Raw genomic sequence first — 69,868 nt, 5'->3', positions numbered from 1 at the left:
TGGGGCTGGGGCTTGGACTGGTAGGCGGTCTGGGGCTGGGGCTTGGACTGGTAGGCGGTCTGGGGCTGGGGCTTGGACTGGTAGGCGGTCTGGGGCTGGGGCTTGGACTGGTATGCGGTCTGGGGCTGGGGCTTGGACTGGTAGGCGGTCTGGGGCTGGGGCTTGGGCTGGTAGGCGGTCTGGGGCTGGGGCTTGGACTGGTAGGCGGTCTGGGGCTGGGGCTTGGACTGGGGCTTGGACTGAGACTGGTAGGCGGTCTGGGGCTGGTAGGCGGTCTGGGGCTGGTAGGCTAACCAGAAACCGCGTGGGTCAAAACCACCTTTGCTCTGGTAGGTGGTCTGAGGCTGGGGTTTGGACTGGTAGGCGGCCTGGGGCTGGGGTTTGGACTGGTAGGCGGCCTGGGGCTGGTAGGTGGACCAGTAGGCAGTCTGGGGCTGGTAGCCAGTCTGGGGCTTGGACTCATAAGCAACTCTTCTGTGACGATTGCCTGAAACTGGTTTGTAGCTATTGCCATTACTTCCACTCATGGCCCAAGCAACTAAAAACAAAATGCATGATTTCACAATTACTCCCACCAGTTTCCAGCTTTGCAATTAGGCAATGATTTATGTATTAGTCAGACATACCATATTCTGCTCTAGCATGATGGTAGCCAAAGGCCAATAATGACAGCAAAGTTATCCTGAAGGGAACATGCAGAATTTGTAAACACCACCAACACTCTTCACAAGGCATCAACATAATAACATGTCAGACAGTAATTATATTATGATGAATTATGATTAAGACACTTAATTAAGACACAAAAGATGGGCTGTGTACCTTACGAAAATCTCTACAGCTTTTGCCATACTTCAGTTTGGGCCAGGCAGCAACCTCAACAGAACCTGAATCCAACTGATGCCTTACCACCTGAAACAGCTCTATCATACAGCCTTGTACCATGTGGAGGACCTGTTCTGTACTTGTACTGTTACTCCCTGCCATTCACAACTGTGAGGTTGATAAGGAACAGCTGGGAAGGTAAGAATGAGGAATTGGCAGCAATGTTTATCAGGTGCCACTAATTAAACAAGAGGTAAATTAAGTGTTCAATGATTTCCATGTTCTAAAGCAATGTCCTCTTTTGTGTTGAATTCTGATAGACTGTTTTGTCCTTGTCCATTGAAAACAGATTCATATCTTAGTCTTGAAATGGTAAGGTTGGAGTTTGGTAAGAGAGATTAGAAAATGGGTAGATCACACAACCAAACCGACTTTGGAACTCGTTGGACTTGCCAGGGGAGTAGCAGGGGGGGTTTGCAAGCTGAAATAGGTCAACATAATTTTGCATTAAAGGGCATACTATATCTAATAATATGTTGGTTTGACAGAAAGAAACACCATTGTGTGTTAAGGTGTCAGAAAGCTGCCAACACATGCACAGGAACACAGGGGAAAAAACAGATGCACTGCTGCTTGACAACCACTAGAGTGCACCCTTACTAAGCATTTCAGATATTCAGTGCACGTGTGAATTGTAAAGTCAACATGGTATGTTGAATGTACTTAGTTATTATGTCAGAACACAGCTTTTTCATATCAGTCTCCTTCGACAGATGGTGCGGAACAGATACTCAGATTCAGCAGACTAAATTTTCTCAGCTCACATATATAATGTTTTACATTTAAAGTAATTTAGCAGACACTTTTATCCAAAGCGATGTATGTCTATGTATTTTCTCAGTTTTTTCTTTTATCACACAATCCAATGTTTAATAAATTGTTTAACGTTGCAGTGACAGAGGCATTGTTGCCCTTCAACGATGTACTACAGTACTACGCTTTTGATGTGTTTGTTTATTTACCTTGAGCTCAAAGCTCTTAACATTGTCATAGTCCTGTGGCGCGTTCCAAACCTCAGTCGCTCCGTCTTTCAAAAATCCACAGATCTGTTAGACAGAGAGTTAACAGGAGCCAGAGCAATAGCTTGCTCTCTCCATCAAGTGCCATTGTTTTCTTTTGTTGTTCTTCCAAGTAATATCCATTGTTATAGTAAACCCTGCAAATGAGAAGTAAGCAGTCAATCTATTGTTTAGACACCATGGAAACCAACCAATATTAAGGCCATCAAGGACTTACAGTATGTTCCCTATCTATGATTTAGCGCACACTTTTGTATAATGAGTAATGATAGTTCTTGTATACAGTATATGGTCCTAGTTGGGCAGATGCTAAATGGGATCCTTGGCACAACCCAACCCTAAATCGTAACCCGAACCCTTTGCCTTACCCTTACTTTAACCCTAGCCCTAACCTAACCCTAGCCCTTTTAAATCTCAACTTTAATGGGGTGACCTCAGAGTTGGTCCGTCCCAACCATACTGTATGAGTTGGTCCGTCCCATATACTGTAGCATTTATCATAATTCCATGGGACTGAACCTATACAGTCCTGGTGGGTTTATAATCAGTTGGGCCCTCTGGCTGCAGGTGCGCTTTTTACACATTGTCTCTCGAGGCCTATGCCTGTGAAGGCGGACAAACCAAGTACCAAACCAGACCGCATGTCTCCTGTTTCCAAAACCCACTACAACTTCAGCGAATTAGATGCCTAACTCCCACAAAAACACTGCAATGCGAATGTGGCCTAGGCCTAATGGGCGACTATGATTTACCAGCCAAAAATACAAACAAACAGGTGACTTACATGTATCCTCCTCATAAGCTTTCAGTGAGACGGGTGATCATGGTTCCTTCCAGGATCAAAATTTTGCCCGGCCAGGTCCGCATCTTCAGTGGCTAAAGGTATAGCCAGAGTGGAGTGGAGAGTGAACTGTCCAATCTGACGTAAGCTATAACAATGTTTTTTGCTGCATGGTGTAATTAAGGCCAATATGGTTTGCTTGTTATTGACTTTGTGTTATATAGCCTTTGTGTTTTAAACCTGAGCTAATGCCAATTTGGCATGCAGTATACAGTATATAGATATTTTCTTTAGCAAACATTAAATGGACAAACTGCTGATGCATACAGTATAATGTAGGCTTGTATTTATATTTCTTGACTGAACTAGTAAGCGCCATGCTGGAGATAATTCACAACCGTCTGTATAACCAAAATACTCCATTACAAGTCATTAGTAGCCTATATTAAATAGAGGACACATTCTCCTGTCCAGGTGGCATTGAAGGTTGGTGGTTGGTGCCATATCACTGAATGTAGGATGCTAATAACTTGATCTTTATACTTTCTGCATTCCCAGGAATGTAACTCTTCAAGCCAATGTTTCTAGGTTGTTTGCCAACGTAATCTGATTCAACTTCATAAAATCCACCATCATTGGGGTCATACGAAATCCTATGGGTCATGTTGCAATGCACATGAGATGAATGCCAATGTATTTTTCACTCTGAACCATTGTCATGCTGCATAGTTTCAGCTATCCAGTACCATGGCCATCAGATGAAGTGAAAACATTCCTCTCCATCCAAGGAGAACCCATTGATCGTGAACCACAGATGCAATTACTGTTAGGAGTATATCATTCTTAGCCAGAAAAAACAGATAATGTCCTGAAAGTGGTCATTTCATTGAACCTAGTAATAATGATCCATCTTCTCATCTTTTCTCACACGTGCACACACATACAGTACAAGTTTAATAAAAAACACCACGAGCAGGAATATTTGTGTCATGTATTGACAACACGAGATTGTAGTCTGTACATTATGAAACATAGTCATAATTCATTTGTAAAAATAGTACCTTCCTTTAAACTATTCTGTTTACAAAAAGGTCAAACAGGCATTTTGTTTAATACCAACAAACCCAACCAAAGTCCCACATTAGGTACAGTATAAAGACACATAAACAAGCATGTGGGGAGGGATATAAGAAACAAAGATGTCCACTTGAAGTCTCCAGTCTCTTTTGAACCACGTGTACGTACAGTAGAAGGCTCCAGGGGTGGTTTAAGAATCCTCTGAGAATAATTCAGCTGTTGAATACTATTCAAAATCAGTAGCCTTACATCTTATAAACAAACGTCTGAATAGTCCACCAAAACAAGTCTTCCCTAATTCAATCCTGTGTGTTTACTTTGCGATAGCTTTAGTTACACACAGACCAGTGGAGGCTGGTGGAGGTAGAAATCGGAGGACGGGTTCATTCTCATGCACACATGTTTGATACCATTCCTCATTCCATTCATGCATTAAAATGAGCCTGTCCTCCGATTTCTACCTCCACCAGCCTCCCCTGATACAGACAGTAGCTAACCTATCATCTTGGCTGTTGAGTGTCCCCATTCAAACAGTGTAAGGCCATAGCATAGAGTCTTAAAATGGCATTGGTTATTATTATTACTGTGTATGCTTATTGTTGCTTTGATGAACCTTGTATTCATCATACATGGGTGGAAATACAAATAAACCCCACTTAATTCTCAACTGTAACAAAAATGAGAAAAAGATTGAGCTTTTCCGTTGTACTCTTCATTTTTGTGTGACCTAAAGTATACAGTGGACTAATCTCTCATTCTCTCACACACACACACACACACACACACACACACACACACACACACACACACACACACACACACACACACACACACACACACACACACACACACACACACACACACATTCAAGATTTCATTCTGACATTATGATTGGATTTGTTGCCTTTAAAACAGGGCAGAGAGGACAAAACAAACAGGCTTTCCATTTTTTGTAAATTTACAAACCATTATTAGACTCTGAATGAAGTTGCATTATATAATACATTACTCACATATTTCACTATATGACCCCCCCCCCCCGACTTATAAATCATTTCTCCTCACAAAGACAACCTCCCTGTCCCAGCCCACACCCCCATCACATGATGCAGTAAGGCTCATCGTGAGGCAGGTGTTGTTTAGTTCTCCAATAGGCGGGCAGGTGGGCCCTCAGCACCTTCCTCAGGTCCTCGTTGAGGAGGAGACAGAAGATGGGGTTGACCCCTGCCTGGGCGAAGCTCATCCACACGGTAATAGAGAGGTACCTGTGTGGGATGGAACAGGACCTCACAAACACCCTCCAGAAGCAGGCCACTATGTAGGGTGCCCAGAGCACCAGGAAGAGAAGGGTGATGGTGTAGAACATCCTACCCAGCATCCTCTCTGCTCTCACTTCCTCCATACCAAGCAGGCGTCGGTGCTGTGTGTGCAAATTCTGCCTGATGCCCAGCAGAGTGGGTGGCATGGGACCCCGCCCGAACCCTGCGATCCAATTGGCTGCAGCCTGACCTGTGGCTCCAGGCCCGTGGAAAGTCCAGTTCTGGCTGATGGCTGGCACCAGCTGGACGGGCTTCATCTTGCGGTGCCTGTATTCAAAGAGCAGGAGCTTGGCATAGAAACCGTGAGTGGCCAGGACCACAACAGCCAGCATGAGCATAAAACCCAGAGTGTCGTTGGTCTTAAGGTAGCGGTGCTCAAAAATGCACTGGTCCTCGTCACGGATGAACTTGTACGTCCCCACGTCAAAAACAGGTGGGAATGCCATAGCAATGGCCAGAGTCCACACCATGCAGACGATGGCGCCGCAGGTCCAGACGGTCATTCGCTTGGCATAGAAGCGGTGGTGGGCGATGGCCAGATAGCGAGTGACCGCCACACAGAACAGCATGAAGGCGGCATGAAAACAAAACAGCACAGCCATGAAGGCCACCACCTTACAGCTCAGGGCACTGTAGGTCCAGGCTGAGCTGTTGTGAACAGACACCAGGACGAAGGGGAAGCAGGCAGCAGAGCGGACGACGTCGGCCAGACACAGGTCCAGGAGGAAGAAGTAGGGGGCCTTGTGGAGGGTCCTGTCTCGGAGGATGAGCAGAGACACCAGCAGGTTGCCCACCAAGCTGACACAGATGATCAGGCCTAAGAAGAACAGCTTGGCGTAGGAGGGCACAGCTGAGGCCGAGATTCCTCCACTGCTGCTGCTACTACTACTACTGCCTCTCGCCAGTCCGTGCTGTGAGGCCAGCACGGCCAGCAGACTCCCAGGGCCATCGATGCCAAAGCTCAGGTTAGCCATCCCTCCCCTCCAGCTCTGTGGTTGTGCCTCTCTCTCCGCTGTCTGCGGAAGACGCCACTCTACCTCCCCCAGAAGCCTTCCTCTCTCGCCTGGCTGGGTGGTTGCCTCCCCTACTTCTTTTACAGGAGGCTGTGGTGATCCATTCTACTTCACAGACTCGTCCTTCCTCTTTCCCCTGCCATCACCACCTGTGAATATACAAATGGCCATAATAAAGATACTCACATAAACTGCAGGAGGGCATAGCAGATTTGATCATTTACAGTACCATTCAAGGCAGAGAGCAATCATCAGCAAAACAGACAACATAATACATTTGACAGATCACCAGAACACGGACATTCGTATCCATTAAAAAAACCCGAAGAAAACAAAAACATGGCCTCCTAAGCGTGTGTTGGGCAACACTGTGGAAATCTCCGCCTTGCTGTCTTTCTATGGCTGGGATCAGATCAGCAGCTCTAGCATACCAGCTCCTTGGCTCTCTCAGTAATTACCTTGCCCGTTGCTAAGATACAACAGCTCACATACTTTGTGCAAGTGTGGGTGTTTGAGTGCATGCATGGGGGTGTACAAGGGATGGATGGAGCAGAGCAACATCAAGTAGATAACATGAGGCAGACACAGCATTACTCAAGTCCAACAAACTCATTCATATTTTGAAAGCTAAAAGAAACTGTTGTTTGATGCAACCTGTGTGTGTGGGTGTGTGTGTGTGTGTGTGTGTGTGTGTGTGTGTGTGTGTGTGGGTGGGTGGGTGTGTATGAGTAAGTGAGTGAGAGATCGAAGAGACAGAGACAAGACAGAATTGTACAGACCACATAAACGAATGAACACATACAAAATACTGTCAATCTTGTGTTGGGATTGAAGTTAATATAGTATTATTTATGTTTTGTGAAATGTGATGAGCTTGCAGGGAATTCAGGTTTCCTTTGTCAGGTGGGGCAATGACATTTCTGCATATATTACCCCAAACATAACTCAAAATCATCAAAATAACACTTATTAACGTTTAGATGGGTGATAATGCCATGCAAATGCCATGTAGGCCTTGGCAATGAATGATGCCCCTCATTCCTTTAGAAAGGTATATGCTAGATCTGCCCTCACATAAAAACACTTATTTGATACACTGACACTTGATATTATGTCAAATCATGGGCTGTAAACATATAGAATAACGGTTGAACAGGTGTCACAGTTGCCTCACGTAGGCTAGATAAATAACTCACCCGTCATCACTGGAATATAAATGGTTCAGTTTGTCAAAAAGAGATACAAAAAAATGTAAAGCGACATATTCTGCTGTTTTGTTTTGTAAATGGCAGGATATCTCCGTCCGAGAGCACTGTTACACAAAAGGAAAAACAAATAGGCCTACATTCTCAAATATATCTTGTAATGAAACCCATCCATAATGTCCTCTGAGCGATTGGGTTGAACCACAGGTAGCCTAGTATTCAGCATCCCCTTGAACAACTTAATTTGACCAAAGGATATATTGTTTTTCTTCCGTGTCTTTTTGTGTAGTTATCTTGAAACTCGAGATACACTGGCGCATCAAGTCGTACGGTAAACGAGTCAATTCGGAGACGGGATAAATATTGTTCTGTACCAAATGATGTCAGATTTCCACAGCCTATACCCACCCACAAACGCAAGGAAAATAGAGAAGACTTTTCCTTAACGAATATTTTCTTAACGCATATCCATAATGGTCTTTCGATAATAGTCTTCAAAATAGTCTCGATAAATCGTTGTTTTCATTAGAATGTTATACATTTACCGAGAACAGTTATTTGCAGTCTTTGTTTAGCTGTCCGGCGAAGGCAAGCCCATCGTATTGTTTGCCATTTTTGTAAGATAACCATTTTCAGATTGAAAATAAAAACATCCAGTTCATGTCGCAGTCTACTCTATTTCACAAAATTAAACTCAAAACGTGTGGCTGTTTTAATGCATTATTGTAAAGTAACCCAATTAAATGGCTTCTTGCTTGGAAGCTGTTCGCGTGTTTGCGGAGTGCATCGGATCTATTCGGGAAAGAGAGAGAGAGACAGAGGGGAGAGAGGGAGAGGGGAGGGAGGGAGAGGGGGCGGGCGGAGAGATGTCAACATGAAATGCTCATTTGACTAAAATAGCATCCCAGAAAATCAAAAGCATGACTTTATTCTAAGCCTCAAATAAACTCTTAATAGAAGCTCACCGTCAGGTATCACCTCACATAAACGTGACATTACATAGTAACATTAGATACAGTTTCAGTCTTTGTAATAGTGCCAGTGGGCCCTTACAGAAACGAATAAAGTAACTTTATTTAAATTCCACGCATTTCGTCTGAACTAGCTACAGTGCCCACCATATGATATGGACGCCACTGCACTATACTCCAACAGTTTGGATTTTAAATCAAAGAATTACTATGATGTTAAAGTAGATTCTCGGCTTTAATTTAACGTTTTCTTTTTTCAGATTGGTTTCACCATTTAGAAATTACAACCCTTTTTATACATAGTTCCCCTGTTTCAGGGCACCAAAACTATTGGACAATTGGCTTGACAAGTGTTTCTGGTTAGTCAGGTGTGTTCCGTCACATCATTTGTACAGACATAAGAGAGATGTCGATGTCTAGTATTGATTTGAGGCTTTGCATTTGCCTTTGGAGTCTGCTATTGGTGTTTGTCAACATGACGATCAAAGAGACGTCAATGAAAGTCAGGGAAGCCATTATGAGGCTGAAATATCAGAAAAATCTATCAGAAACATAGCCAAAATATTAGACTTACCAAACTCAACAGTGTGTAACATCATTAAACAAGAGCTGCGGAAGTGGCATACCACACTAAGGCGCATGTCATGTAATCCCAGGGTCCCTGGTTCGAATCCGGCCATCAGCATATTTTTGTGGTCCTCTGTGGCTCAGTTGGTAGAGCATGGCGCTAACAACGCTTAGGTTGTGGGTTTGATTCCCGTTGGGACCATATATACTGAAATGTATGTACTCACTGCAATGTAAGTCGCTCTGGATAAAATCGTCAGCTAAATGGCATATATTATTATTATTATAATATTATATAAAGAAAGCATTGGTGAGCTCAGCAATCACAAATGGGCTGGTAGGCCAAGGAAGACTTCTACAGTGGATGATCAAAGAATGCTACCAAAACAACCCCACACAGATAAGGAAGATCCTCTAGGAACGACCTTAAAAACATACTCATATTAGATTATCTTTAGTGTCACTTGGACAATTTAAGACCTTGATAAAGGATCTGACGTCTGAGGAATGTACGTGTTTTAATTCATTATATTGTGTAAATTGTTGTTGTAATTGATTTGTAAATAATGAACTGTACTCTGTTTGTAATTTTCAATGTACATTTGATTATTCCATGTTCGTGAGCAGGGCTCCTCCTCGAAAAAGGGATGATGATGACCTCGGCCTCAGTAGGATCCCCTGCCTGAATAAAGGTTTAATATTTATAGTGTTATTATTCACTGGGAGCCTATCTATTTTTAGGTATAAGCTAACACTAATCCTTCATCATCTCAATAACCAAACAATCAATCTAGATTGTTGGTCGAATAGAAGTTATAACTGCACTGAAATAGGCTGCATACAGTATTAGCAAGCATTATAAAAAGTAATGACAGAATAGTCTTCCTGTCTCAGCAGCCCACTTGTACCATTTACTGGGGCATCCCCATAGAGAATTGTCAGCCTTTTAAACTCTGATCTCAGCTTACAATGGCGAATCCATGCCTCTGTACATGACACCGTGACTTCAATGCAATGCATGACCTTTTGGGTAACATCAGCGTCTCATATTGCCGCAGGATATTTCGGTTTAATCCTGTGCCTGTGTGCCTGCCCTCTGGTCTCAGACTGAGGCTGAAAACTCTTATTAAAGGCCTATTGTTATTTCTTAGGCCTACTTTGACAACGTCTTTAACTGATAGGCCTATTACAACGTATCATATATGATTTGCTATAAGCCTCTGGGTGTGGTTGTTATTCAACTGTTGCTCTCGCCCAGAGGTACCAGATCTTACAGTCTATGGCAAAAAAACAGTATCACTTAAACATCATTGTCATACATGCTGTTTTGTGCATGTCCATGGACTGTAGATAAGAAAAAAAGGAAAGAAAGCTGAGTTTTTTTTAATCAGACTTTATGGGCTAGGTACACACCATGCACACACACACTCGCACATGCACACACACACATACATATATACATATGCATACATACACTGCAAACACAATTTGAAGTATCATTTCAATGTAAAGTTCAAATAATCTAAAAAAAAGTAGTGTATTTGTGTCAATCTAGTGCTGTAGAAGCTACATTGTGAATCAGCTGTACAGCTTGCATTAACAGTCATCTAACCATTGACAGCGGAACAGTTATTACAGTATTGGCACAGCAGAACACATCTACCACAATGTGAGGAGGACTGCATCGGAACACAAACGACACCTGTCATATGAACCTGCTTTCACCTTTCATTACATTCTTACTCAGACAATCTGCTTATACCCTCGTAATTGGCTGCTGCTTTTCCAGCAATACCTATTACTAAGATACAATTAAATATATGAATGCAGGTCGTAAAATCATTGGGAAAATATCATCCTTCAAGAGTAAAAGTAAAGCAAAATATTTACTGTACAATATCATTCCCTACTTTCCTACAATGTTTTATACACAAACATAACATCCTAAATATTCAAAACAATAATTTACTTTATTCAGAAGGTGATGCTGCAAAAAAGGTCTCATTAATATTCAAAGTCCCAAAATGGATGCACCAATCCCAGAATGCCCCTTGTAGCACACACCTCATGGCTCGCACTGTCATGTCCTCCAAAAATGAATGAATAATAAGGCAGCATAACTTACTAAACTTACTCTAATAATCTTGAATTATACATAACAATGGCTATTATACCTGTGTAACAATGCTGTTAGGACAACACTGTATTAACATGTTGTAACAAACCTATTTAACTCAGTAATTATTCAATAAATGTATTGGAATAGGGTAGGGCATAACTCCATTACTCTGCAATTACGAAAATATCAGAGACAATACGTTCAAGACAGCCCATTAACACTGTGTTGTTACTGGAGTAATTACAGTGCAACTAAGGTTTATGAGCAACTTGATGTACAGTGTGTGTGTTACTCATATTTCTACAACATGACAAGACACAAACTATAACATACTGTATGTATTTTGTATAATTGTTGCCTTTGCTCTTACCCTCAAAGGGGAAATCTGGGATTGATACTGTACATACATGTTTGAAATTAAGTGTACCAGCCATTGGTTCTTGAAGAATATAACTTATAAATGCCTCATGAGATTAGTTCAACTGTCTTACCCCATCAGAACCCCAAAAATATAAGCTTGTTTGTAATTGTAAAGAAACTATAGCTACACAATATGGTTAAAACAATTATCATTTTCATCTCATAGATGGTCAGTCATTGCATCCATTGCTACATAGCCTATGAATTTGAGAGTGGTAGAATTTCTCTATCCTCATCCCTCAGCTGTTTACCAAAAAAAAGTGGTGAGAGACCGCTTTATTATTGTTTAAATCCCCGATTGCCCCTTTAAAATAGTCTTGTCAAACATTTTCTACACAAAATCTATACTCTTAGAAAAAAGGTGTTAGTTAGCATCAAAAAGGGTTCTTCGTTTGTCTGTAGGAGAACCCTTTTTGGCGCCATGTAGAACCCTTTTGGGTTCCATGTTGAACCCTTTCCACAGAGAGTTTTAAATGGAACGCAAAAGGGTTCTACATGGAACTCAAAAGCTTCTACATGGCACCAAAATGGGTTCTTGAAAGAGTTCCCCTACAGGGACAAATGAAGAACTCTCTTGGAACCCTTTTTTTCTAAGAGTGTATGACACTGCAAATTCCATTAACTTCTCTCGCCTTGTAATTAACACGGAGAATTATACAAACATACAATAACATACAGCCTAGAAAACATCTCCACACTCACTCACGCAGGCACACATGAATAAAACACCAGGAACCACTTGCGCTTGTAATACTTGTTTGTTTTTGGGGTTTTTTGGAATCATGAAAAGGCACTTTGCAGGAAGAAAATGGGTTAAGTCACTTTGGAAAGAAGAAAATCAAAAACAGAGTGAAACGAGGAATAGTCCCATGACGAGGAAGATGCTGGGGTCATGGAACCCGGCAGTGAGAAAGATGGCCGCACTAAGGAAGGCAATGGACGGGATCAGAGTCCTCTTCAAGGTCTGGTCAGACTGGGCATCCAGAGGCATGGGAGCCTCTGATGATGAGCTGTTTGGCTTGGTTAGACTTCCAAAGGTGTCAGAGGGAACATGGAAAGACTCTTTGTCCTCGTCCTCCTCTTTGACCGCCATAGCACCGTCTAGATTTGGACTAAGAGAATCATCTTGGGTCATGGAGGACTTCATCTCTGTGAAAGCCGGCAACACTGAGGTGCTGCCTGCGAATCCAGGTGGAGGAACAGTTTCGCTCACAGCTCCCGAAGATGTTGAACTCTCTAACCCAGTGGGGGACATGTGTGAAAATGCTGTGCTATCATCCTGCTGTGTAGAACTGCTGGAGTCCTCTTCGAGCACAGCGGCTAGTTGGCTCAGCCCGGCTGCAACCCCTCGCTTGAAATGCTGGTGAGACGCAGTAGAGCGGGACGTCAGGTCAGCGTGCGGCTCGAGGCGGTGGCTGGACATACTTCGTGTCAAGCCGTCCTCCCCCGTCGGCCCGTGGTGTGTCACTGCATGAGGGGGCCACATGCAGGTGGCCACTACACCGACGAGGACCTCCTCTCCACCGGCCTGGGAGTTCTCCAACCTGGGCCCTGTCTCCATCAGGACTTCCTCGTCTTTGACCTCGTCGTCGCCCTTCGATGTCAGCTTGATGTCAATTTCGTCAGGGGGAGGTGGGGTAATGCCAGGGAGAATCTCCATATGTGGGCTATCCTCAGCTCTGTGCTCACAGTGGTCAGGAACTGAAGGATCCTCAGACCGACTTGTGGAGCTAGTGGCTGGCTCCTGCATTATGAAGGACATCTCATATACTGTCTCTGACTCCGCCTCCTGCCGCTGATCTTCCTCCTCTTCCTCTGACCCCTGTTCTTCCTCCTCTTCCTCTGACCCCTGTTCCACCTGCTCCCGCTCCACATCTGGCATTGTGGGAAGCGAACACAGATTAGTGAGGTGTTTCAGTGAAGGCACATTGAATTGGATCTCTGTGTAAAGCGGGTCAGGATCAGTGTCAGGTTCTGAGTGATTCAGGTTGGGGGTTCCTCCCTCCTCCTCACTGTCTGAGGCTTGCGACATGCTGCTGAGGTGTGGGAGTAGGACTGGAGCGTGAGGGGGTGTGGAGGGACTACTTTCTTTGGGCTCCTCCTGAAAATGGTCATCTAATTTACAGTCCTGTTTTGGTAGAAGCTCTGGCTCAGTTGTTTGAAGAGGTTTGGTGGCTAGGCATGCTACAGTTTGAGCTTCATGGGTTTGTGATGTGGTTGTACAGGATACATCGGGTGTTTGTTCACCCAGGGACACAGTGACATCGGTGGATGGAAGGTCTGGGTTGGGTAGGAGAGGAGAACGGAGGGCTTCATCAGCAGCAGCCTATAGGAAGAAAATAGAGAAAAAAACAACACTGACAGGCGTGGGATAGTTAAGGCACGACAATTCAACAAGTCCAAATCGTGTTGCACAATAGCATCATCACACACAGACAGAGAAAAACCATTTCAATGCATACTGATGCTTTTCTTAAGGTTTAATTCCATGCTGATGTCATAAAAGGCTGTGAAGTATCTTTGAGCCTCCTCAAGGTCCAACTTATGTGTATAGGAAATGGTGCAAAAGACAAAGTGAGGCTGGACACCGCCCCCCCCCAGTACAGTACATAATAAGGATGAGACATTATAAAAATGGCCACTGGAAAACATGCACACACACTACCGCATACATAACTGATAATATACTATTATCAGTTATCAAAACAACCATACCAAGTACTGTAGATGGATGAGTATATGATACATTTCAATGACATTAGGTATGATCGTGTAGGCACTTATTGTAGGGATATCAATACAGTTATGATACAAAATGTTGCACTACAACAGTTACTTGGATGACAGATGCCCCAGAGGAGGATCTGTGCCATAATGGAGCCATTTGTCATATATCATAACAAATAAAATAAGAAATTAGAAATAATCTTCAATGTTAAAAATTTAAATAAACGAAACGCAAACAGGTTGAGAAATTAAAAGTGAACACTAAAAAAGAAACTCAAAAAACAGACGCAAACGATGCAAATACATGGATGAGAAAGACAAACGGTACGAATCGCATAAGCAACTCATGCGGTTTACAGCTAGCAGTGAGCACATTACCTAAGTTGTTGCTGAAGCTTCAATGAGCTGTGATCAACAAACGGCAAAATCGACAAAACAAAACAAAACAAGAAAACTGTTTTAAGAATTAATTTTCATTTGATACACATTAGTGTTGAAGGGTGAACTTAGTACAGTTTCATTTATGATTGCATGCAAAGTTAAGCGCGAGTAGAAAAATGTTCTTATGGGAATAGTAAGTAAAATATAGATTTTCTCTTCGAACTGAAGAAATAGAACTTGGATATTGAACTGTACCCTTCCATAGAAATTGTTGTATGGGTTCTTCCTGAGAATGCTTTGAGCTCTAGATTATTGTAACTAGTTTCTATGGTGTTGTGTTCTCTATATCCTAATGATAGCAGGGTTTCTAAGCCGTCTGTGAATTCCACTTCCAGAGCTTTTTTTCAAGCTTTTTTCTTTTTTGATAAGTACGGAATGTACTTATTCAAATGTTTCCAGGTGCTGGACTGAGCAAGAAGAATACCCACACAATGTTAGATTTAATTTAATCAAAAGAATTGGTATACAAATATTTTCTTTTCAAGTCCATAATGCTGACACTCTTACCTCTAAGTCGATCTCTGGTTGAACAATGACTGGGCAAACAAGAGTAACAGGAGTCGGCCTCTGAACCCCCAGCTGCAGGTCAGCAATCTCCTGGTCTTCTGCAAAAACAAGGTTTGCAATGATACTGTTGATATGTCTGGCTCGAGATAGCTTCTTATTATCATATTAAGCTTGTTTACAGACCAAGTCTGTCACATGCAGTCATGTGTTACCTTCATCCTTGTCTGAGTTATCTTCAAAGTCATCAACACCCTCCATACTAAAATGGAGAGAAGAGATACTGTACCATAAACAAATGTCACTGCAATGAAGACCAGATCAAGATCCTATTTCAAAGAGCGTTCTACAAATTTGATCAATGTGATTTGATATGGTGTTTTTAGAGGACACATGGGTTACATGGGTACAATGGGTGGTGTAGTAACACTGTTATTACTATATATGTTGTTGTTACTAGAGTAATAACAGTGTTATTCCACCTTCACAAATACACAGCACTACTGTCATAGCTCACACAATGGCTTAGTGCTGGTATATATTTGTTGAGTATCAGCCTTTAGAATTGAAAGCAATGCAATCTTGTATTTGGCAATACATACATCTTGTTACAAAAGGTCCCTCACGTCTCAGAATCCAGCTCCATATCTTCAAACTGCTTTCTAGACTATAAGAAGATAAGCCTAACTCTATTTTACCCTAACTCTATTTGTAACTTTCCCATTTCTTTACACAGAAGAGTTGGGGGCCTTTGGCAAGAGTTCAAAGGTTTACAGAGATCTTAAGCAGCAGTGTGATACACAGTACATGTGACAAGGAGCCTTACAGAGAGAGTGGAAAATATCAGGTCACTTTTGACCTTTGACCTTGATAACCCAAGCTCTGACTCTTGAGAATCCCCCCCTCTTTTTATTGGCTTGCCCAGGCCCCACTCCTTTGCTGCTTTAATGGAACGATAGTGTGAAGACCCACTGGTCGTTATCCTGAACCCCAGACAGTCATTACACAACCCTTTTATGGACCTTTAGAAGGAGCTTGGCCTGAACCCCCGACTGCTTAAGCATGTCACATCACGCGTTTCATCATGTGTTTTCATGTTGTTTTCATGTAAGATGCCAAACAATAAATCACCCAATTTCCAATCGCACACAAGTTCCCCAGACGGCAAGATGTCCGAGCAGATACAACACTGAGATGTTAACTGTTAACCTGGGGGCATCTGTAGGCTTGAGATGTTGCTCTTTTGAATATGACGCAGCAGTTGAAAGATGGTCTGTGACGCACCATTCACTGCCAATCAAGTGTGGCAGTGCAGCAACACTGTGAATGGCACTATTCTAAAGCAGCCTCAAGTCTTAGTTAATCAATCAAGAGAGAATATTTCCAGCATATTGCAATAGAGTTGGAATCTCATTTTGAACATCTCGTTGCAATATTATCCTGTCAATGAAGAGGGGTTGCAAAAGATCAGATCTGAAGATCTGGCTTGAAGGGGTGTGAGGGGTGTCAGGGGAGATGACCTATTACATTAAAACTGCACACATCACACACACACACACATACACACACACACACACACACACACACACACACACACACACACACACACACATACACACACACACACACACACACACACACACACACACACACACACATATACACACACACACACACACACACACACACACACACACACACACACACACACACACACACACACACACACACAGAAAGGTCAAGGGTAAGTCTTAGTCCTGGATACGCAAGAGCCTGAAAGTGACACCTACCCCGTCCTATTTTGATCCCCCTCTCCCACCCCTGGATCGCTGGCATTTTGAGAGTGGTATGTTTGCACCTTTTGCGAAGCACCTCTTCTCTCATATGTGCTGCAGAGTGGAAACACAAGGACCTGGTCTTCCCACCATACCATCCGTTGTTGCTGACCTAACCAGACGTTTGAGCTTAAAGAAGGTGACTGACTGATTTTAAGAAGGAAGCCCATTCCAGTCAGGTGCAGTGTACACACTGGGCAGGTGCGGTATAAACACTGGGCAGAGCAACATCTGTAAGGCACTGGAACCACCCTTTAAATCAACATTTTTGACTTCCTGGTCCCTAGATTAACGTCCAAGTTATCACCCCTATCTGTCTTTCAAATAATGTTGTTTGCCTTAAGCCTACTTGTAATATTTCATTAACATTTTTTGACAGACTATCATCCTTGTTTGTGTCGGCTACCTATCACGCACCAACAACACTGATGTCATCAGATGAATAGAATGCTTTGATGATAGGCCTACTGGTCAAGGGAATTTACCTGTAAGTTTTTGACGGTTTCAGGATACCTTTTCTGTCGTCCATATCATAACTGCTGGCTTGTGCCAAATCGTCTTCGTAGGACAACAGTAGAGTTACCACATAATTCAGGTGAGAGTTATTTGCCCAGTAATCGCCTTCAGGGGTTTCGAAGCGAACAACAAACTCAATACGAGACCCGTGAGTAACATACGGTGGAGCAAAAGAGAGCTTGAAAGAAAACTTGTCCGTCTCCCCGTCGTTAGAGCCCTGGACATAATCAGCTGGATAATCAAAGTAGGTGGCCCAGCTATCCATAGTTGAGCGAATATACACAGCTTTGTTGAAGGAAATGTTGAGGACTCTAATAAACCCGCTAAATGCCAGGGGTTCATCCTCAACTGGGGATACGCTTTCCACCTCAACTTTATTAGTGTGCACTGCGTGCGTCAGGGCAGTGCTGGTGGGCATGCCGAACTCGGGGATCACTCGGTAGGTCGGTTCACGGTGTGCTGGTCGATATTTTGCCTCCTCTTCTTCCCACCTGGCATCATCTTCCTCATCTGAATCAAACGCGACAAATTCCTTCACATCGACCAGTTCTCCACCTGTTGTATCAGCGAATGAGACTCTCCTGGCGGGTAACGCCAGTCGGATCCGCATGTACTCGGCAGTCTCATCGTATATAGACCGCCCGCGCTTCCTCGGTATAGGAGAGGACCTTGGCAGAAGACGAGCGTTCTCATCGGTGTCCTCGTCCTCGTCTTCGTCTGCAGGGGAATTAGAATGTTGCTCTTCGGTTGATCTGCCTGTCTTCACCGTGGTAAATAGACCGTCCTGGCTTGGTATGGTTAAGAAAGACATGTTGTGTCTATTCACCTTTATGGTCTGTCAAGCACCGGACAGAAGACACAGGCGTCTCGGATAATATCCAGTGGTGCGGATTTGCACAACAGCACTGGTCCAGTGTTACGCACAGAACCTCCACTTCTTCAGAGTTTCAGGACGTGTTGTACTGCATGGCACCAATGGAGAATCGAGGTGGAAGTGCGAGGACTTTAATGTCAACTATTGAGGGGCGTATAGTTCTTCTTGTTTAGAAGACCAAGTAAGAACTGCAGTTAGTGTTCCGGGAGGAATAACCTTCTAATTTTAGCAATACACAGCGTGCCCCAAATTTGCCAATATAGTTGGTATAACCCTGGCGACTCCCCCTCTGTTTCGGCCGGCCCAGGCAGTACACGCCCACTCCAATAGCCTGCAGTTTAGGAATTATTTATATTCCAAAATAATAAATGAAGTCACCTAATTAATGTGGAAAGAATTATAACCTACATATTAGAAACAACACAATAGAAGGCCAGAATCTAAATATTATTGTGTTTGTAAATAACTAGCTACAATTATTATACTACTATTAAAGGTATAGGTTTGATTAAATTATGTAATCATTTAACTCTGACCATAACATTTTTATATTTTCATTTACGTTACCTCTATTGACGAGTCGCCTCCTAGTCGGACACCGGGAATATGTATATTTAGCCTTAATATCTACAATATAGGCTATCACAGTCCACCTTTTCAATGCCTGACTGAAGTTGAATGGATTCGTCCCAAGTCACATTCCATTCTTGCGTTCCTTTATTATGTAACGTCACGCTGTGTCACAGTGAGCCCAATGTGAATAGAAACATCTGAGTCATTAATACAGTAGGTCTAGCCTATACTTAAATACAGTCTTTATGACTCTTGGAAAAATAACGTGTGTATCAATGCGTGATGGCTCATCATCAGATACCACACATTAGGCATTTATTTCAGAGACTATTTTCCTAAATTGATACACCGAATCAAGACTATATATGCACGCCCCCTTGTAGTCTATATGTATAGTGACATTGTATGTACAGTTTAACAATATAACGGGTACAATGTTGCAATTCGGATGATTACGGGGATTCTCAGGCAGACTCCTTTATTTTGGACCAGTGCTCCATTATCCACTAGGTGGCAGATGGTACCATAGATCTATCTAATCTAACCCTCGGTCTAACACACACATCTGACCTGCCTCACTGACTCCACTGCGTGTTTGAAGCATCAGAGACAAATTACTGGTCCAAAAATATGTCTTGCGTGATTGAAGCATCAGAGACAAATGAGTGTATTGCAAATTGATAACAGGACACACAATGATCTTGATAATTTCTATGTTTTTATGTCACCTATGTAAAAACGCAGACTGAGAAATACTGAAATGAAGTTGCCAAATGCACATAGTAACATTGTTATACCTGTTATATCAACATTGTATCAATATGTTGTTGCAAAGTAGGCCCGTGGCTATGCCAAATTACAAACCCTAATTACTTTGTAATTGTATAATGTGTAAGACGTTTTTAAAATGATTATTACATTAGCGGAATAAGGAACTGTCCTTTGTAATTCCAAAATAACCGTTGGACTGGGGAAATGTAAACTGCATAAGCAGCTACCCAGGAGGCGCGCTTGGGGACCTAATTGAGCGCGCCAAATGTTCTAAGCGCAATAGTTCTCACTTCTTGAAGAAACGTCATTCTGTTTTGTCTCTCATTCTGCTTTGTCATTGCAGTACATATGTCGACTGCAGTCAACTCTTAATTGCGCTTAATCATAATAACCAGGAGTGTTCTTCCAAACTGATAGCACTATTCATGCAAGCGCACTGGGTAAGATTGAGCGCAGCTGTCAGCTTCTCTTGTAAAGCTGATCCATGAAAACAAATCCCTTCATGTGATTGGTGGAAAGGTTTCGGCGCGGCGTAGTGTAACCAATCAATGAATTGTTTTCCTGTTTCGTATGTAAAAACAACGCAGCTGGAGAAATAGTGAGGTTAAGGGCAAATAAATAGTTTCCAGGACCATGAGGACTAATCAACCCGGACCCTCTGGTTTGTAAACGGCTGTTTGTTATTTTTACAGAAATATTGCTGGAGTTGCTAGCTAGCTTTTAAGAGAATGGGGCACAGTTGTGACTCGAAGAACACACGCAAGGTAAGCTAGCCTGCTAGCTCGCGAGGCCTCTAAAATACGCGGAAAAGGAGGGCAACCAGGCTAGCGCTAAGAACATATCGAACTAGCCATTTAGCTAGCTAACACGCGAAAGCGAGCAGCTAGCCAATGTTATATGAATACGACTACACGACAATTTGTGCAACGAACTGACTGTAGCGTCCAGGAAAAATAACTGTGTTACTATCCTATACTGAACTTGAAGGATTTCGGGTTAGCTAATTTGCTGGTTAGCTAACATGAGCGAGTTGTCGGATTGCAAGCAGTCCCCGGACTCAGCCCCGAAGAAACGGTGTCCGTCCCCTGAGCAAGGTGGCGAGTCCCAGATTCCCAGTAAGTTATCTAAAGTGGACAAACCGTCCGGTGAATTACCTTCAAATTCTCATAGTAATAAAAATGGTGATGGTGGCGGTAAAGTGACAGCTGGAGGAGAGAATAAGAATGGAAATAACGAGAGTCGACGTGCTGCTGTGCAAGCGGGACAGGGGGATGAAACTTGTGCGGCTGCCACTGCCGAAAAACCCGTGAGATCCGATGCGAGCGCCCCAGTTGCACAGTCGTCGGTCGGGCAAGGATCTGGTGATACTACAATAAAACCCGAGGAAGGAGCAAGAGAATGCCGACCCTCAACTTCACTGGACCAGTCTGATTCGGCTGCCATAGCAGCTGCTGAGGCACTTGCTAGTCTCACAAGAGTAGTCAATGAGAGTAAAGAGACTCCCTGCTCCTCCAAAAAAGTTGAACACGAAAGACTGGGACACAAAGCTAAGCGTGGCGACCGTGAATCCGCAAAGGAAAGTTCAAAACCTGAGAGGGGTCTTCGAACGCAGGCAGCTGCCGCAGACAGTTCTACCTCGGTTCGTGGTGTTGACCGGGAGGATGCAGAGGATATGATGCCAGATGCGGACGAGGAAGACGATTCCATACCTGGATCCTCCTCTACACCGAGTTCCTCTTTCCCATCAGATAACGAGGACAACGACGACGGGGAGTGCGCTATTGTGTCGGTGAAGATGGCCCCAGAGATCCGACAGTCAGTGTCATTGTTGGCGCAGGTACAGATGAGGCTTGATGCCATTGAGAAGAAAGGTGCGCGGCTTCACCAGCGGATCGAGATGAAGATGAGTCGCCAGCGCCGACCACACCTGGACCAACGCAGTGCCATCACACAAGCCATCCCTGGTTTCTGGGTCACGGCAGTATCCTTTCATTCCAATGAGTGTGTGTCTGGAAATATAGACAGAATGTTTCATACAATTGTGTGTGTGAGAGAGAGAGAGTGTTATCTTTTCCCTAATCCTAAGCTTAACAGCTGTTGAATCACCCTCATCTCTCTGCACACATTGATGAGACTGACGAAGATGCTCTCAGTTACATGACCAACCTCGAGGTACGCAAGTCATCTCTGACCACGTCCGATGAATCCTTACAATAAATGACTGCCGCACACCTCAAAATGTAAATGTTTTCCTGTCTCTTTCTCAGATCGAGTCTTTCAAAAACAACAAACTGGGCTACAGGATTGGATTCCACTTCAGACGGAACCCGTACTTCCAGAACAACATCATAGTGAAAGAGCTCCACCTCGGAATGGGAGGTGAGTGAGGAGATCCATCTGTCACGTCCATCCCGTTTAGCCCCCTCTCATTCACAGACCTAAGCTCTTTGGCACAGCTCCACCTGGGACATCATGGAAAACCTCATCATAATATGAATGCCGTAGGCGTACAGAGAGACACATTTGGGACGCAATTAACAGCAACAACAACTTTTTGACGATCAGGTGTAAACAGACAATGGTGTAATCAGGTGAGGCCTAGGCCCTAAGTGATGATTTCCTGATGATTTCCCTCAGGATCTCCAGTGTCGTTCTCCAACCCCATCCTGTGGCACCGTGGCCAGAACCTGACGGCCCACAGTGAGCCCAGGAGGTCAGCCCGTGGCGTCTACCAGACTTTCTTCAGTTGGTTCAGTGACCACAGCAGCCCGGGCCGAGATGACATAGCACAGGTATGCTGACTTTGTTGGACAGCACAGGCGTGGAACAGACACACAGATAATACACACGGGGTCACCTAACATTGACACTTTGGACATGGCACTGCTCACATTAACAGCATAGATCCACTAATGACCATATTACACATGCTGTATTATTAGGTACACTGGTGTAGCAGCACACAAACTAACTGTCTCTCTCTATTTTCTTCTTTCACTGCATTTGTGTGTGTGTGTGTTTGTACGTGTGAATCATCAGATCCTGAAGGATGACCTCTTCAGGAACCCTCTCAGATACTATCTGACTCCTCTTTGGGAGCCCAGGGAGAATGGCAGGTAAGCTGTTCTCAGTGTTGGTGAAGCTACTCTGAAAATGAATTTCCCATTTCTATATATGTTTTTGTTTTCATCTGGTAAAATGTAGTGACAGTATCTTACCACACCACTACATGGCACAAAAACAGTCTCTGGGACAGTCTCTCTCTCTCTCTCTCTCTCTCTCTCTCTCTCTGTCTCTCTCTCTCTCTCTCTCTCTCTCTCTCTCTCTCTCAGCAAGTATGTATTTCATGCAACAATAAGGGTCTGTTGTTGATTGACGGGACACAACTGTTGTGTTCCAACAGCAGCAGCGGGCCGAAGGCAGCTGACAACAGCAACGGGGATGACTGTGTAGTGATCTCTGACTCGGACGACGACCAGGAGCAGGATGATCCTGTACGACGCCGCGGAAGGGAGGAGGAGGAAGACGAAGAAGACGAGGATGAGGAAGAGCACAGGGGGCGAGCTGCAGGTTAGTGAATACAGAGCTAGAATGTACAGTGTTGTGGCAACGGCGGTCCTTGAGGGCCACATGGTCTGCTGGGGTGCCACTTTGTAATAACTCATTAGTAAGCATTAATAAACCATTTCTAAGTCGTGAACATACTGTCTAGCATACATAATCTAGCATTTGTAAACATGCATAAGCATAATAAACACTTGTATTAACCATGGCTTATTAATGAGTTATTATAACAAATATTACCTTGTAATATTTGTTCCTTGGTGTTGTGAATGGATCGACCGAAACAAAAGTTGATTGAACATTGAGTACAGTTCGATGTAGATGTAGTTGTGTGAGTGATGCGAGTCCAACTGAATAGACAGACAATATCTCCTCAGATGAAAGCCCTGATGATGATGATGATGATGATGATGGAGGAGAGGTGGTGATTGACGGTAAGACATTGTGACCCAAGCAGAAATATTGTTCTTGGGATGTACACCTAGAGGCAATGGGCTCTACGCCACAATTAGAGGGTTGTTGGATCTGCTGGCCAGTTTCCAGAAGTTTCCGGACTTTATTCACAGTCCTCTGCCAATTCACAATACAACAGTCTCCTGTATTTGGTGCCAGATCCTCTCAAGGACTGCTAAACCAAAGACTGTAAATTATTTAATTGAGGACCATGATTGTTTCATCCGATTAGGAGGAATTATAATGGGAGTTGATTTGGGTTTAGGGGTGTATGTTTTGTTGTGTTTTTTTGTTTTTCTTCTATCCAAACGCTTTTCACAATTGAAAAATGTTCACCATTCTCACACATGGATATCTACTTGGGAAATGTTGTTGTTTTATATTTTCTCAGCAATTGCACAGTAGCATTAACTCAGGGTTGAATACTCCAGGTTCTGTTGCAGCTCATGCTAATCTTCTCAATGCCCCAAAGTGTGTGAACTATATATGGCCTAATCATCTCTATCTCTGTCTCTCTCACATTCTTTATCTCTCCACCCCCCACCCCCCCCAGGCTCTGATGACAGCGAGCAGGAGACCAGGGAGGAGGAGGAGTCGCCTTACAGGGAGAAGGATGAAGAAGTGGATGTGGAAGAGGTAGACGAGTTATCTAAAAGTCAGGAGGGCAAAGGTCAGGTTCGAGTCCAGGATGATGAGGAGGATATTGACGTGGATGAAGAGGATGAGAGCTAGACTTGTTTTTTCTTCCCAATGGTCTTCTCTTTATGCACAAAACACTCTATTGTTGTTTTAAGTTCCAAAATGTTTGACTTGTATTTTTAAATCAGGGTAAATTATAAAAGTCAGGACACCATTTCTTCCCTATCTTGTACAGTCCTCACTCTATATCTTAGTGTTGTCTTGTTGTAAGATTACTGAAATAACATTTTTTTTTTATAAATAGAAATTCTCTATTTCTTGGGTGTCGAAACTCTAAATCCACATATTCAGATGTGTGATAGAATTCTGCATTTCAAAATGTCCTTCACATTCAAGCAGGGGAGGCTGGTTTAAGGTAGAAATCAGAGGGCGGGCTCATTGTAATGCGTCGTGTTTGATACTATTCCTCATTCCATTCAATGCATTACAATGGGCCTGTCCTCTGACATCTGCCTCCCATGATCTCAAGTTAAGATCGGGCCTATAGAGTGCTAATACCCATCCAAAAACAGCAGTTTGATACCCCTGATCCAATTTGTTTATACTGCCTAGATTTGTGAGCATCTCCTGTTGTAAGTGGTCCAATGAAGCAGTCCCTGGAACCTTTACTGACAGGTGTCAGTGATCACTTAAGTCACGTAAATTTGTCTTGACTTTTTCCTGTTGTAAATTTGATCTTAGACGAGGTAAAAGGGTTTGAGAGGTTGTTCTATTCCCATAACATTTCAGATGCACTTAGTACTGAACCAAATCTTGTTCTCAGGGATGACATGGTGATTTTTTTTCATGAAAGAAAGATTGAATTTGGAGACCATATACGTATATTTTTTCTCTCGCAGTAATTGTGAATCACCTGTGTCTATGTAAGATACGTTTACTCGACAGTAGTTTGTGTTAGCTATGAAAAGGTAAATATAGGTTGTCACCCGTGTTTGGCCTTTCCTGTCATAAGATTTGTGTGTAGCTGTACACCAACATTAACTCACATTCACACATTTCTAGTCAATTTAAATATCTAAAATCATTGAGTATATTTAAACATTAATTTAGTTATTTGTGTGAAGACCTATATTTTGTAACATTCTCTTATAAAGCTGATTTAAATTTGACTTAATTTTGAGCTTGTTATTCAGTTATTTTTGTTTTTTTCTGTTGTTGTGTTCAAGTATCTTTTAGAAGCTATGGTATCTTCCACTTTTCCTTTGTTTTCTATGCTCTGTTATGACATTGACAAATGTGTGTATCAAAATAAAATAAGTCAGAAAGATTACAATAGTTTTAAGGATGTGCTGTTTATAGCAAAATCTTTTGCAGTGTTTCCTCCAGGGCATTGCCAGCGTGGTTTGGATAAACTAAGAGGACTGTAGCCACAGTATAAGACGTACTTAACCTACTGTAACAATAATAGTGTTTTTATGTTCTTCCGTTTTTCACAGATGGCATGTAAATATTTCAACGTAAATTTTGAGCAAGGGTGAAGATCTGTTAACTTTGAATCATTATCTGTCGTCATCTGGATTGGCCATAGGATGCTTTAGCAGAAAGCTCTATTTTGTGTGCTGAATTTTATAGGATACGGTAGTTTTGAAAACATTTGTTTATTTGTTTGTTTTGTTTTTTAAATAAAGATAATGTCCGCCTTTTGAATCAGACTTCATTAAATAGCAAGTTGTTATTTAATTATGTGTCCTGTGTTTCTTTGTCTTGGTATTGGAATTAAGGGAAATTTACATATTCATTATATTCATTATACCAGAAGATGGCAGTATAGTCAAGATAGTAACAACCTCACTTGAGTACTGCGTGTGTGTGTGTGTGTGTCAGTTCTTCATATATATTTTATGGGGGAAATGATTGAACAAATGACAACACAGAATTGGTAGTATTTTGTTTAGGGGACATACACAGTATTGTGTTGGTATGCACATTATCCTGAGTAACAGCATTCTTCTGCTGCATGCCCCAAACTGCAATACATAGAAGATGGATTGAGGTAGGATGTACCATGTTTCTACGTTCCTATGTACGAAAGAGCTGAATACTGGGGCATATCCACCAAGGATGTCGACTGGCTGAAATGATGATGATTAAGACGATGTCCTTATCCTACTATGATATGTACAATATGTTTACAGTATTTTTGGTCAATTGTTCTATGAACTTGCAAAAGGCTTTCAAAACATCAATGATATCAGTCCATGTAAGTCGTGGTGAATGTTAACCTGTATGTGTTTCTGTTGGCCAGTTGTTCTTTGAACTTGCAAAGGGCTTTCAAAACATCAATCTTATCAGTCTATATAATTCATGCTGAATGTCAACAACCTGTATCCCATTTGTGACATGCATGACGCAGGTCAGTATGTGATCACTTAGACATTCGCGCGTAGCCTACTCTTAGCTCTGCAAATAGCCCCAGGCGAGACATTTTTGGACAGGCCCGGACAAAGGGAACATTGGTGATGTTGCAATGGTACACTTAAACCTTTGAATCCACTTTTAATGCACACAGCTATAAATATTCCACTAGCAAAAACCTGTCCTGCTCTTTGCTCCAGCACACTGAGGCATGCAGACTAGGAGGAGCCCTTACTATTAACAACAGCTCTGGAAACACAGCATGAAGACCGTCAAATGATCACAATGAACATGGTCGCCATAGTAATACATTACATTTGTAGAGCTTTTTTTTCTCATTTCACACAGAAATCACGAAGCCCTGTACATCAGCAACCGTCTCAGGGATACATAACTTGTGTTTGTAGCACACACCTCATCTTCTGCCTCATCTTCTGCCTTATCTTCTGCCTTATCTTCTGCCCCATCTTCTGCCTCATCTTCTGCCCCATCTTTTGCCTCATTTTCTGCCTCATCTTCTGCCTCTGTTTTATTCAGCTCAGTAGGTTTCTGTACCACCTTAGTGCAAACCACAAATGCTTTCATATATGTATGAATTAATGATGAGCTGGTTTCCACAATATTGATCGTAACAAAAATGGGTAATCCAGACTGTCCTGTTTGTGGTCAGAGAGAGTGATGTAAAGGAGTTGTCTCATAATGGCTGGCAAATAAAACCTTATTGGATTCCCATGGTGTTAAAATGAGTTCTTCTTCTCCCATCACCTCTTGTTATTATTTGTAATTGTACTGGCAGTTACGCAGTTTCTTTCTGTTTCTTACAATGCATCTTCATAAGGGACCCAAACATGATTGAGGTGATGGGAAAATACAATACCATGTTGCATATCTCCCTGCTCATCCACTGTCTGTTTTTGTGTGTCATAAGTCAAAGTTCTTTGTCATAATAATGATAATGTTCATCAATTTGATTGAAATGGAACATTTTACCCAGTGGGAATGTCATTTTGGAGGAATAAACAAGCTCTTTTGTTTTTCAATGGCTCATAGGTCCATAGGTAATCTGACAGGTGAACCACCAGCTCCCTGTGTGTGTGTATGTGTGTGTGTGTGTGTGTGTGTGTGTGTGTGTGCGTGCGCGCGCACTGTATGTGCATGCATTTATTGGGAGTAAGATCACCATACTGCAAAATGCCTGGATACACCATAGGTTAAAGAAGTTGAACTGTGCAAGAGAAAGCAAGAAAGATAGAAAGAGCAGAGTGAGAAGAAAGAGCAAGAAGGAGCGTGGGAGACACAGAGTCGAGGAGGGTAGATGATGGAGTGATTATCCTGGCCTCCCACCCTGACAGACATGCACAGCAGATGGATGACTCTTATCTGAGAGATCACAGAGTACATGGCGACTTGCTCTGTTCTGCCCAGTCATTGAGAGGCATGATCTCACCAGACAGATGAGCACCCTTACCCCCCCCCCCCCCGCCCCCCCACGTGTGTGTGTGTGTGTGTGTGTGTGTGTGTGTGTGTGTGCGTGTGTGTGTGTGTGTGTGTGTGTGTGCATTTAGTGAGTGCTATTCTCAACTTGAAACTTTAAAGCGGGTCTACATACGGAGGAAAGAAAATTGAACATGGAAGAACCAGAATCAGAGAAGATGGAGATGAGGTGGGGGTCTAAACGCATCCATGCAAAAAAACAGAAACCTTTGGACCTTTTATCACGTCAAAATCACGCCATGGAGAATCCATCTTTAATGAGCCAAGGCATTAGCACACTCATCCATTCTGCTGTTTCCAAAGGCTAAATGCTGAAGTGGTGACAGCTTTATCTCTCCAGCCATACTGTAAATGCACAGTACTCTCACTCATCCCTGGAGCGTTTTCACTATCCTCTTTTTTTTTTTCTTCACCCTCCTGTTCTTTTGAAGGAACTATTCTTCAACAGCTGTTGATTCCCCCAGCTGCATTTTATAGTGAGAGAGAGAGGGAGAGTGCCAGTCTTGTCTTCCCTGCAGATGGCGGCTGCCTGGCTGGCTGGCTGGCTGGCTGGCTGGCTGGCTGGCTGGCTGGCTGGCCTAGTGGACACGTGGCATACAGTACATTTGCAGGCTGAGGCTCTATGTGCTTCAGTGAGGAAACTGCCTCTTTCTAAAACCGGAAATAACCTCACTTCCATTACAGTAGAAGAAAGCATGAAAGCAAGCTCCAACTGGAATGTGCGCCACGCCACGTATGCATGCACTCGTCAGGTCAAAGATGTTTTCATAACGTGTTCTCCTTTGATATTCAGTGGAGCATGAAGCTCCTGCATGTCATTTGCAACACCTGTTCTTCCCCTATCTTAAATGATCATTTTCCCTTTGTTTTTTTTCCTTCCCTCCCTCCACAAGATTATCATTTCTGGGCAAAAGCTTGAGTATTTTTTCCTTTTTCCTTCCTTGGAATGCATCCCAACAAGTGTGACGCTACTGTCGATGTGAATACTTCTGTGTTAAGTGATAAAACCTGCACACTCAGAAAATCAATACTGGCTACTGTATCCCAAGATTATTAGACACTGTACAGTGCACGTTGTGTCCCCCGGGGGGGCGATGACATTGTCCCTAGAGAGTTATTGTATTGATTGATGTCTCTGTAGGTCAGTGGAGGCTGGTGGAGGTAGAACTCAGAGGACAGGCTCATTGTAATGCATGGAATGGAATGAGGAATGGCATTGTGATACCATTCTGTTTGATGCCATCCCTCATTCAGTTCCATGCATTACAATGAGCCTGTCATCCGATTTCTACCTCTGCCAGCCTCCACTGCTGTGGGTCAGGTTTTCTGCTCGCTAGAGGCTTAATAGGCTGTCCTACAGGGGTTTCAACCTCAGGTTCAGATGACAAAGACTAGCCTCGCTTTCCAGGCTTATTGTCTCTAGACTAGACTTGATACACTGATCACTGATACACGCTCTGATACTGATACACGCTCACATACTGTCAAAGTATGTGTCCACAAGTTTGGTGTACTGTATGTGTTAGGTTTGCAAGTGCAGGTGACTACATTTTGTGCGCACAAACACACATATTTCGATGTTAACAGACAAAAATGTCAATTACACAATGAGGGTGGTGAAGCCTGTATTATCTCACCCAGGAAGAGTGGGAGGGGAGATAAGACCATTGAATGGCATTATCAGAGGTCTCAGTGACGTTAGTGGAGCTGGTAAACTAGTGGGAGCTGGTCAGTGAGGTGGTGTCCATGGCCAGGGTCCAGGGCCAACGGAAACCTAAACTCAGCACGGACTCATGACTCATTTCCTCATCTGGAAAGGGAGGGATGCCTCCCACAGAGCAAAAAAACAAAGACTCCTAACCTGGGATGACGTCATCTTGACACACCGCTATAGAAACTTTGGGCAAAAACCCAAACCAAAGTTAAACAGAGCTTGTCGCCAAGCCCTTTAAGGGGAATGATGGGTGTTAGGTAATGAAGACCACAACTGGTACAATATGCAAATAACAAAACCCCAAGTAGGCCTAAGATTTAATCTCCCTAATGATGGAAGGTGTTTGCGATACCAGATCCCCTCTGAGATTTGACAACCACATGAATTGACTCATCACTATTAGCAGTGTTTGGGCTACTCTGAGGGAGGCCCTGAGGTCTATGTTTTTGTTCTTAAGTCATTATCTTTTGTGTGTCTGCTGAATCAGAGCTGACCACAGAACCATTGGCGGAGAGAGGAGAATGCTGCTTACTGTATTTCAATCCTACAGCGCTGGGGTTTAAAGCATGAATGTCTTGTTTAAAATCCCCCCTCCTGGTTACTTTGTGACCGTTGTCGTGAGCCCAAGAGTCGACCGATCAGGAATCTGAAGAATCTTTTGGGCTCTTCTCGCTCTCATGTGGAGCTGGGCAGCAGTGGGGGAGACTTCATCTGTCAGGACACAGCACTGGGCCTCTCTCTGACAACTGTATTACTGCAGAATACTGTATTCTGTTTCAGTTCAACCAAGGTGTAGGCTACAGGTCTACTCAGAACTAAAGCATTAAGGAAAACAATCAAGGTATTAGGTATATGTGGCAACCTTATTGAGTCTGAAATGGTCATATACTGTAAGGCTTTGTCATCTGTGATTTATATGAAGTATTTTACTTGCAACTGATCACTTGAAAGGTAAGACATCTGGGAAAATGAAATTATATGATTTTTCCCACCAGCATCAAGTGGGTTAACCATGTGGGACAATACTGGAATACTGTAATGATGACAGAAGTAGGAGGGTGCGGGTGGGGGAGTGGGGGAGGGAGGAAGAGGGAGAAGGAGAAGGGGGCTGTAGTCTCCAAACACCTGCAGTCACTTGACATACAGACTTCAACCGCACTGGAGAGGACATATGGATTTACATTGTCTTCATTTCAGGTGGTCGGGGGCAAACAGGACATGACAAGTACAAGCTGTGGAATATGACTGGTTTATGAATCCATGTTGGTTTGAGAGAACTCAAGACATTAGGAACTCTGTGGTGGCTGTGTGTTTGTATAAAGTGCGCTTTTAAATAAGGTATTTAAGACGTTTGCCAGTGGATTTTAGTTGTTTTCGTGCGGGACTGGAGTATTTATCCTACATCCAGCATTGTTGTGCGAGACGCAGTGGAATGTAGCGATAACATCTTATTATATGAGTTTCGGGTCTCCTTCGCCAGCAGGTTCCAAAGAAAGGAAAAACACTAAGGTAGGCTTATTTTTAAGTTCTTCCTATGAACGTTTGCAACATCTCGTTTGTTTGTTTAGTCAGTGGGTTGTGGGACGAAAAGTAATTACCAAGCACGACGGGTACAGGCTACATCTGGAGTGCGTACGCTTTATTCTTTTGATGTCGGGAGTTCACAGGTAACTACGATGTTATCTGCTGGTGATCTTCATGGGCATAAATTGTGAAGTATATAGGCCTATTATAAAATGAATGCATGAGCAATTGCCTGCTTCTGAAATGTATTCCAAAATATGTGTTCTTAAAAGATTAACATTTTTAAAAATAAGAAATGATAATTGTCCCCATCAGACTCATCCCTCAAAAGTCAAACTTGTTTGCAGAAAAGAAAATGGTCGATGACAAAGCTTGTTGTCATACATGTGTTTTAAACCACAAGTTGTTTTGTATGGCCCAGGGCAAACATTTCAGCAATGTTTATTAGTGAGGTTTTTATTAATCTAAAATAATGTTGCTGCTTAATTCCCTTTTCATTTATTAACTTAAATGTTTAGAAAATGCTGTTTCTTGATGACCTATTTGAATTTGGTTAGCAAAATAAGTGTATCTCAGGACCCATCAAATAAACACACCTTCAGGGAGTCCATTTAATGGACGTTATGGGCTGCATTGGACTCAGCTTTTAGTATTCATAATTTATACTGGATCCTCTCAGCAAAGTGCAGATACATAATGAATGTGTGTGTAAAAGTAAAACAGTTACCTGCCAACACCCCTAAACTGTCAAAAATGTTTTTTTTTAGATACTTAACTTTCTTTTGCGTGCCTCGCATATGAATCATGCATGATGTGTGGCATTTGGTGCCCACTGGTACGGTATGTCTCAGTATGTCTATATCTATGGTCTCAGACACTCACATGCTCACATCACACTTGATAAAGCTTGCTCTCTCTCGTTCTCTTTCTTGCACGCATACACATGCACACAGACACAGGAGCTGTGAAATGTGCATAACTAATTGGGGCCTCTTTAATGAAGTGACAGTGAATTATTTGATTTATTCTGGTCTTTTTGCATATAAAGGACAGTCCTTTATATTGTGCTGTTTGTGCATCTACAGTACATATAGTCCCATGGCCGTGTGGGTCCCAAAAGTTTGTTATAAAGTGACATGATTATTTATCATGGTGCACAAATGAGTCACAAAGAATCAGAATCAGAATTCTTTTATTATTATATTAAGTATATTTGCACATACAGGAAATTTACTTGGTGAGGTTGGTGCATGGGACATAAAAAACAATATCAAATATTGACAAAATATTAACAAAATAGCAATAACAAATTTACTAATTTACAAAATAGAACAATAAAACAATACATACCCACATTGGGTTAGGGTTAGGGTTAGGGTTACGGTTACGGATGTTAGGGATGTCATGTTCTATATAACATACATAGAAAAACAAAAAAACACAAAACACAAAAACACAAAAAGTGATTAACCAGCACAATAGCAGTGAAAAAACGACATGTTTCGATCAGGGTGTGGTCTTTGTCAGGCTTCATCCCTATACAATACATACAAAGCAGACTATTGTACAGTACATGTGTCCAGATCAGGTCTCCAAATCAGGTCTCCACATGTGCATGTGCTGTTTCATTGTGTTGCATGTTATCCAGTGACCATTTCCTTTAGTACCTACTTACTTACTGTACTTAATCCTCTTGGGCCTGGGAGGGGCATACAGCAAGGCTACAACAATCTGCTGCCACTGGAGTCTGTCTTTTGCCATGGTTTGTGCCCTGTCCCATGTGAGACCCTTCTCCTCTAGTTCAGTCCTCACTGTCCGCTACCCTTCAGTAGTCACAGGGATATCCTATAAGAGTGTACACCAGGGGAGGCTGCTGGAGGTAGAAATCGGAGTACGGGGTCATTGTGATGCTTGTAATGGAATGAGGAATGGTATCAAACACCATTCCTCATTCTATTCCAAGCATTACAATGACCTCCTGCCTGCCCGTCCTCTGATTTCTACCTCCACCAGCCTCCCCTGGTGTACACTGTGTCAGAGACAGGTCAGCCCTTCTCCTCTCAGGCCATCTGAGTCACTCATCAGTCCTGTAGTAGGCCTCTACTTCTGTCTGTCTCTCCTCTTTCTGTCTCTCCCTCACTATTCTCTTTACTCTCTCCCCCTCCTCCCTCGTTCTGTGACTTTCTGACCATTCTGTCCTACTTCTTTCCAATGTCTTCATCCGTCATCATTCTACCTCTCCTCTCTCTACCTAGATCTCGGTCGGCTACCTGAATGGATGTTGCCATGACAGCGACTGGGACCCTCCTCCTTCTGTTTGGGTTATGTGTTTGCATCTCCGGCCTCCAGCAGTCCTCCCCACGGGTGCGCCTGTCCTTCAAAGGTGAGCCGCTACAGAAAACACTCAGACTCTGCTCATCTGTCAGCTGCTGGGACTATGAAGCGGAGGGACACTTGTTTCCTTCCTTAGTCTATGGGATTGTGCTGAATGACTTCACACGACTCACACAGATGCACACACACAGATGCAGACATGCACGCACGTACGCACGCACGCACGCACACACGGACGCACGCGCACACACACACACACACACACACACACACACACACACACACACACACACACACACACACACACACCCACACACCCACACACACCCGCATCATGTTTCCTGTTAATACATGTAAAGAGCATAGTTCCTGCCTGCTGTGTAACAGGTCATGACAGAAAACAAAAGGTGGATGTTGCCCATTGAGTAGGGTGGTTTCTAGTGTCCTACGCCCTGAGCTCATTGAGATAGTACAAAACCAAAATCCTCCCAATCTGGAAAATGGCTTAGAATGATTAAGGGAAGTACTATACATTGAACTGTTCTGCTGTTGAAGAGTGAATACAAGCTGGGACGTTGTGTGGTTCTTAAAGGCGTTTCTGTAAGTGTCAGGGATATCCCCACGTTGCCTCCTCAGAGGCTTCATCAGCTGTAATGGTATAGCATCATCTTTCAAATACCTGGATGAAGGCTTTGATCAAAATAAAGCTGAAAGATTATAGTGTTTACCCCATTCTGCAGTCACCCCTCTATGCACGTGTGTATGACACACAAGTGTACACACACAAGTAAGCATGCACACACACACTCTCGCAAACACACACACACACACACACACACACACACACACACACACACACACACACACACACACACACACACACACACACAGCACAGCACAGCACAGCACGCACACCAGAAAGGCCTGTAAATAAATTGAAATTACAAGTATGACTCATACACGGGAATTTCACACACCTTTCTTGGCTGACTGTTAAGATACCACAACATCAGGACTGACGTGTTGGGAGCAAGTTGAGTCCCTTTCCTTCAGAATTACAGGTCTGTTCTCTCAGCCTGGACGGTTCTCAGACTGCAGAGTGCTTTGTGCTTGAGATAATCCCAACTGTCAAGGGAAGGAAAATGGGGAATTGATCTATCTGCTTGGAATCGAGTACTCTCTCTCTCATGTTGATGCACAGTTGGCCCATATGGCTCTAGAATGTGGCAGGGAAGATTATGCACATTGTTAGCATGGAGCATGATAATGAACCCCTCAGTTCAGGCCACTCTGCTCAGCCTTCTGTGTCGACTACATTAGTGTGTATAAGCTGTTTGCTGAACGAGATTAGTGTCAAGGGTCGGAGACTGCACACAAGCTTCAAAATTAACCACCTCGGTTTAAGTATGTATTAGCTCAGTTGGTTGCAAGCTGAGAGAAGCTCTCATTAAAATGTACATTAGGTGTTACCCTCATAGCTATTGGGTTACAGCAGTTTAGTTATCATTAACTTATTTCAAAGATATATTTTATTGATTTGACTTGAATAGGTTAATTCTGACATTGGCAGTGTAACTGACTGGTATTGGATCAGATGGCAAAGATCTTGTTGATACTGGTGATCAAGTCCTCCCGTTCCTAAACTCCAGTCACCCCCCCCTCATTTCCAAGAAGAGGCGGAACAGTCGGATTCTATCGCCTGCTCGCTGTTTTCTGCCATTCCAAAGATTGATTGTTCATTGTTTGCGATAGGGACAGTCTTTGTTTCCCTGAGGCGCCTGTGGAGGAGGGTTTTTGGGAGGTGGGGGGTGAGGGGGGCACCTAGAGGGGGGTGGGGGTGGGGGGACTAGAGGGGCTGCGTGTGACTCCTATGAACGTGTCTGACAGTCACAGCTTGGGTATGAAGAGGATCAGGACTCCTCTGTGTTTCCTTGTTTAGGGAATTGTGTCAGAGAAACAGACATCCAAAGGATATGCACCATTGACTGGGAGGGTTTGTAGAATTTGGCAAGTTTCTCAGAGAGAGGGAGAGAGGGGGTGAGAGAGAGAGGGAGAGAGAGATAGAGAGAGAGGGAGAGATAGGGAGTGGGAGAGAGAGGGAGAAAGAGGGAGAGAGAGAGAGAGAGAGAGAGAGAGAGAGAGAGAGAGAAACCAGCGTCACAAGGTATAGGGGCAACAGAATGAAAGAAGCATCACAAGGTATAGGGGCAACAGAATGTACACTGGATGTTTGTTCATCAGAGGATGCCAAAACATTGTTTATGAGTAGGAGGATGGGAGAGCTGGGTCAGGATAGGGGGTGTGGTGGTGTTACTAGTTTTAGCCTTTGCTCTGAGTCCACCTTAGCCCCAGTGGACGTTGGCCAGGGGCTTGTCATCCTGTGTTTACCTCTGAGGAACAGAACTGGACCTGGCTTACCCCACCTCCACGACCCCATCCCGTGTCAGCCCCAGATCAAATTGCACTGCTTGTTTTAGCGGCACATTGACGGCATCCTGTTAAGAATATTCAGGCAAACATTTACCTCAAAGGAAGACGTCAGCCACTTTGATGTAAATACAGATGTACCTATTTTGGTCAGTCTCTGACCCACTTCCTGAAGGTCCATGTGTGCTAACTATATCCTGGTGGATATTCACATGCTCCTGTCATACAGTGATGTTCCCACATGGCAGAGCTGGAAGGACCGTCTCTTAATACGGAAGCTCTTTGAAATTAATAGGTAGGTCTAAACGGTTATGTGGACCTGATCCAGGGTGATAGGATCAAAAGCTAAATTCATTGATAAATGGCTCGACAGCTAAATGAATGAATGGACATAATAAAACTCCATGAGTCTGAATAAATAAATGAATCATTCTAAAGCTCACAGATTCAAATAGAGCCTCACAGTTAAGAAAGATAAGAGGTTGGTTTTGAGAGTTTACACGGAGTTCATGTGTCTTTGTGTCCCAAGAGACCTGCAATAAAGTTCATCTGGTTGTACAGTGCTTTCAGTGCCACAAACTCAATCACAGGGTTAGGACCCTATGCATGAAATATTGAGTTCTTAAAAGCGAAAATGGCTTTAGAAAGTTAAAATTAGTCATTGACACATATTTTAGTCAGTTAGTGATAATGGTTCTGCTCTAGGGACTGTAAGTTCAGTGGAGAGTAAGAGAAACGAACGGTTTTTACTAGAGTCCTCTTAAAAAGCAAGGAAATTGCATTAACAGCTTTGCACAGGGAGATTGGCATAAAGAGCTCTTTGCTCCCCCTGCTGGATATCAAAGAAGTTGATTAAGATGGGCTACAGCAGTAATTTTGCCTAGAATGTTCACTGACTGTGTGTGTGTGTGTGTGTGTGTGTGTGTGTGTGTGTGTGTGTGTGTGTGTGTGTTTGTCTGCCTGTGTTGTCTCCCCCTCAGAGCTGATAGACACCCGTGCAGCCCGGCCCTTCAGCTTCTCCTTCAACACCAGTGACTACCGCATCCTGCTGATGGACCAGGACCAAGGACGGCTCTACCTGGGCAGCCGAGAGTACCTGGTGGCCCTGGACATGCACAACGTCAACAAGGAGCCCCTCATAGTACGGACACCAGGCACACACACACACACACACACACACACACACACACACACACACACACACACACACACACACACACACACACACACACACACACACACACCAGACATAGATGGAAATATCCTCAATTCACTCAATAACAATATGTATCTTTCACAGAGTTTTGTTTTTTTTGCCAGTATTATTATCAGTGTTCCTATGATGTGGGAGCTAAGGCAGAACTGTCTAGTTGGCACATGATTCACAGTTCATGGTATCTAACATGAGGCTCCGTGCCCGTCGCTCCACAGATCCATTGGCCAGCCACCACCAAGAGAAAGGGGGAATGTCGGATGACAGGCAAAGGGGGACTGGTGAGGATCCCTTTTCTTTGATTGGTCGGTTGGTCGGTTGATAGTCTGGTCCCTCCACATACCTCCTTATGACGCCCCACATTCAAGACTGTCATCTCTCAATAGTTTTTAACGGTAGGTTGCTCATGTGAGGGATATGCTAATGTTCCCTTTATGGTCCCTGCTGTGTCTTTGCATGGCATGGCGCCCTCCAGGGAGAGTGTGCCAACTTTGTGCGTCTGATAGAGCCGTGGAACCGTACCCACCTGTACACCTGTGGCACCGGGGCGTACCAGCCCATATGCACCTTCATCAACAGAGGCTGGAAGGCTGAGGTGACTACTGACTTTTTACAGAACAGCGTCTGTTCTCAATAATATTTATAATAAGTAAGAATGAATAGCTGCTAAGTATCGTAGAACCTCAAGGACACTGATTTGTGTTCTTTTTCACTGTGCTTTTTTATTTTAATTGTTTTTATAATTTTTTTTACTTTTTTTCATTTTTTTAGCTACTTTTTGATCCGGTAGCTATCAGTCAAGTGTTACCCTATTTACCACGCTCCTTCTCTTGTCTCCCTTTGCAGGACTACCTGTTCAGGTTGGTTCCTGGGTATGTGGATTCAGGGAAGGGCAGATGTTCCTATGACCCCAACCAGGAGAACATTGCGGCTCTGATCAGTAAGGCTCACTCCTCTTGTGGATATACTTAGTCGACCGGCTGGAAATTAAACATTCTGCTGGATGTGTGCCTAAGTTATTATATTACATTGTACACAAAACAGGAGAAGAAAAGGGTCCCGAAATAGTTATGTAGCTGTCCCTTTGTCAATTTATTACAGGATGATAAGAACAGCATACATGAATTTACAACCTTCTTGTACCATCCTCCCCTCCCCAACTTCCTCCCCAACTTCCTGTACCATCCCTTCCTTCCACTCCTCTCTGTTCTTTATCCCCTCTCATCTCCTCTGCAGATGGGAATCTGTATGCAGGGGTCCATGTTGACTTCATGGGCACGGACGCAGCCCTCTTTAGGACCATGGGGAGCAGACCGGCCATCAGGACCGAACAGTATGACTCCAGGTGGCTCAATGGTGAGTTACTACACCAATGGTACACTGCTGCCAATGGGTTGAAAACAACATTGACTATCTCTCTGTCTCACTCCTTCCCTGACAAATACGTATCTTTTTATCTCTGTCTTGTGTGTGTGTGTGTGTCTCTCTCTCTCTTCTCTCTCTGTGTCTTTTTCTCTCTCTCTCTCTCTCTCTCTCTCTCTCTCTCTCTCTCTCTCTCTCTCTCTCTCTCTCTCTCTCTCTCCCTCCCCCTCAGAGCCGGTGTTCATTCAGATCCAGCAGATCCCAGACAGCGCAGAGAGGAATGATGACAAGCTCTACTTCTTCTTCCGTGAGAAGAGCCTGGACGCAAGTGGAGGGGCCAGCCCCAGTGTTCTTGCCAGAGTGGGACGAGTGTGTCTGGTGAGTATAGTTGTAATATAGCTACTTATGCAATAAAGTGCTCCTTGGAAATAGGAAGCTTGGACATTTCCGACTGGTCAACTACTGTACCTCTGAGAGCTCGGAGTTTCCCTCTCCGAGCTACCACAGAATTAGCCAATAGGGAGCCCCTCACAAAATCCTATGCTAAGTCTTGGTGGGAAGCTCAGATTTCTGAGGAACACTTGAATGCAACATTAGCATACCATGTTCATACATGCCTACATAGCCAAGTTGCTTTCATTCATTCATTGGTCATTTAGAGTATTGTGTTTGTCTTGCATTGACACACCATTCCATATCTCCAACCAGAATGATGAAGGAGGCCAAAAGTCTCTGGTCAACAAGTGGACTACCTTCCTGAAAGCCCGCCTGGTCTGCTCTGTGATTGGAGAGGATGGGGTGGAGACCTTGTTCGATGAACTGAGTGAGACCTCAATTAAATACCTATTAAATTCCTTTATTTAATTGTCTGCAGGGCCGAGACCCTTTTACTGTCTACTGTTATGTGATTTGTTTCTCTTTCATTATGCTCTCAGGGGATGTTTTCATCCAGACCACACAAGATGAACGCAATCCTGTGGTCTACGCCCTCTTCACAACTGCTGGGTAAGAAAATTATAGCTCCAATCATACTTGATGATCTTGTTCCTAGACACTTCTGCCCAATATGCTCGGAAGGTCTGGTCAAACTTGGCAATGTGTCAAACTTGGCTTTTCTTTACCCAATGCAAAGATAAAAAATATAATCATGTAGACGCATAGCCATTGGCTTTAACTTGCGTCAATCATCTCCCCCCCCCCCCCCCCTAGCCTGGGGAAGAGGTGATCTATCACCTGTTGATCTATGGTCCCTCTATCTCTTCCACTTCTATGGTTAGTGCTCACTGGCTCCCTCCATGTGTGTTTCTGTCTCTCCCAGTTCTGTGTTCAAGGGCTCAGCAGTCTGTGTGTACTCAATGGCCGACATTCGCAACGTCTTCAATGGACCCTTCTCCCACAAACATGGCCATAACTACCAATGGACAGCCTACACTGGCAAGATTCCCTACCCACGACCCGGCACAGTGCGTTTAAGACCTGTTAATCTCTCTCTACCAACTATACAGTCATATTGGATCAACTCTCACTCTCCGTCCTTGATGCTCTTGCAAATGTAAAATATAATCCCTCTCTCTTCCCCCACCTAGTGTCCAGGAGGAACATTTACCCCTGGCCTCCGCTCCTCGAAGGACTTCTCAGACGAGGCTGTCAACTTCATCCGAGCGCATCCCCTCATGTACCATCCTGTCTACCCTATCCACCGTCGCCCCCTAGTGGTGCGGACCGGAGTGGACTACCGCTTCACCGCCATGGTGGTGGACCAGGTGGACGCGGTGGACGGCCGATACGAGGTGCTCTTCCTAGGCACAGGTGAGTGGCTGACCACCCCAGGGAAAGCATGGTTTTACTCACAGACCACCCCAGGGAAAGGATGGTGAGTGACTGACTGACCACACCAGGGAAAGCATGGTTTTACTCACAGACCACCCCAGGGAAAGCATGGTTTTACTCACAGACCACCCCAGGGAAAGGATGGTGAGTGAGTGACTGACCACCCCAGGGAAAGGATGACTAGACTGGAGGACAGAGCAATGACTGGAGGAATTTGACCTTGACCTTAAAAATGTCTCAATCAATAGTTGTAATGTTATGGTTATGAACGTGCACTAGGGACTCAGTTTTCTTTCTAAGTTTTGCTCTCAGTTTTCTTAGGGGAATTGTATTCAACATGTTTCAATGAAACACATAACAAATTGATGTCTCTCCTCTCATGTTCCAGATCGAGGCACTGTCCAGAAGGTCATCGTTTTGCCCAAGGATCCAAGCACCATGGAAGAGCTCACGCTGGAGGAAGTGGAGGTTTTCAGGGTATGTCTGTGTCTGTTATTGCCCAACTATTGTTCACCTCATAGCAATGGACTGAGTAAGAATCTGCTGCTAACCTCTATCCATGGGCCTTCACTCAATGGTAATGCTCTATTGATCGCCCAACATTTCATAATATGACACAATACATTTGATTACAGACACGCGCCCCTGTCAAAACAATGAAGATATCCTCCAAAAGGGTAAGCTACACTCTCTGTCATCTTGATTTAGACTCGGAAAAGCTTGACAGAATCGTATTATTGACAGGTCTTGTTTTGAATCTGTCACCATAGCAACAGTTGTACGTGTCGTCAGAGGCGGGTCTCACCCAGGTGTCTCTGCACCGCTGTGGGGTGTATGGGAGGGCCTGCTCTGACTGCTGCCTGGCGCGGGACCCCTACTGCGCCTGGGATGGGGAGAGCTGCTCCGCCTTCACTCCCGCCACCAAGAGGTCAGGACCATGTCACACACACACACACACACACACACTCACACACACACACACACACACACACACACACACTCACACACACACACACACACACACACACACACGCACACACACACACACACTCACACATGCACACACACACGCACACACACACACACACACACACACACACACACACACACACACACACACACACACACACACACACACACACACACACACACACACACACACACACACACTCACACACACACACACACACACACACACTCACACCTCAGTACCTCATCTCATACCGTCAGGGGGCAGGGGGTGTCCTAAACCTTTATTATTACCCCTCTATTTGTCTTTAACTGTGTCTGTCTGAGTATCTGTGTGAATGACAACTTCAGTTGGAAGATGGTTCTAACGGACCCCGTCTCTCTCCCTCAGGAGGAGCAGAAGGCAGGACGTGAAGCATGGGGACCCACTGAGGCAGTGCCGAGGCTTCAATGCCAAAGGTCAGACCTGCCTGCCTGCCTGCCACCTTTATCTCTGTACAGAGTTCAGAGTAACACACATTTCAATGAAAACAATGTTTAAAAAAAATTCCTCCCTTCTTTCCCCCAGTGGAGAAGCGTCTGAGAGAGACAGTGCAGTTTGGGGTGGAGGGGAGCAGCACTTTTCTGGAGTGTCAGCCCCGCTCTCCCCAGGCATCAGTCAAGTGGCTCTTTCAGAGGGAGGGAAGGCGGAAAGTGGTGAGCAAAAATACATGTTTCCAAGTCATTGAACATACAGTATCTAACTGAATAACTGTCAATCACTGTGTGTCAAAATACGAATGGTTCTTTCCCTCACCCTAACTCTCTCTCTCTCCCTCTCTCCTCTCTCGCTTCTCCACCGCGCAGCTCAGCCGTGACCGAGACGTTCTAAAGACCAACCATGGCATCCTGCTCAAGTCTCTCACCCAATCAGACGCCGGGCTGTACCACTGCCTCGCCACCGAGAACAACTTCAAACACACAGTGGCTCGCGTGGCGCTGCGCATCCTGGACCGGGACATCGTGGTGGCCCTCACCTCTCCCGACGACGACGACGTGGGCCCCAACAGCCCACCCGTGGCGCGGAACCACGACCCCCTTCAGCAGTATCCACCGACCCCCCCACACACAAACCCCTCCCTCTCCGCCCCCTCCCCGCCAGAGGTCAGGCTGATCAGCCAGTATTGCCAGTCGTACTGGGAGCAGCTCGGCCTCAAACACCAGCAGCCCAAACGCACCAGCCGGAGACACACAGAGAGCCTAGAGCTGGGTGGAGGATAGAGGGGACTGGGCTAGTAGCGTACTGGCCACACTGGACACTTCAAGATGGGGGGTGGAGGTCCATGTTTGACGCTAAACATGAGTTTCATCCACCTTTATATGGGGATACCATCGTCTCACACAAGCATCTCAGTATAGAAATGTAATATATTGATTGTGTATATATCGTTTGGTCGTGACAGACCGTTGGTTTATTCATGTGTAATAATATAATGACATAAAAGAAATATTTGCCTTTTTTTGCACGCTTTATTTGGTTTGCAGATTTGTACATTTTGCCGTTTGCTGTTTGTTGTTAGTTGTTCAACCCAGAGAGGTGATAAGTGTGTGGTGTGATGTCTGTATTTATCTAATGCCATTGGATGTTGTTAATGTGTCTCTCTTGCTCTCTTACACTCTGTGACCTGTTTGTTTTGAGTGTGTAGCCTACAGTATTCTTTGAATCTCGCACGTTGATGGTGGTGGTTTGAGAGGGAAAGAGGGACCTCATACATGTATGAGAGAAAATGCATTATCTTTATATTACATGAGCTGTGAACATGGGGATCAAATGGGTGGTGATTATTTGTAACCATTCACATTCCATCAACAGTTAAACAGTTAAAATTGTCATTTATATGGGAAAGGCTAGAAATAAGACTGAGAGCTTCTGTTTCTAGTAATACTTGAACTATGTAAATCAATACGTTTGAGTCAAATGGTGAGTCCACTCATCACCATCCACTCCAATAATGAGCAACATACAACGTGTTAAGCGTTCAGCATGAATGTCCTACACTGGAAATGTTCAAAATACAAATATATAAAGATTTGAAATCCACCAAACTTGTTTTTTGTCCAATTTTCAGTTTCAGATTTCTTTCACTGACAGCATGGGCCTGGCCCTCTACCACTTTACCTTGAACAACATGTTGTCTCACCTCACTTCCAGGTAATAATATTCACAAGTCACCTTCCAGTCAGCCACTGGTAAGCACAGTGACAATCCTCAAACTTAAAAAAAAAGAAAAGAATTATGAACATAATGAACAGTACAGTGATTTCTTCTTTTGGCTCTACACTTAAAATTTACCATCAAATAAAAGCTGAGAATCTCTACTTTAACCTCATAGTAATTGTTTTATTTCCATTTGAGCCAAAATGCTTCACTGTCCCATTAGTTATGCAGGGCACTGTATATCAGTTACTTGGCAATAATGATAACTTGTGTTCTCTCTCTACAAGGCTTTATACGTGTATCAATCAGGGGAGGCTGGTGGACGCAGAAATCGGAGGACGGGCTCATTGTAATGCCTTGGATTTCTACCTCCACCAGCCTCCCCTGGTATCAATAGTATAGGAACAACCAGCATTAAGAATTAGAGACACACAAATCTCATGGAAAGCATTTTTTACATTCATTACTCGATGACAATGTGCATTGAAAAATACATCTCTTGGACACAAAATGAAATCCTCTCTGCTTCTTCATTAAATAGAAGGGTGAAAGAGGTGGACAACAGAAGAACTGGATCAACCAGATGTGGGAGTCAATACAGGCAGGGGTGCTCTCATCAGTCATCCCATTCATCGTCATCATCATCGTCAAATCCACCATCGTCTTCACCTTCATCTGAAAAACAACAGCAGGATGTCTGTCATATACATACGAGGGATCCTTGGCGTTTATCGAATCATGAGAGTGACACAGAACGTTTGATTCAATTTACATCTCATTGTAGTACATACAGTAGTTAGTAGGTAGGGCTGGGAGTTTTTCCTGACTATCTGACATGGCTAGGAAAAATTCCTGGCCCTGTACATGCAGTATGATATCATGACCGGGTGAGAGTATGAAAGTGTTTTTTGGTTGTTGTTTTTTTACCAGAGGAGTGGATGACTTTACTCCTCTTCTGCATGACCATCATCAGAGCTCCTACGATGCCTGTGTCTGAGTCTGACTCCGCTTGAGCTGCCTTAGGACTGTCAGTGACCTGGAACACACAAACAACACAATGCTCATGTCAACCACAATGTGCTCTATTACAGTAAATGCATTTAATTTAATAATTGTGAAATTAAATTATTAATTAAGAAAATCCAGTATGACAGACTGGTCAATATTACATTAAATTACATTCAATAGGGGCAATTAAGAATAGCTAAACATATTGTATATTTGTATGATTGTTTATTTTGAAAAACAATGTTTGGTTTACGTTTTTAAGCTTCTTCCCCAGTCGGATCTGGTCCAGCAGAGCCCCTTTCCCTCCTCCTCCTCCTCCTCCTCCTCCTCCTCCTCCTCCTCCTCCTGAAGCAGCTGGATAAGTGCCAGATGGAGGAGGAGGAGGTGGGAAGTCATCAAAGCTCTGGGCTGGTGGAGGTGGTGGTGGGGGGGGAGGAGGAGGTGGGGCTGGACCTCCTCCTCCTCCTCCTGCTCTGGGTGTGGATGGAGCAGGAGGAGGCGGGGCAGCCATGGAGCGCTGGTGACCAGGGGGAGGTGGAGGAGGAGTATGAGACACAGGGGGTGGAGGTGGAGGAAATTGACCCCGACCTGTAGCAGGTGGAGGTGGAGGGAGTTCACCCCGACCTGTCGCGGGTGGAGGGGGAGGGAGTCCACCCCTACCTGTAGCAGGTGGTGGGGGAGGGAGTCCACCCCTACCTGTAGCAGGTGGAGGGGGAGGGAGTCCACCCCTACCTGTAGCGGGTGGTGGGGGTGGCAGGGATCCACGTGAGGGAGGGGGATGGGAGGGAAGAGGCCCTCGCTGTGGCTGTCCTGGGACAGGGGGCAGGGGGCAGGAGCGACCGCGTGAAGGAGGGGGGGCAGAGGAGCAGTTAACAGGCACTGGGGGGAGAGGGCCCTGCCTACCAGGAGGAGGGGGAGGACAGGCAGATTCTATATGGGATGAGAAAAGAAAAGCATTAGGATTACAGAGAGAGATTGAGTCATAAATCAACGTATATTCAATTCGATAAATTCAAGCAGAATATTGCATCCTACTGAAATTATGAGGTTGCTAACTCTTTGAGGCAGTTTCCCGGACACAGATTAAGTTAGTAAAAAATCTCCATTGAAAGTGCATTTTAGTCTAGGATTAGGCTTAATCTGTGTTCGGAAAAAACGGCCCTATAGGTGCACTTGAGAAGTACAGTATACTGTACGTGCATGGATGACACTCACGTGCGTGTATGGCGTGTTTGACCGCCTCAATGCCACCTGACTGCTCAATGAAATCATCAATGAGTTTGGTGGTCTCCTCGTCCTCCAGCTGCGCCTTGCTGATCCCAGCCTTGGACAGGAGTGAGGCCAGGTCAGGGTCCAGGTTGTTGGGGTCCCAGCCCACGTGCGTCACGTGTCTGAGCACAGCAGGAGGAGAGACAGGAGGAGGAGAGACAGGAGGAGGAGAGACAGGAGAGGAGCATGTCACACAGAAGGGTTAGGGTTAGGGTTAGCCCTAACCCTAACCCTAACCCTAACCCTAACCCTAACCCTAACCCTTTGAGTACAATATGTTCAGATATATATAGGCCCTAAGCCTAACCCTAACCCTAACCCTAATCCTAACAATAGGCCTGCTAAAAAGTGTGGCAAGGTTGTATACTATCCACTATCTAAAACAGGACAGACAAAGTTATGACGAGTTGCTATCAGTAAGATAGCATAACACAGGGTTTGGAAATTATAGAATGGAATACAACAACATAGCATAGAATAGAACAGACTAAAATAGAATATAGACGTCAGAGCTAGCCATGTTTTACACTCACTTAAACCCACTAGGTGCTCCGATGTCTGCTTTGGAGAATTTAGCACCCTTCTTTCCTTTACTCTTCTTCTCCTTCTTTCCTTTGCTGGCTTTAACAGAGGGCGGCGAAGGCATGGCTACGGAGCGGTAGCGAGAGGCCTGGATGTCTGGGTTCTGGATGTCAATGGTGGCCATGGTTGGGGAAACGGGGCTCCCAGGTCCTGGTGGGCAAGAGGAGTGTGTACATGTGTGAGCAGCAGTATTTGTCATGACAAATACACAGGCTGAAGCTGTACTGTACTTTACTCTATTACATTTTGTTTAACAGGGACAAGGCACATGAATCAACATTTCTGTAGATGTACCAGTTTTAGCCAGCCAGCTAATATTCAACTATGGTGCCCAGGGTGTTTTAAACTAACTGTACTGTATGCCTCCTATTGGTAAAAATGCTATATCGGAGATGCTTGCTTTACATAAATTTTAGGATTTTGGGTCAGTTGATGTTGCTGGATGTGGTATCATTTGTTTAACAATCAAACACAGCCAACGTAGGAAGATCCCCACCTTTACCAGGCAGTAGCGGCATTGACGCTCTGTCTATGAGCAGCACACAGAACAGGAAAAGGTCCAGGAACAGGAAATAGTTCAATATTATGAAATGAATGACACAGTTCTATACAACTACAGTGTTTACTGGAGACAAGTGTATCAGTGTCTAGTAGTAAATCATTCTTACCATTTGAAGGCAGGTGGCGCTGTTTCTTGTCTGTGGCTGTGAGTAGAAAGAAAGGGTATATTGTAGGAAACATTTTTTTGTTTATTCAAATCTCATCACACAAGGGTTGTTTCCACTTTAAACCACCATTGATTTCCACCATTGATTTATGGAGCTTAGAATATCAGTTACAGTTTCTGGCGTCATTAAGACCACGTCTCACACAGGACTGACATGACACAAAATGGAGAGTTTAAAAGACAAAAGTTACATTAAAGTCATATTGTATCTGCTCTGTGCACTGACACATGGTGGACCAGTGCAAAAACACTCAACACAATCTGCAGTCTTAGTTTTTGCAACAGCATTTAAAATGACCCTGTCCCACTGACCTTGGCGGTTTCTCTGGTTTAACTTATCCTCAACATGCATTCGGAAAGATTCAGCCTCTTGCACATTCGCAAAGCTCAGCCCCACTTGACAGTCCTGCATTGTATGACAAACATTTGCGTAATGAAAATGCATAATGAAAATTGTCAAAAGGACAATAATGGGTGGGAAAGCCACTCAGGCACCATGGACATCCAAGGCACCAAGCCACCCAGGCACCACGGCCATCCAAGTCAACATAAAGCCCTAACTAAAATAATAAATATACAGTAGGTAACATATCAATACAGAGGAGGACACTGGACTTACATCTGCAGCAAAGGTGTGGAAGAAAGGCTTGGGGCTATAGTAAACCATCTGGTTATAGAGCTCCTGCTCCCATATCTGTTTCCCTTCCTGTGAGAAACCAACCGTTAGCATACTGCAGCTGAAACTGACAACACCCAATACCTCTACTAATCATCCAGGCTCCCAGCTAGACAACAATGCATCCTCATTCTGTTACATTACTGGGCCAAGGAGATTCTCCTGAACATGTGACCTGACCAGGAAAACTCTGGGCCCTTACTCACAGACTGTAGGGCGGGACTGAGGTTTTTCCTCGTCAGGTCACATGGTCAGTGGGGGCCCAAGTGATAACTATACGTTGCACTCTCCCGCCATTATACCTTGACATCAAAGAGGCCTATGAAGTAGGAGCGTCGTGGGTTGTCCTTGACGAAGCAGGCCACCCCGGTGTGCTGTAGGTTCCAGGACGTGGGACTGTGAGGCAAGGCCATGAACAGCTGGACCACAGCAGTGGCCAGGGACTGCAGACACACACAGCTCACAGAATGACTTACCATGATAGGCTTTACACACTACAGGGCTGACCCGAATCATTCTGCTGCATGGCTCAGATATTTTCCTTTCACATGTTCCTTTCCAGCATTGTTTCAACAATTATGGTGGATGCGTAACCAGGCCAGCCCAGTACGGCTCAGCTCAGTTGGGCTCTGTAGTGTGATTTAGGCCTCATATGGTTTATACTACTCTTGAGCCCTGACAAGGGAACATTGAAACTTAGGAAACTCTGTTCAAGTGCAGTGCAGTTCAACAGACCAAAATTAGAGTCAAGTCCATTTCAGTTTATGTCAGTTGAATTGGACATGGCATTTCTTCATGGGAGTGCAATTAAATTCTTCATTTGATTTGCATTTTAGATGGGATTGACCCCAACACTGCGACAAGCCCCAATTCATAGAATAATATTTATTTGACTTCCTCTGGATATTTGCATGCCTTGGCTATAGTCCAAAGTCATGGTATTTACCAGGAGTTGACAGTATCACAGTACCACTCCAATGACACGTGTAGTCCAATCAAGGGAGGCTGGTGGAGGCAGACATCAGAGGGCGAGCTCATTGTAATGCATGGAATGGAATAAGGAATGGTATCACACAATGGTACGGTATCATTCCATATGTTACAATGAGCACGTCCTCCCATTTCTGCCTCCACCAGCCTCCCCTGAGTGGAGAGCAGAGTGATCTGTGATGAGTGCTTATTCGTGCTTACGTGTGCTTTGGTAGGCGGCTGTTCAAGTGGTGGTGGTCAAGACAAATCTTGGTTGGTAACAGCAGAGACCTGCTTTACTAATGTCATCACATTTTCTGTGGTAGTGCTCTTGTGTTGTTGTAACAGGCAGCTTCCACTGTCGGCTGAGCTCAAAAACCAGGAAGTTAGTGTATCAAAGCAGAACAGCTTTTTGTTTGTTTGAGTAGTGTTCTACCTAAGGCTCAGCCTTATTTTGACACCAGAGGATGTGGGTTCAGCATTTCCTGTGACGTTTATTTTTTAGACCCATTCTTAGCTTATAGATTTTTCACATGAAATAAATGTTACTTATTCATTCCACATGACAATTCAAAGAAAATTTGAACCCTAACCCTAACCCAGGCAACAGGTGACAATTAAACGCAAGCCACACTAATGACTGACGTATAACCATTGCACCATTGTACAAAACATGCTCGAGCCAGCATAGGAAGTGTTTAAAAAAAGTTAAACAATACTGATGAAACATAGAGATCTAAAGATTGCTCGAATAAATCCTGTCTGTATGCAGGGAAATTGTGAAAACAACATTTCTATCCAAGGCAAATTTTAAAAGGCTATTATTCAACATTTTTAGACAACCAGGATAACTTGGCATCACTGCAGGTGGCTGACAGTTCACTACATTTCCTACACCCCACACTACATTTTCTACAGCCCCCTCGTCCCTGTCCCCCCCCCCCCCACTCCCTCCTCCCATCTCCCAGGTCAGGACTTACAGCACATCTTCTTCCCAGCATCTCCTCCAGCCTCTCATTCTCCTGGGGGGTCAGCAGGGAGCTGTGGCTGCTCTCCTGGACCTTAGACCTGGAGCCTCGACTCATCGTTCCCCTTCAGACGATCCAAATGACAGAGCTGAGCATTTACGTGCCTCTGCCCCCCCCAAATAGACAAGTTAAAAGTGTGCAGGCAGTTTCTCTTCTCTCTTCTGTTCTGTACGACATGCACAATGCAGAGAGTGAGAGCAGGAAACGGGCAACCACACTTTTTTTTCATTTTTTTTCTCTCGGTTTTTTTCTCGTCTCTTTCTCTCTCACTCAAATGCTGATCACAGTTGAAGGTGTTAGTTCCATTTTGTAGTATTTTCAAGTCTATATTTTTCCACTCCCTGTATGTAATGTTCCACAATGTATTAATTTTTTTTTCTTTTTTATGCATTATGCATACAGTATGTCAAAAAGAATGGAGCAGTAATTAATGGTCAACATTACTGACAGATAGTACTCAAAACAATTGTACATTAAACATTTATTGGACAAATAACAAAATCAAAATCTCTTTGACTGAAACAAATACATTTCCCAAAAAACAAAAACAAATAAAAAACACAGAATCCATTCTCTCTTAGCATAGATCTGTATATAGCAGAGCCATGTTGAGACACAAAACTCAAACTAATTCAATCTGAACCCTATTTTATCAAAACTTGTAACAAAAATGATTTTTTGATTTGAATTGGACCCTTATAGTTGTCAACTACCGGTAAATACTGGTAAGCCCCCAGAAAGGTCCCAGTCGAGTAGGCCCAGGCCCGACCACATCTGGTTCCTAATTATCCCTACTGCTGTTTTTAGAGCTGCATTACTTCTCACAGATTACTCAGAAAAGCCAAGTCTAAATATACAAGGATCATGCTACTTCTGCTTCCTCACAGACTACTTACACCAGGGGAGGCTAATGGAGGTAGAAATCGGAGGACTGGCTCATTGTAATGCATGAAACGGAATAAGGAATGGTATATACACCTGTTTGATACCATTCCTTATTCCATTCCATGCATTACAATGAGCCCATCCTCCGATTTCTGCCTCCACTGATTGACACTAACCAGTATCAGTTTGCTGACATCCATCCCTATCAATGTGAATTCCATGATATTTGTCATGCCATTGAAAAAAGTAATCACCTTTTTGCCGATAGGAGATTATTGGTTTGCATAACATCCATATAAATGATGATCCATATAAACAATGAAGACCTGAAGAAATAAATATCCTTGTCAAATTGCTGGATTAAATCTGAATAGATTCAGCATAAAACCTTTGTACTCCAATTAAAGTAATTCAGTCATTAAGATTGGCCCCTCTGGCAATGTAACTGTCTGGCAATGTAAATACAACTATTTACACTCTTAGGCAAATGTTTGACTGTATTTTGCTGAAAAAAACGGGAACCATAACAAACCAACTCACAGGGCCCTTAACACAAGGAGGCCACTATGACAGACACATTAGGGCAATAATGAAAGACGTCTGGATTTGATTGGACTAACAGTAACACACATTAATTGATGAATGACAGAAACAGGAGGACGGACATACATAACACAACATAATATATTCTTATTTTAATAAAGCTCCTAGAAAGAGAAAACTCACCATGCCACAATATTAGATCAGTTTCCTCATATGTAAAAATATCTCATTTAAAATTGAAGGGAGGTAGATAAGATGGAGGGTAATAATAATAATGATGGATTAGACTTTGGCAATGATGGAGAAATTCATTGATACACATTTGTACACACAAATACTCCATACTACCATCATCACCTGAAGAACACAATCCCATTTTACTCTGGCTGATCCTTTTGTGTCACATATACTGTAAATCACATCATTGTGTTTTTCATTGACCTGAATCTGTTGTTTCTCCAACAGCTTGACTAGTGCCTCAAAACAACATCCTGAAATCTAACCACAGTGTTGTTTATGTTTTTACGACGGTTCCTCTGTGTTCTGCTGGGTCCCCTCTCCTCCGACAAGACCTACTGTAATGTACTGTCACCCATCATATGGAAATTCACGTCACTTTTTGTCTTGTGGGGAACGTTTTGTTTCATCATACTGCACATTCTTTCCATGTCCAGCCAAGTTCAGCCCCTGTTGTTTTGGCTTTTGGTTCAATAGTGGGCAGGTTGGGGATAATTTTGGGAGAGCTTTGGTTGGCATCTGGTTAGTTGGTTGGTTGGTATTCCTCCTTATCAGTCTCAGCTGCTAGTGCCCACCTCCACTTTGAGGCTTTCCAGTCACCCAATCCATGATGATAAACGACATACTCATCACCATGAAGACGACCCCTAACGCAGCGAAACACGCAGCCTGCAGGAGGGGAGGACAGACAGAGAGGGGAGGTGAGGGGGGGAGAGAGAGAGAGTCAAAGTGAGAGAGAGAGAGAGAGAGAGAGAGAGAGAGGACAACCTTGTTTACAACCATGAAAGATTCAGGAGACAGTTCATCGATTGATTCCTCTGTCATGAAAAGGGAAATACTGTAATCAAAGGTGAAACAAACAGAAAGGGAGTTTACCGCAATCTTTGGTCTGGATTTCATGGGCTCCTGTTCCTCAGGAACAATCCGGACGTAAAAGATTCCTGGGAGGATAAAGATCAGACTGGGAGCAGAGGTGGCACCTGGAGAAGTGACAGGAGGAACAAGAAGTTGTCAACAGTCTGACTATTTAAATCACACAAAAAGCAGAAAGCATTTAGTTCTTCCTTTTTTAATTGGGCATTCATCTGTAGTAAAACCATAGTCCAGTAGTGTGTCATTTGTCTGTATGTCAGTCACTGCAGGCTTACCAATAATGCCAAAGATGTCTCGGATGTTCGGCACAAAGATGACGAGGATGTTGACTATGATGAGAAGGCAGATGGCGATGGTGATGTGTCTGGCCCAGTGGAAGGGCTTCTCAGGGAACAGCAGCTCCGTCAGGGCCCTACGGATCTGAGGAGGACAGAGGGAAGGGAGGAAGGAAGGAAGGAAGGAAGGAAGAACAGATACAGGTTTCATCACGCCTGCCTAAGTCAGCATGTCTTAAGGAGTTGGTTTATACAGCATGCATTCTGAAAACCTTTTATCCAATTGTTGACCTTAACAAAGGGAGATTAGTCCCCTCATATTCGTAATAACAACAGTGCCTTTTTAGAATGGAGTTCAAAGTAGAGTAGGTACAGTATGTACTGTATGACTCCGAACTAAACTGGGCCCATCGAGTCTATGAACATAAAGCCCAGCAACATCGGCAGCTCTTGACCTCCACCAGGTGGTTAAAAAGTACAGTGCAGTATAATCATGTGTATCTCACCGGGAAGAGCACCACCGGCACAGTTAGGGTAACAGCCACCAGCACAGCCAGACGCACACACAGGATATGTACGTCCAGGGGGTCCGCTTGAATGTAGGTGTGAAGGAGCTCCGACTCCACAGCAACTAAACACAGATAAACACAGAGCGGTTAAACCTCCAGACACACAAGCACGCATTCACTGAAGACATTAAATACACAGCAATTACACACAGGCGAGTAGTGACCCATGAGTACCGCTAGACACACAGGCATGAATTAATTCAAAACGTTACGCAAACACTTATGTAAACATACAAAAAAACGCGCGTCATTGTCACTCCATTCCCTGACGTCTCTAGAAGATGGACGTCTACGTGTCTGAGTGTTTTATTAATCAAATAGTCTTACCATAGAAGGTGAGGTAGCCAAAGAGTGCAGTTAGCAGATACATGACGAACATGGCCAGGATAGAGATGTTGGCCACAGTCTGCATCCGCTTCTTAGTAGCACTAGATTAAACATAGACAAACAGACAAGTGGAGAGTGAGACATGATCAAATGTATGATTTGATTATTAAAATGTATTCAGGATTCTGAATCTACAGTACCAGTCAAAAGTTTGGACACACCTTCTCATTCAATGGTTTTTCTTTATTTTTTAAAATTATTTTCTACATTGTAGATTAATATTGAAGACATCAAAACTATGAAGGAACACATATGGAATTATGTAGTAAATAAAAAAGTGTTAAACAAACCAGAATATGTTTTATATTTTAGTTTATTCAAAGTAGCCACCTTTTGCTTTGATGACAGCTTTGCACACTCTTGGCAAGTTTGTGTCCAAACTTTTAACTGGTACTGTATATCAATGTCTCTTTCAATGTACCAATATCAGTGTTTATGAATGTAGAAACATGTTGTAGAGATACATTGCACTCCCTAATCAGAGTTCGAACGTGTAAACACAGGTTATATTCAAATGGTAACTTACTCTCGTAGCTCAGTGTAGATGGGAAGCACTTCAGGGTGACACACAAAAGCGAAGGCCAGGATGGGGATGGTGTATGCTGTCTGGAAGTCCAACAGACCAAACATGCATTAGTGACACTACGAATATAACTTGCAGTAAGCCTATTGTACATTTGGGTATCTTGTACATTTTGTTTAGTATATATTGTATATTTTACATTGGTTGGCATTCTGCGGACAGCAAAGGAAGAATTTCATTGTACAGGGAAACATGTTTTCTACTGTGCATATGATAATAAACACTTTGAATTGAACACCATTGTGTATACCCATAGTATTGTCACAGAGAAACAGTTCACAACATTGACACAGAGTCAAGCTTGTATTAGTAACACTACAAACATAACTTGCAGTAAAACCTGAACTTGAACTTGAACTTGAACTCACTTACCATAAGCCTTTAAGACATATAGACTATTGACACAACCACCACTCAGATAGTCACAGTTCACAATCCAAACACTGAGACACAACCCCAGACAACACACAACTGGAATAAGTGCAATTTCTAATCTGCGTTTGTCTTCTTCTCTGACCTCATGGTTGATAGTGAATAACTTGGCATCGCAGGTGTCTCCCGTGGTCACGTATGTAGAGGAGTGGTTAGTATAAGCGTTGTCCAATGGGCAGGGGATGTTGAACTTCTTGTAGATCACCTAATAGAACACACTCACTGGTTAATGTCAGTCGTATACAACAATGATGTGATGATAGGTAGGTAGGCTGGTGGGTTGGCGGGTAATCTGATCTCTGGTGAACAGTGAAGACTCACCGAGATGAGGAAGAAGACCATGCAGGAGAGGGAGAAGCCACTAGTGTAACCAAGGTAACCTGGTAAGCAATGACAATATCATTATGTGTTATGACATAGGCTATGATGTGCATGTATCAAGGTTGACAGAAGATACAATAAATAGTATTTTGGCATGTAACAACAATAGAAAATAGCATTGATACCAATGCAGATGTAGATAATAATATCATATAATATAATATATATATATATATATATATATATTTTTTTTTTCATGAATCAGCAACCAGCATTTATTTCAAACAACATTTGGAAGATTTGAAACAGCAACCTCATCCTGACTGATGATGGTTAAAAAATGCCTAACGCTGAGGTTAAACATGACAGGCACACTGGACAGTGAAGAGAAAGAGACAGTGATAGAACATGAGGATAGGAGAGAAAGGAATGGGGTGATAATGGAAGATGTGTAAACATACCAAGATGTCTCATGAATGAAAGTGGAAGGATGATGAGGATGCTTACGATCATGATGAGGTAATTTCCTGTCAAGAACCACTCTCTGACAGACAAGAGACAGATTAGAAACTAGACCATGAAGCTAAGCTACATAGCTATCTGTCAACTAACACAGAAAATGTATCCCTTTTATTAGTTAAGAATGAAAAACAACAACAACAACAACAACAACAACAACAACAACAACAACAACCGTCCCATTGGCACACTCACCCAGTGTTTGCAGTCTTGCCAAGGAAGGCCTGAATGACCAATGGGAGTTCTGACTTCACAATGAAAAGGTAGCTGGACATCGCTAAAGGAGATTAGATTAATTAGAATTTACTTAGACCAATAATTTCACAGGAGATATACCATCTGACACTTTATTTGCATTGTAAAGTCTATATTTGACACCATAAGCCAATTATGACCTCATGTTGACCATGCCATACCTCCGATGTTGTGCATAGTAATGATGCATGCAGCTACCACTTTGCCTGGGTGTCCAAAGGCCCTGTTCCCCAGCTGCTCATAAGCACGGATGCCTGGAAGGGCAGACACACATAATGCATGATGACACTTCCTGCAGCTGCAGCAGGATTCATATTAGCTATATTATTCATATTTTTTGTTTGTTTATTTATTTGCATATATAGAGAGACAGTTTGATTTGATACCATTCCTCATGCATTACAATGAGCCCATCCTCCGATTTCTACCTCCACCAGCCTCCACTGCTCTGCATCCATCAACACCACCATCTTACCTACAACACCTGCACTTCTCAAGAGGAGATGGATGGAATATGCTGACAGAATAGCGATGAACGTCAACAGGATTCTAAAAAACACACAAGTATAAACAGATCAGTATAAAAGATCAGAGATTTATGAGTATAAAACACAGAGATAGATGAAGCTTAGCCAACGTACAGTAACATCACTATATCCAATTTCCAAATATGCTATCAGTGGGCTTTGTGGGAATGGGGTGCTAAGCCATGGAAAATACATCAAGTGAACTGGATTTCTCTCAAATAAGAAAGGGTAGATTAAAACACTCAAAAATGTGGGGCACAAACAAAGCTGATAATAACATTATCGGGCTCCTTTATTAAATAGATGATGATTCATTTCCACTTGATTATCAAATCTTGCATCTGCACCATAAAGCAGCAGTACAATTGGTTCTATGCTCAATAACTCTGTTGACTCACTCCTCCTTGTGCCCTTGAGAGAGTCACTACAGCTCCCCTACTGAGTATGAACATTAATGGAAAATGTGCTATGACAGGTACGGAAAGTGTTCTGCTAGAAAGTTTTATTTATTTATTCTCTGCAGGAGGAGGGGCAGACCTTTTGGAGGCTTTTGACACACACCAGAGAGATTAGCTAGTGTTTTAGTGACGTACGGTGCAGTGATTCAGAGGCTTGCCAGCCCCCTCCCCCCAACACACTGGGCAGGACTGATCCAGGCAGACGTGCCTTTGATCTGATCACTATGGGCTATTTTTAACCACTCAAATCTGATTTAGGAGAGCAGAGTGTGTATGTGCTCTGCTTTACACACCACACACACACACACACACACACACACACACACACACACACACACACACAGTAAATGTATGTCAATTACCCCTTCAGGCTATGTTTACATTCTTGGCACCCATCTGACAAGACTGTATATGCATGGTAGGAAAGCCACAGTCACAGTCTTTTCTTGTAAAACAAACAGATTTCACTAGATGGATTTGCTGGCTCGGAGTCAGACTGGTGTGTGGTCTGGAGAGTGTTCTGAGACGTAAAAGTGAGCATCTTGACATAAAGACAACCAGTGTCATTCTATAACCCTATTGGGTATCGACACACACACACACACACACACACACACACACACACACACACACACACACACACACACACACACACACACACACACACACACACACACACACACACACACACACACACACACACACACACACACACACACACACACACACACACACACAAGGATGTTTGCCAGGGTGTGGCATGGTTACTCACAAGAAAAGGATAATTCCGGTGTTGGACATGGCATACGCTAATCCCAGAATTCCGCTGCCCATGATGGCATTGCTGAGGTTAAAGATGGACATCCCAAAGGAAGTCTTCCCCTCAAACTATGGCGGGAAAAGTACAAGTGAGTTTCACACATGCAAACTCTGCAGTGAGATGATGTTAAGCATTTTGATTACTATACCAGTGGAACAGGGACTTTGTAAAAGACTATTCTTGATGCATGCTATGATTCATTTAATTGGAAATAATACATATTAAAGACTGTTCTTTCATGCTCATACCGACAGTATGACCTTTGAACTGCACTTGGGCTGTTATACTCACATCTGTGAACTGAGGTTCCTTCTTCACTGCACTCTTTTGTGGCAGGAACTCATCGCGTTCTGCCATGTATTCCAGCCCGTCAAACCTGTTTTTAAAAAAATAAACATTTGGAAACAGTAAAGCAGTGGTAAAACACAAGGGCACACTTCTACCCAGAGCATTGCAACAGTATATTCGCCATCAAAGTGGTTTTCATTGGCAGTTGTGTGTGTAGCAAGACATTTGGGATTGGTACATCCTACTGTGATGCAACTCAGCGTTCAGTGTTTGGGTGTCTGGTGTGATGATGGTGTGTGATGATGAAGTCACATCGTCCAGTGTTGGCCAGGGCCTGGTTCACTAAGCGTTTTGCACCAGTCTTTAATCAATACGAAATAAAACACCATAAACAGAACTGAACATGGCACTTACCCATCCTCTAAATTGACCTTCTCTGGACCAAGATCCCCACTATGGTGGCCGTTCATCTTCTGTAGCTCCATACTTGTCCCTCGGGCTGTGAGATGGTTGTGATGGAAACAAGGTTCCTCTGTGGGTGGGCTGACAGGACAGGTGCTTCTAATGAACAGTCAAGCTTCAAACGCAACCTGGAATGGAAACAAGGGAAACTTGTTTTAGTTTGGAATTCTGCCCCACACCGTATGTATGTAACATTTGGCGGGGGAGGTAGAGGGGCAGCGGAGGCAGAGATAAAACAACATGTTGTCAACCATACACCTGAGATATAATTGTCTGACAGTCTATCATTTGGGAGCATAAAAAGAAAGTTGAGGTGAGTGCGCTGGAGGGAAACGAAAGGTACAATTATATCCTTCATTTGGGAACATAAAAATAACTTGAGGTGAGTGCGTTGGAGGGAAAACAAAAGGATAAAAACACACATATCATTCTCTCTATCTCCTTTTGTGTCTTTGTATTCTGGTGGCAGAGACACGGTGTCTGTTGTGGACAACATTGGTGTTCTGGCTAGCCAGCCTACCATTGTAATGAGATGAAATTGCCCCCTTGAAGGCCTTGTTGCCTTCTGGCCAAGTATATTAACATCACGTAAATCATGATGATGACACAGGAGAAAAACAGTGAAAGTGAACTGGTGGAAGCTGTTTGAATCAACTATTCAAACTCTCACTACCGTAGTCACCAAGCTACACATGACTAATGAAAGGCCAAAGGTTTGAGAAGAATGACTGGACTGAGTCTGAAGCGGAACAAGCTGAAATGTCTGAGGAGCACGTGTCCGAGAAGCACATAAGTGGACTGAATATTGAAAAAGCTGAGAAAGGTCTAGCATTTTACAATCATTTAAGTTATTTAGTCTTGATCTGGATTACCTTAATATTTCCCTCAATAATACACCATTGTGCCTTCTGTGGGCCACTTCTTATGGAAATAAATAATAAAAAATGTGCCAAAAAACGTACCATAGGCTGCTATGAGGACCACTCTCAGAACGGGTAATAAAAACGACCAAAGTTACTTAAATGCTCAAAATGTAAAAATCCATCGGCATAAGAAAGGGAGATACAGTTTAAGGGTTTATGTAAAGCAATCTACGGCTTATGCGCCAGTAAATGCTTTAAATGACAAATGTTATCGAGGGACTTACTGTGCATTGACCTAATCTGCTCTGTCCCTGTGCTGGGAGAGTTCCTCAGAGCGTGGGTCTCCTTGGCCCTGCTGCTGGGTCATGAACCTGATCACAACACTCTGCTCTCATGATTTCACATACACTCTTAGAACAAAAGGTTCTACATGGGACCTAAAAGGGTTCTACATGGGACCCAAAAGGGTTCTACATGGGACCCAAAAGGGTTCTACATGGGGTACAAGGGGGACAGCCAAAGAACTCTTTTTTCCTAGGTGTACAGTAGGCTACAATCTCTGGGGGCTCACTGACACTGCGGAGTGTTACATGGACCAGCATGGCATGCCATTACTATATACCTAAGCCTTGAACACACCTACTGAAGGGAAACAGGTCAATTACTATCTCTAGATCTGAGACCAGTAGTAGTAGTAGTAGTAGTAGCTCCTGTGCAAAGTGCTAGTAATTACTCAACTGGTTTTCTTAGCACCAGGATCCTGTCAACATAAGTCAACCAATTATACAACTTTCAGTGTAGTTTTTTTTGGCTTTGGTCAAAGTGGAATCTTATGACCAACATGTGGAGCCATTTACCAACATCATCTGCGCTGTTTGTTGTCTTGTTGATAATGAACTAGCACTCACATGTTAACATTTTATTACACACATACGCTTTGCATTTTTCATGAATGGGTGACTCAGACAAACTGGACAGAACTGGTTTGCTACAGGTAATATGGCATCTTGGCATTCATTGAGGACATGAGCTCTCAATGGTATAACTTAGACCAGGGGAGGCTGGAGGACAGGCTCATTGTAATGCATGGAATGGAACCAGTAACGTTATCGATAACATTCTTCATTCCATTCTATGCATTACAATGAGCCTGTCCTCCGTTTCTTCCTCCACTGAAATAGACCTACTAACAGAAACTAAGTTGATAGAAGGAGAAACAAACACAAACAAAACTGCTGATAGGATGTACTCTTCGCTTTTGAGTAACAACAACCTATATATTGACCAGTACCTGTACATGATCTCTGTATAAAAAGTCCACAAACAGTACCTGATACCACCAATTTAACATCAATTTAACACCAATTTTACACCTTATGTTTAATTGTATCACTCTCTAGTGGAGTATAGAACAGACCACCCCAGTCTCCTGGACCACTCAGTCAGTCACAGTAGCAGTCCCTCAGAGTCCGTTCTATTGTACCACATGGGTTTTGTCTGATGCAAGACTGCCTCTGTATTGACAGTTGCCCTTCCCTTCCTCAAAACTTCACACACTATGAGACAGACTGCAACTTAATTCATTCAGCAACTTACCCTGATAGTAAAGGGGAAGTCCTGTCTCCTGTATTATGGGATATACCCCTTTGAAATCCACTGCTTTCTATGGTCTTCCTATGTTGATATTCAGTTTGTAGGTCAAGATTTTACTTCTACTAAAGCTCCTTGGGGAGAGAGGAGAAGGAGAGAGAGAGGGAGCTTAGGGAATGCATGAGAGAGAGGGAGGGAGGGAGGAGGGGGGGAGAGAGAGAATGGGAACACCCATTTTTAACCCTTTGTTACACCTGTCACAGGTAGTGTTAGATTACAGCCTGTGAATGGTGGGAACTACGAGCATACTACTACAGTACATGTGTCATTCAAGTGACAAGTTAATACCATCATGGATGCCTGAAAAAAAAAAAAAAAAAAACTTATTCATGGTTTTCACATTAATGAAACTATAGATGTATTCCATAAAACAACCTGTACGCATAGACAGGTATCAAATCATAAAGGTATCAAATTAACTCAGTAGCGAGGAGGGGCTCTGTCCTGAGGTGTGTTTTATTGCTGCATGGGCGGGAACTCAGGGACAGCCAGAGGGAGTTTACATCCTGCTGGAGGCAGGAGCACCGTTAATTAGCTTAGGAGATAAGCACTTACCTGCATGTGATTGTGTTTAGCTTAAGACTGTCAACAATCCACACGGTATCACGTGCATCAACAAGGACCTACATTTATCACAGGTGTGAGTAGGGTAAGTAGGGTAGTTTTGCATTATACTTCAAGGGAGAAGTATAACGTCTAGTTTCACTGTTAACGCTGTGGAGAAAACTAAAGCTCAACATCGGCTCACGCAATGAAAACAGTCCCATGTGAAGACATACAAAATGGAAGCCTCTAGAAAAGTTGTAAAATCGTTTCTGCATAAATAGGTGTAAATCAGGGGAGGCTGGTGAAGGTAGACATCAGAGGATGGGCTCAGTGTAATGAAAAACTGTTCTGTTGATGTTACCATGGAGACATGTTACTACAGCCGGATTACCTCATTTGAACTGAATAGCAACATGTATTTTATATCTCCAGTCAGTTTGTTGATAAAGTTCAACTTAACTCACTCTCTCCTGCACACCCAACCCACACCCACATTTTGTTTATCTCCCTATGACACATATTTGTCTCCAAAAAACTGTGGTTTTGTAATGCTGTAAAAAAGTCACAGCTACTGCCAACACAAAACAAGTTTTCATGGAAAGTGACACTTTCAAACAGTTAGCCTTTAGCTGATGAGGTAAGCTAGACCTTATTCAAAGTATACATTAAAAAGTAATCACTTTGGGCTGGTATTCATTCAAACTTGCATTTTGATGAACCTGCACATTTGACAACTGAAAAAAGGCACAATTATGGGACTAAAATGTATTAGATATGCTTTGCACCAGGCATTTTTGTTTCAATTAAATCATACATGTACAGTGTGATATTTCCTCCTATCAGGTTGACCTGAATTTGACCCTGTGTTTTAAATGGCACAAGTGTCAACTTCATCCGGCATCCCACTAAAAGATTGATGGCTATATCAGAACCCATCAACTCCTCAAGCACTCTGTCGTTCAAAATGTCATTGCAGTACACTACATATAGCCAAACTGAAAAGGTATCCTAGTAAATGTAAACAGTTTAGTTACAATATCAGCTATATTTGTGTATAGTCCTGTATACTGAGTGCCTCAGTCAAAAAGGGCGGTAGATGTCATGAGCCACATGGCAGAGCAGGATGCAGTCATAGACATGACAGAAATCTTCTCTTACTCACTTGTCCACTAAACAGACAGGCAGGTGTCCTCAGCGCAGTCAGGGCCCACAAGGGAATGATGTCATATTGGCCCTTTTGACCACTTCAGTTCTAAGTGGTCAGTTCTCAGTTCTAAGTGCGGCTGATGATGTTCCAATGCGTGAGCTGGGTCAGGGAGACTTCTTTGGAACTGAATGAGAGCAGAGAGAAAGCTGTGAGAAAGAGAGAGGGGAGATAAAACGCGCGCGTAAAGATGTTTCCTGTTGTGACATAAACTTAACCACTCCTATGGGTAGTTACAGTTTCTGAGAAGGCCAGAAATAGTATTCTGTATTCTGTTGCATTAACATGTGACATACTGTTTAAAGTTAAAGCAGGAAAACCTCTCCTACAAGATATACAGAATCAAAAATAATCAATAATCAATAAAAAGCACTGATGCTATGTACCCTTGTATATTACACAGCCACATCAGTTTTACTGTATAAACATTCACCTGAAAATAAAGCTTCAATCACTCATCTGAAATATATAATAATACAATCAATGTAAATAGTAATATAATATATCTATCTATCTATATATATATATATATATATATATATATATTATTATTATTTATTTTTTTCCCCAGATGATCCAGTGATTGAAGCTTTATTTTCAGGTGAATGTTAAAATTATATATATATATAGAGGAGACTGTCTGTATATATATATATAATTTTTGGGTTATTGTGCCAAGTTTTCCTTGACCCTGTGGGTTCTACAGCCAGCTCTGAGGTCCAGGGCCCATCCTGCACCTGGTTCTGACAGTCTCCTCTACCGCGCTGCGGGGCACAGAAAACAGGTACTAGACATGTTTGATGTTAAATATGTGGCTGTTTCCTAAAACACATCAAGGAGAAATCAAAAGAATGCTTAGACTCAAAACAGTCCAAGACTACAAATGCAAATCTATTCATTCATAGAAAGCATACAGAGGCACACATATGGTAGTGAACCAGCATTGGTAGCAAACCAGCCCCCATCTTCCAGCCACCATCTTATCCTGCTTATGTTGTATGTTGTATGTTATATGTGTATGTTATGTGTGATGTCTCTATGTCTTTAAGCTACTTGGAACCTGAATTTCCCCTAGGGATAAATAAAGTTTCTACCTACCTACCTACAAGTCTATGACTACACAATGACTAATTTCCGTATGACACACTTGTTAACCTTGGCAATCATTTACATTAATTCTCTCACTGAGAACAGATTGGTTGCAGTGGAATAACGGAAAATATAAAGGGAGTACTAAACAGTGTTTTTGCACTGAACATCAACATTTTAAAAATCTTTAAAAATTCTCTAACCTCTCAGGTGTTTCTTTCTGTTTGCTTTTTTATACTTCTGTCCTGCTGCCATCTAGTGGACATACAAGAGGAAGCACAAGGAGCAGCAGAGTATATTTCAAATAACACTTAATACATGCATTCATTCTCATGTTGCAATATTAATGAAAATCAACCTATTGCTCCATGATCAAATTCAGCCTTCATTGTCATTTAATATATTATTCATGTACGTGGTGCAATTTTTGAAACAAAGGCTACCTGTATATAGTACCTACACCTAACAGTAGGCTGGGTTCCATATGGTGGTGAATGTGATCATTGCCATACAGTATCAAGTTACCCTAGTCAGTATATGAGGCAATTTCACACTAATTTAAGAAGAAGACAGCTAGAATAGCCCCCATATTCTGCCTGGAGAGGGACACACAAAACTTAAAGTACATGCTGCAAATGTGAGTAAAGAAAGCAATAGACTAGAGAATGAATGAATGACTTATATGTGCTCTTCTAGGGGGGGGGGGATCCAGTTGACTGGTCAGCTGCATTCAAATCTGCATCTGATCTACACTACATTTGGAATACAAGATTAGGGGACAGTGAACGCAAATACATGCTCGGGGCAAAATAAATCCAACTGACAATGTTGCCAAGATCTACCCATACATTCTTCCGAAAGATACCAAAGGAAGCAGAACAAGGACTGGATCGGGGTAGTTTTCTCTCCACATTCAAAAGAAAAATAAACTTAAGTCTGATGATTTAGAAAACTAGTGTCTTTATTCTAGTAATAAAACAACATTTTATAGATCAACAATACTTGATGAGAATACATACACATAAAGGAAACATTTCTGGCTAGCTACAGTTATGGGCAGGACTAGGTCTGAGTTTTTCCTGGTCAGGTCACATGGTCAGGAAATGTTGTCACTTTCCTTTGTCTACCCACACAAAATAGTTACAGCGAGCCTCAGGATTGGAGGCGTGGCCTTGAGGACGGGCACACACAAAGAACTGCCTTCCCTTGTTTGGCCCCGCCTTCTTGACGGTGTGGAGCACACAGGGCTCTCCATGTGCCTTACAAGGAGGCGGTGGGGGTGGCCCATGAAGAACCGCCTTCCAGAACCCCAGCGATGCCCCCTTCCTTGACCCTGTGGGTTCTAGAGTCAGCTCTGAGGTCTGGGGCCCATCCTTCGCCTGGTTCTGATCAATGACAGTCTCCTCTGCCGCTCTGCAGGGGGACAGCTCTCTCTCGCGCGTACAGACACCCTGGACACCTTGAGTGTTCATGCCTGGGACTGGGACTGGGACAGAGGGGGCATCTTGTCCAGCAGCATGGCCTCCACTGACGGTCTGTGACTGGGTCACCTCATCCCTCTCCTGTCCCCTCTCACACTGACTCACTGGGGCTTCCCTGGATGGGGCCACAGACACGGGTTTGGGCTTGAAGAAGGCTAAGAGACTGCCCTGAGGCTTTGGGGGAGCTTTGACTGTCTTACTCTTTTTGCCCTTAGGGATGGCACTAGCCTCTGTTGGTAACATCCTTTTCTTTCCAGAGCTACTGCCTACCCCAAGAGGATTCAGGTTCTCCTGGGTCTCACCGGCCTCCTGAGATCCAGGCAGCACATCTGTGGAGTCCCCTCTAGCAGGTTGTGGGTCCACCTTGACCAGGAAGCGGGACAGTTTCTGCTGCCTGCCAGCAAACTCTGGCAGATGGCGGGTACAGAGGGGAGGCAGCTTAGAGCTGGGCAGGAGAGGGCAGCTGAGTTGCCCCCACACAGGGCAGTGATCTGAGCCCTCCATCTCTGGCATGATGTCTGTCGCTACAAACCGCCCTTTAGCCAACAGGGAGTCAGCGAAGATGTAGTCGATGCGTGTGCCGTAGTTGGTCTGCCGGGCCCCGGTGAGGGTGCTCCAGCAGGTGAAGGCGCTGGAGCGCGTCGGGTGGAAATGGCGGAAGGTATCCACAAACTTTCCGCTCTTGACGGGTTTCGTTGAGGCTTTCTCAGAATCTTCTTCATCACCTTTCTCTGCTTCACTTGTCTTTCCTCCACTGTCATCACACAGGAAGCCGTTTAGCCATTTCCTTCCCGGGTGATCATCGAAATTATCCTATACAAAGCAAACAGAGAGCAAGAGGAAATTAGATGCACACAAGTACAAATGTGAATATGTTCATGACTGTGTTATTGAAGACATCAGTGGGGGAAGCTTGAACAGTAAGTGCTAAGAGGATTCTGATAACTTCACTTACGATGTCATTTGGGTCACAGTGATCTATTGGCCGATGGGATGTATTCACGTCACCCAAAACAATCACATGGCTGAAAGGAAGAGTCAGAGAAATAAGACTTAACTATTATTTATTAAATATAATTATTATTCTAGTTTCATGTCCTTTGATTAGGGTTGAGGCAGGGGACATTTTTAAAATAAAGAGGGATGCTATCTGATGGAACTTAAATTAAATTGTTATTATTTTCAAAGCTGATCTACCCCCCCCCCACTCAAAAAAAAAAACCACCTGTGCAAACTCACCTCCCAGACTCCAGTATGGCTTCAGCCCGACACTGAAGCAGCTTGTAGAATTGCAGTTTGAACTGTTTTCGTTCAGGCTTTTCTGGGTCCGCTCGTGGGCAGTATACATTGATAACTGTAACTGTTTCGTGTCGGTTTTCACACCTGTGAAAAATCAAAGCAGGCACAGAAAGACACACATGATGGCTGTTCAGTTCATCAACACTTGGGCTACAATTTGAAACACAAGTTTCAGCATTAAAAACCAAGATAATATTTCTGAAAACAGAACAAATGTCATTGTACTACTTACTTGACTCTGTGCTGTGTAATAACTGCCCTTCCCTCGTTGTCCAAGAGCTGCAACTCCTCATGGGAGAAGTCTCTCTGGTCACCATAGCAGCCAACAGCCCCCTCATGGTTAGTCAGCAGGCCTGTCAAACCCCCCTCTGCAGCGAATGGTGTGGCGCTGTCTTTACAGTAGGTGGCAGTCCCTAGAGAAGTACGCTTAAGATTATGATGGGTGGATGTGTATGGGTGGATGTAATAGGTAATACAACATGGAGTGTTTAAATAAAGTGGTCCAACATCCGGTATAGTGCTATAGGTCAGGTTTTTTTTTTTTTTAAATCACTGGCTACCAAAGCGAGATGAGAGTGAGCTTGGGTTTACATCATGATGTTGTTAACACCAAGAGAATCGTAATTCCAACCTGAATAGCCACTGCGTCCACGACTGAAGCTGAAATAGGAGTTATAACCCTCAACAATGGCAGTCCGTTCATCCAGCAGCTCTCCTGCAAGAGAAAAGAAACATCAGCTGATCAAGGACGTTGTTGAGTTTCTATTGGACAATGCTTCAGGATACAGCAATGTTGTAGTGATTAGCAATACAACCAAGTAATTATGCAACAGCTACTGATATCTTGGATTAACTGTGATCCAACAACTGCTTTCTAGCACGAATGGTGCTGTCTGAAATCTCCCGCGTTTTCACGTGAATTCTTACTTGTCACTTTTGTCTCTTGGACACAGACTATGTCTGCGTTCAGCGAATCAAGAGCCTTTTTAATTCCACCTTTGAATGTCCTTATGCCATTTATGTTCCATGTGACAATCTTCATGGTCATACGTGACCAATATTTGCCATATATTTTATATCAAAATGGGTACAGCATAATCGGATGGAAGTCCCCTTGCTGTCAAAACCACGTGTCGCTTGGACACGGAAGTAAACAGTCAGAATCAGGAAGCAAATTTGAGGGCGGTCGAAAAATCATGAATTTAGACTATTTACATTGATTGTGGATTAATGCACTCATCGAATGCAGTTTTATATTATCGTTGTGTCATTTATAACATTTTGCTATTAAGCATTGTAATTCAACGTATTTTTTTCCCCCATCGGGCAGCGCCCATCTACGGCAGCGCCCAGCCCAGTGCAGTGTGAGGCTCGTTGCTAGGGGGCGGTCGTTCTCCGGCTCCATCTGTCTCCGCTTCGGCGCGGAATGACTTTGAAACTTGCTTGCCAGACAGACAGAGAGGAGGAGAGGCGGGTGACAGCTCGGCGCTGAAGTGTCAAATTCTCGGAAGCCCATCAGCTAGCTACATATTTGTTCAGGATACGATAATGAAATAGCGTTTGCTGTCTAGCTTTTTGCGACATAACTTAGCTACGTTCATCAACATTGGAGGTGAGTGATTTCTAGCCGGCTGGCAAGCTGGCCTCACAAAAGACTTGCCTGCTGTGCAGCACACTGCAGCAGTAGGACGAAGCCCGCCGCCTAGCTAGCACGCTAACTTTAGCTGCTACTGCTGATTAGCAGCTAGCTAATTAGCAAATTGTTCATTCTTTCAAATAGTATACTTTGTCTAGGTCACTAGCTACTAGTATGTTTGCACATATGTGAACTGGGTAGAATGCGTGTGACACTACTGCCACTGAACGAACAGCAGTTTTAGCCATCATCCAAGGCTCGCTAGATACAACAAGCTATTTAGTACAGGTGCTTGTGTCAATTTGGGTGTAGTTTCTTGCTAACAGTTATGCTAGTTTACTAAAAGGTTTGACAGATCAGCAAGTAAGCTTGCTAGCTAGTTATGATTCCATTTTCTTTTTATGTTCCTGTTGGTACCATATGTTATAACACCAGATTATAACGTAATCAGAAATTAGCCAATGATGCTCCCCAGGCTCCTGTAGTCTATAGGCTATTTGACATGATGTAGCCTATATTTATGTAGGCAAAATGCGACTTTGACGAGGTGGAAATCTGCTACGCAAACAAGCAGCTTTAAAACACTTACACTTGCTTACTGTAAACAAATGCGTTTAGCTTCTGGCTCTGGCGACAAAGATCACCAGGATAGTAACTGCAGGGCTAGTTAAGCTCTCTCAGAAACCATTAATTAATCCCGCTCATCACGTCCGTGTCACTGGGTTGCTTAGGTTAGTTATTCACCACACTTACATTGAGAGAAAATATTAAAATGAGAACCAGATAATTCGCATACACTAGTGTGCATTGCATAATGTATAATTCCCCCCCCCCCCACACAGTGGGGAGTAATGAGGCAGGAGGATTGAAGGAGGCAGGTGTCCCGGACGGTGCAGCGTTGGGAGACCCGTGGGAAGTCAGACAGGATGCTGGAGGAGGAGGAGACAGACTCAGCGGGCGCCGAGGGAGAGGAGGAGATGGTTGTGGGGAGCAGGGACCTGAGGACTGAGGTGGTGAGGCTGACGGTGGAGCTCCAGGAGGCCAACGATGAGAAGCTGCAGGCGGCCCGCTACGGCCTGGTGGTGCTGGAGGAGAGCGCTGCGCTCAAGAGCAAACACAGCCAGCTGGAGGAGGAGCACGAGACCCTCAAGCAGGAGCTACAGCAGCTCAAAGAGGTCAGCAGACCCCCTTTACTAATGTCATATATATATATATATATATATATATATATATATATATATATATATATATATATATATATATATATGCATGTCATTTAGCAGATGCTTTTATCCAAAGCCACTTGCAGTAAGCGAGTACATACATATTTTGTATATATGGTCCCAATAATTATAGCCTACCTGAGCCCTCAAGCTGATCTTGCAAGTGAAAGAAATGTGACCATTGATATTCACAACGCCACAATGCCGTCATCACCTATTGTACATACATGTCTGTGTGTTTGTGAGACAATACCTTTTGTTTCATTGAGTTACATTGCTTTTGACTTAGCTAAGCAGGCTCCACAGTAAATGCTACTTCAGTGTGAACAAGTGCCAGTCACATACTGCGCTGTGCTATCCAGCCTTGGATTAGCCACACAATGGGATTGCTGTTAGGACACTGAGAGGCTTTTAGCAGTACAGGATTGTTGA

General features: G+C 43.5%; 8 protein-coding genes across 12 annotated transcripts in view; 3 read left to right on the top strand and 5 right to left on the bottom strand.

Moving 5' to 3' along the window:
- Positions 1–4,861: 4,861 nt before the first annotated feature.
- Positions 4,862–6,055, bottom strand: LOC310807778 (putative G-protein coupled receptor 173; the record flags this gene model as incomplete). The annotated part of the gene is made up of 1 exon (XM_083674379.1): positions 4,862–6,055. The coding sequence occupies one exon, from the start codon at positions 6,053–6,055 to the stop codon at positions 4,862–4,864; it is 1,194 nt and encodes a 397-aa protein (XP_083530505.1).
- Positions 6,056–10,245: 4,190 nt separating this feature from the next.
- LOC310808595 (uncharacterized protein) lies at positions 10,246–18,431 on the bottom strand. Its single transcript, XM_083675578.1, has 4 exons — positions 17,369–18,431; positions 15,264–15,310; positions 15,052–15,149; positions 10,246–13,702 (listed from the first exon to the last, which is right to left on the bottom strand). Exons 1-4 carry the CDS (start codon positions 18,208–18,210, stop codon positions 12,215–12,217), a joined length of 2,475 nt encoding a protein of 824 aa, XP_083531704.1. The 5' UTR covers positions 18,211–18,431; the 3' UTR covers positions 10,246–12,214.
- A 1,758-nt stretch (positions 18,432–20,189) lies between these two features.
- tspy (testis specific protein Y-linked) lies at positions 20,190–26,013 on the top strand. 4 transcript variants are annotated; one of them, XM_083674494.1, is made up of 8 exons: positions 20,190–21,598; positions 21,712–21,789; positions 21,885–21,996; positions 22,264–22,409; positions 22,657–22,733; positions 23,021–23,187; positions 23,559–23,615; positions 24,188–26,013. In XM_083674494.1, exons 1-8 carry the CDS (start codon positions 20,639–20,641, stop codon positions 24,364–24,366), a joined length of 1,776 nt encoding a protein of 591 aa, XP_083530620.1. In that variant the 5' UTR covers positions 20,190–20,638; the 3' UTR covers positions 24,367–26,013. The 4 variants fall into 4 exon arrangements, with proteins under 4 accessions (XP_083530620.1, XP_083530619.1, XP_083530618.1 ...); XM_083674493.1 differs by having other exon boundaries at positions 22,255–22,409; positions 23,024–23,187; XM_083674492.1 differs by having other exon boundaries at positions 22,255–22,409.
- A 5,033-nt stretch (positions 26,014–31,046) lies between these two features.
- On the top strand, positions 31,047–42,815 carry LOC310808217 (semaphorin-3F-like; the record flags this gene model as incomplete). Its single annotated transcript, XM_083674997.1, has 18 exons — positions 31,047–31,405; positions 33,676–33,803; positions 37,162–37,322; positions 37,613–37,675; positions 37,870–37,989; positions 38,241–38,334; positions 38,631–38,750; positions 38,989–39,134; positions 39,465–39,579; positions 39,692–39,761; positions 40,075–40,219; positions 40,343–40,565; positions 40,975–41,063; positions 41,222–41,263; positions 41,357–41,514; positions 41,947–42,014; positions 42,124–42,251; positions 42,402–42,815. The coding sequence occupies exons 2-18, from the start codon at positions 33,695–33,697 to the stop codon at positions 42,813–42,815; spliced, it is 2,265 nt and encodes a 754-aa protein (XP_083531123.1). The 5' UTR covers positions 31,047–31,405; positions 33,676–33,694.
- A 34-nt stretch (positions 42,816–42,849) lies between these two features.
- Positions 42,850–50,115, bottom strand: LOC310808218 (actin nucleation-promoting factor WAS-like). 2 transcript variants are annotated; one of them, XM_083674998.1, is made up of 11 exons: positions 49,964–50,115; positions 48,317–48,457; positions 47,958–48,044; positions 47,651–47,744; positions 47,280–47,315; positions 47,108–47,140; positions 46,563–46,761; positions 45,976–46,151; positions 45,014–45,690; positions 44,680–44,788; positions 42,850–44,427 (listed from the first exon to the last, which is right to left on the bottom strand). In XM_083674998.1, exons 1-11 carry the CDS (start codon positions 50,066–50,068, stop codon positions 44,369–44,371), a joined length of 1,716 nt encoding a protein of 571 aa, XP_083531124.1. In that variant the 5' UTR covers positions 50,069–50,115; the 3' UTR covers positions 42,850–44,368. The 2 variants fall into 2 exon arrangements, with proteins under 2 accessions (XP_083531124.1, XP_083531125.1); XM_083674999.1 differs by lacking the exon at positions 47,108–47,140.
- A 359-nt stretch (positions 50,116–50,474) lies between these two features.
- On the bottom strand, positions 50,475–61,031 carry LOC310808597 (sodium-coupled neutral amino acid transporter 3-like). The gene is made up of 16 exons (XM_083675580.1): positions 60,905–61,031; positions 58,398–58,573; positions 57,987–58,071; positions 57,648–57,763; positions 56,366–56,439; positions 56,052–56,144; positions 55,831–55,912; positions 55,578–55,660; positions 55,117–55,175; positions 54,881–55,000; positions 54,307–54,386; positions 53,721–53,821; positions 53,331–53,455; positions 52,825–52,969; positions 52,553–52,656; positions 50,475–52,345 (listed from the first exon to the last, which is right to left on the bottom strand). The coding sequence occupies exons 2-16, from the start codon at positions 58,466–58,468 to the stop codon at positions 52,241–52,243; spliced, it is 1,443 nt and encodes a 480-aa protein (XP_083531706.1). The 5' UTR covers positions 58,469–58,573; positions 60,905–61,031; the 3' UTR covers positions 50,475–52,240.
- A 3,719-nt stretch (positions 61,032–64,750) lies between these two features.
- On the bottom strand, positions 64,751–67,691 carry apex2 (APEX nuclease (apurinic/apyrimidinic endonuclease) 2). Its single transcript, XM_083675579.1, has 6 exons — positions 67,505–67,691; positions 67,209–67,292; positions 66,810–66,990; positions 66,518–66,661; positions 66,234–66,303; positions 64,751–66,091 (listed from the first exon to the last, which is right to left on the bottom strand). The coding sequence occupies exons 1-6, from the start codon at positions 67,623–67,625 to the stop codon at positions 64,907–64,909; spliced, it is 1,785 nt and encodes a 594-aa protein (XP_083531705.1). The 5' UTR covers positions 67,626–67,691; the 3' UTR covers positions 64,751–64,906.
- Positions 67,692–68,034: 343 nt separating this feature from the next.
- Positions 68,035–69,868, top strand: part of LOC310807957 (protein bicaudal D homolog 2) — a 17,622-nt gene continuing 15,788 nt past the window's right edge. The window contains exons 1-2 of the mRNA XM_083674629.1: positions 68,035–68,189; positions 69,056–69,388. Of these exons, the coding sequence (XP_083530755.1) occupies positions 69,140–69,388 (249 nt within the window). The 5' untranslated portion in view covers positions 68,035–68,189; positions 69,056–69,139. The remainder of the gene's footprint in view (positions 68,190–69,055; positions 69,389–69,868) is intronic.

The sequence above is a fragment of the Argentina silus genome, assembly GCF_951799395.1.
Source record: "Argentina silus genome assembly, chromosome: 8".
Lineage (NCBI taxonomy): Eukaryota > Metazoa > Chordata > Actinopteri > Argentiniformes > Argentinidae > Argentina > Argentina silus.
This window is presented reverse-complemented; position numbering and strand designations above follow the sequence as displayed.

Excerpts from the sequence above, each read along its gene's own strand:
- LOC310808595 (XM_083675578.1), bottom strand. The coding sequence starts at position 18,210 with ATGTCTTTCTTAACCATACCAAGCCAGGACGGTCTATTTACCACGGTG. Across the intron at positions 15,311-17,368 it reads AAACCGTCAAAAACTTACAG|TATGGAGGGTGTTGATGACT; the intron begins GTAAATTCCCTT and ends TCTCCATTTTAG. Across the intron at positions 13,703-15,051 it reads AACCAGAGATCGACTTAGAG|GCTGCTGCTGATGAAGCCCT; the intron begins GTAAGAGTGTCA and ends TTCTTCCTATAG.
- tspy (XM_083674492.1), top strand. The coding sequence starts at position 20,639 with ATGAGCGAGTTGTCGGATTGCAAGCAGTCCCCGGACTCAGCCCCGAAG. Across the intron at positions 22,734-23,020 it reads GAGCCCAGGGAGAATGGCAG|CAGCAGCGGGCCGAAGGCAG; the intron begins GTAAGCTGTTCT and ends GTGTTCCAACAG. Across the intron at positions 23,616-24,187 it reads AGGAGAGGTGGTGATTGACG|GCTCTGATGACAGCGAGCAG; the intron begins GTAAGACATTGT and ends CACCCCCCCCAG.
- LOC310808218 (XM_083674998.1), bottom strand. The coding sequence starts at position 50,068 with ATGAGTCGAGGCTCCAGGTCTAAGGTCCAGGAGAGCAGCCACAGCTCC. Across the intron at positions 48,045-48,316 it reads TAGGCCTCTTTGATGTCAAG|GAAGGGAAACAGATATGGGA; the intron begins GTATAATGGCGG and ends GGTTTCTCACAG. Across the intron at positions 45,691-45,975 it reads CAAACACGCCATACACGCAC|AATCTGCCTGTCCTCCCCCT; the intron begins GTGAGTGTCATC and ends CATCCCATATAG.
- LOC310808597 (XM_083675580.1), bottom strand. The coding sequence starts at position 58,468 with ATGGAGCTACAGAAGATGAACGGCCACCATAGTGGGGATCTTGGTCCA. Across the intron at positions 58,072-58,397 it reads AAGGTCAATTTAGAGGATGG|GTTTGACGGGCTGGAATACA; the intron begins GTAAGTGCCATG and ends TTTTAAAAACAG. Across the intron at positions 52,657-52,824 it reads AGACATCTTTGGCATTATTG|GTGCCACCTCTGCTCCCAGT; the intron begins GTAAGCCTGCAG and ends TCACTTCTCCAG.
- apex2 (XM_083675579.1), bottom strand. The coding sequence starts at position 67,625 with ATGACCATGAAGATTGTCACATGGAACATAAATGGCATAAGGACATTC. Across the intron at positions 66,304-66,517 it reads GCCATACTGGAGTCTGGGAG|CCATGTGATTGTTTTGGGTG; the intron begins GTGAGTTTGCAC and ends TCTTCCTTTCAG. Across the intron at positions 66,092-66,233 it reads ACTGTGACCCAAATGACATC|GATAATTTCGATGATCACCC; the intron begins GTAAGTGAAGTT and ends TGCTTTGTATAG.